Raw genomic sequence first — 72,089 nt, 5'->3', positions numbered from 1 at the left:
GTCAGGAAACACAACTCCTGGCTGCGTGTCAATATCCATGGATTAGGTTTATTTGACAAGTTGTAAGGAACACATTCAATGGACCCTTTGCTAAGCCCCGCCCTCCTTAGTTACTGTTGCTCCGTCTTGCCTTTAATCATTTTATTTCACGTTCAAATATATGCATTATGAACAAAGAACCGTCATTATTTCCAAGCAATGATGTGCTGAGTTAGCTAGCTAGCTAACCTACTCGTCAGATTGTCCTACCTGGGCTTACTGCATATGCATACATCAATATTACATCATTGTTTTCATGATAAATAACACAAAATTACGGTATATGCATTATTGTAAGGGTAGGTTTTGTGTTGGGGTAGGTGTAGATGTTAATAAAGCCATAGACCACGTTAATATCATGCTGGAAGCACAATCTGATGGGTAACGTTAGCATTTTTCAGATTTTGCTAACGTTACCTACTGTTTAAATTGGAGGTAGCAAAATCTGACAGGGTAGCACAAATTGTCATGACACCGGCATTTCTCCCTTTGGGTTTTAGGTTTCGGGAAGGAAAAAAAATTCCACAACCCCGTCCAAACTTTTAGGATACCGGGTATCAGGTTAACACAATCCATAGGCACAACGCTTCGGCATGTTCCCTCACTAGAAAGCTTGACAGACCTCCCGCGCCTAGTAACGGTTGCTAAACCACGATTGGCCTGTGGCGGTTTTCGGGCGTGGCTTAGCGAAGGGTCAATTCCAACCTTTAGTGTAATTCGTTAGTTTTACTCGCGTTTTCGCAGTTTCCCCTGTTTAATCCAGTCACGCAGCAGGTTCTTTTGCCACTCAGTCCAGCTGAGGGAGCGCGCTTTCGGCGGGAAAGTGACGTCGATGCATACCCTCTATAATATAACATATAATAACAACTCATATAATAACACACATCTAATATAACCCTCAGAATGGATCTTTACAAAGTGTTCGTCATGCAGCATATCAGATCATGTAAGTATAGTATTTATTTGGATGTTTATTTAATTTCTGAATGGGTTTGATAGTAGCTAGGCGGGGCTAAAGCTAACATTACACACTGTTGGAGAGATTTATAAAGAATGAAGTTGTGTTTATGAATTATACAGACTGCAAGTGTTTAATAATGAAAATAATGACATGGCTCTGGCTCCGTACAGTAAGAATAATACGGTAAGAAACGATGGTAACTTTAACCACATTTAACAGTACATTAGCAACGTGCTAATGAAACATTTAGAAAGACAATTTACAAATATCACTTGTCATCTTGGATCTTGTCAGTTATTATTGCTCCATCTGCCATTTTTCGCTATTGTTGCTTGCTTACCTGTATAACGTCTGTTGATTCGCAGCTCCAGACGTTAATACTGCCTTGTCTAATACCTTGAACATATGCAAATATTGGGGGCGTACATATTAATGATCCGACTGTTGCGTCACAGTCAGTGTTATGTTGAGATTCGTCTGTTCTTCAGTGGTCTTTTGCAAAAATCAAATTTCCATAAGATTTTTTTTTTTTCTTTGATGCATCTTCAACTATAGAATCAAACACTGAATCTGTGCAGAGCTCAGATTGAATCAGTTATTCCTGATCTGAAAACAAGTATATGAAATAAATGGAGAGAACTGTGAGCTAAACATGATCAGGAATGAAGAGATGAAATATGAATCCTGCTTTTGAGACTCTCAGGTGAAGATATACTGCAGAATCAGACGAGGACGCCTCGCTGTCACGAGTGTTTTGCATGACAGCATGACATCAGAGCAAGATACATCCATAATAATGTCTAAATTTTTTAATTTGACTTAATATTTTACACTATTCTTGTCTAAAGTTCAGGATCAGCTCTTTGCAGCCCTTGTTTGAAAACGACTGAAACTCGCTCTGCCAGTTACTGAATGATTATAAAAAGTAGATGATCTGCTTCCAAAAATTAATAAACACGTCAGGAAGAGTGCAAGCATTAGAAAGGACCAAATATATTATGCAACTATGAAAATAAGCCTATCAGCAAATGTGTTATAATAAACATAGATTATATGAAGACGGCAGTCCTGTTTGGATCTTCACATGTGGTCACTATGAAATGATTTTTAATATTCATAATTTATGTTTATGCATACCAAAAGTGAGTGTGAAAGGTGTGTTTTAAGAGAGTTTATATTTATATAAAAAAATATTTGATGGATAATATTGTGTGTTTGATGAACAGCTTAATGTCTCTTAACAGAAGATTAAACACAGTTACTCATTTACAAACGGCAGTCTACCTCTCATAATTCTGTGGTGAATGTTTTATAATCAATCACATCGATTTGTCCTCAAATAAAAAGGCAAAAAAATAAATAAAAGCTTACATGCACTTTTAATGAAGGATTGAAAAAAACACAAAATAACACACAATAAACACTAAAAAGCTACTTAAATAAGGATACTTTCAAATGTTATTTTTAATATTTTTTTCACTGTGAAAAAAAAGGAAATGGACTTAAATGATTATGACCACAAAGTGCACACAGAATATGGTCTATGATGGATTCATCTGTTGGCCAATAGCGTTACTGTCTGTCTTATGTCGAACTTTCACAACCTATAAAGATGTTTCTGTCAGTCTGAGATTCAGAAATAAAGTGTTGGACACTTTCAGTTCATCAGTGAATCACTGTAGAGCTCGTCTGGAATATGAATGACAAACATGTTTCACATGATCTCGTTTAAAAACATCTTCTTTATAGCATTAGTCTGGATTATTTCTCCCTCTTGTCAAAGTGATCCGCATGAAGGTAAGAACAGAGTTCATTTAGGCTACTAATTCTGATTCGCACTACCAGTTATCGAAACGAAACAGTTTGAGTTTTCTTATTATTTAAAATAGTGTCCATTTATTATCCAATCTTCCTTGTTTCATATAATGAACCGATAATATTTTTACACTTCTCATATAACGTAACAGGTCTGTAACGTTTTGTTTGCGGCATTTCTTTGTCAAAGGAACTGAAATCGAAAGTCGATGCTTTGTGTTTTAATGTGGAGTCAGCTCGCGCTTATAGTTTTTCAAGAGGAAGCCGCACTTTGCTCACGATGATCTGGTGTTTTCCGCGTCTCTGATCACAGTAAATCTCTGCATGTCACGTGAGTTTGTGAATGAACGCAGCACAGTTACACATTTTTACATTATCATAATTTTACGTTTTTGTGGACAGGAGATGACAGCATATCAGTAGATTTGTAATGAGACGCGTTCAAAGCTTTTGCAGCACGCTCGGAGTCGGGAATCATTAACAATCAAGTTTTTTTTATTATTATTTATTATTATTATTATTATGCATCAAACAATAAACAGATACAAAGACAAAAAAGACAGAACCTCCACTGGAATGAAATTGCATCAAAACTTAAGTGCATGCTGGAAACTTAAAAAGTTCCACAAATAAAATAAGTAAATAAAATAAATAAAAATAAGAATAACATAATCACATGCATCAGAGGCATTAGGAAACAAATCATTCGATTTCAGAAATCTGTCAGTTTTCTTGTTTTTAATCACTCTAAGAGATTTGAAAAATGCATCAATTTCAATTAAGAAATGTGAAAAAGTAGGCTGTGAGTTTGTTTTTAAAATCTTGAATCTGCTTGAGTTTATGTGACTGTACAGTGGAGTTATATTAAAAATGATTCATGATTTAATTGAATAAAACTTCCATTCAGAATTTAGAGAGGTTTCTTCTTTGATGCATCTTCGACTATCGAATCAAACACTGAATCTGTTCAGAGCTCAGACTGAATGATTGAGTGTACAAAACATCAAATGCTCAGAAATAGAGTAAAAGATGTATATCGTGACATTAAAAAAATGCACACTGTTGAGTGTCCTGGACTGAATCTGGCTACAGAATCGCGCCCTGAGCCTCCTGCAACATCTCTTTAAATACTCAGACCAAGACAGAAACTTCTTTCAAATGGAAACATGAGTTTGTGAATTTGCATTAATCAGGGTCCCAGACTGAGTAGTTTACATCGTTTTGGGGACAGAAAGTTATTTGCATGAGAAAGTGGATACAGAGAGTGAAATATTTCTAAACTCTTCAAACCTTTATACCTTCTGGTTTACTTTAGTGGGAATGACACATTTGTACTGGTCGCACTGAGACATTTCAAATGATACCAAACAATTATTGTGTGATAATTGTTCATATTAAACCATATAGATTTTGGGTGAATTTCAGGTAAATGTAGAGAGAAGAGATGTTGGAAGAGGGGGTGAAGGAAAGGCAGTGTAGATTAAGGCAAAGCTGAGGTGTGATCGAGTCACGGATGGGGATGCTAATTTTGCAAGAGAGAGTTCAAATGTTAATTTCCTTTGCCCTCTCTTGGTCCAGACAGTCCAGCATCAGTCTTACAGAACAAAACTGGCAGACATGTTTCTTGCTTGTTCAGATGACATTTTCTGGTGAAAATTCTTATTTTGCTGCATAAGTTTAGGACTGCAAATTAAATTATATGTTTAATATATTTCTGTCACCCAACATGACAAGACTTTTTGTCCCAGAAAAAATTGTTTTTATTGTTGTTTGTGTTTTCTGTTCCTCAGAGAAACACAGTGTCTACTACAGGTTTACAGTCCTGACTACAGCAGACCCTTTCCCTCCGTTCAGTGCTGTGGGTGTGTGTGATGACAGAGAGTTTGCTCACTACAGTAATGAAGTTGAAACCTGGCTAAAACCAAATGTGAATAAACATGACGGGATCGAACCTCTTGCAGAACCATATGATCCTAGAGACTGGTACAAAGATCTGCTGAAGACTCTGTCGAACTGCACACACTCACATTGTTCTGGTGAGATTCATGTTTTTTCTTATCAACTCTATATATTTATATACTGTAAGCTTTTCATGAGTGTTGTTCTGTGATTGTAGAGCTTCATGTTCTTCAGAGAATAACTGGCTGCAAACTGGAGAAACTTCCTGATGGAACAGTCAAGAGTCTGACAGCCTATGATGAATATGGATTTGATGGAGAGGATTTTATATCCTTTAATTTTTACACTATGAAGTGGATTGATAAAAGCCCCAAAGCCAAAGAAACCAAAGAGGACTGGGATCATGAAACTGGACGAAACCATTTCCTCAAGAATTACCTCGAGGAATGTGTGCACACGATCTCCACATATAACAACACAAATATGAGTATGTTTTAATCAAATCACTTTAATTAGTTCCTGTCTGTGTGTGTGTTTGTGTTTTTGACAAAATAACTTAATCATTCTGTGACAAATAAATACTAGTGAATTAAAAATGTAAAACTGTTGAGTGGGTTCAGAAATGTTAGTGAAATATTCTCATTTGAGCCTTTCTTTTAATTTTTGGTTTGTATCTAAAAGTGTCTTCACAGCAAAAACACATGTAAATCTGAACTTAGAATAATGTTCATGGTTTTGCTTCATACATGCAGGGGTTTCCTCTACACATCTTAGATGTAAATGTGTGTTTGCATCAGGAAATCTGATGCTTCATGTTTATCAGTGCAGATCCAGTGTGTGTCTGATACTGTAGAGTACAGTTAGTTTTCTAGAAGCAGTAGGTAGATCTGGATTGCAGGAGTTTGACTGTCACATTGAGTGTCAGATTGCATATCAGCTGGCTAAGTTAATAGATATAATTATACAGGCAAAACAAGGAAAACATCTCTTCTTAGAAATGTAACCTTGGTTCCCTGAGAAGGGGAACGAGACACTGTGGGGAACGAGGACACTAACGGGGAATGCCTCAGCGTGACTAATGTCTGCAGCACGTGACCTAGCCAGTGACCTAGTGAATCCACTTTTTCGTGGATTCTTTGTGAAAGAATTTTATCCACTTCATCATATGATGGTATCATGCAGACAGCCCTGAAGCATGGCAATGAGGCACAGTGTCTTTCCCCTTCTCAGGGAACCAAAGTTACATTTGTAACCCGAGACGTTCCCTTTCTAATGAGAACTCGCACTGCGTCTTAGGTCGCTAATAGGGAACAAATGCACACTCCTCCATGCTGAGGGGAATGCATGCCAAATTGGCTGTGACTACGCACAAGAAAAATAACTCAAATGACCAGTTGGAGACTGTCCTCCAAAAAAACAACCCCATAGGTTGTTTTTCAAGCACCTTATTACAACCTATATTTATGTTTTAAAGTCATGCACCCTCTAGCTGGCGTAAGTGACGTGTCACGAAATGACGTCGTTACCAATCAAAATGTGTGTTCATTTAAATGCAATGTGTGGAGTTTTTACACCATTTCTCCTATTTCCATTTAGCAAAACTAATTTTTTTGTGCCGACCACTGATGTGCCAAACAATTCAGAGGGCGAAAGCAGCGCACTGGGAAGAAAGCCCTTTTCTTTCTCCCCTTTGCTGGTCAGGTTCACACACATGGCCACCCTGAAAATGAAGAAGAGGATGACACCTTCTTTAGGCGACCTTTTTATACCTCGCACTAGTAGTTTTAATAAATCTGAAGTAGTGAGTTTAGGTATAACGGTGCAGAGCCAGTGGTTGCTCTGTAGGCAAACATCAGAGCCTTGAATTGGATGCAAGCAGCTGCTGGTAGCCAATGCAGACTGATGAAGAGAGGAGTGACATGCGCTCTCTTTGGTTCGTTAAAGACCAGTCTTGCTGCAGCATTCTGGATCAATTGATGAGGCTTGACAGTGCATGCTGGAAGGCCAGCCAAGAGAGCATTACAATAGTCCAGTCTGGATAGAACAAGAGCTTGGACAATTTGTGTGGAATGCTCCAATAGGAAGGGTCTAATCTTCCTGATGTTGTACAAGGCAATTCTTTTGCTTCAGACATCAGTCATGCTGAGGTGTTCCCTATTAGCATCCCAGAACGCAGTGTGAGTTTCCATTCAAAAGGGAACTAGCTATATGTCTTTGAGCAACTTTCTTCTGTGGGTCACATTCGCAACCCATTTTTCCCAGCACAGAAACTGAGAATATTTTTTTTTTTGTAAATGTTTGTTTCTTAATTGCATTATTATTTTCTGCTCCAGTTCGACCAGACATTTACGTCTTTGCGAGGAAAGTTCCTGATGATGACAGTAATCTGGTTCTGACATGTCTGGCCACTGGTTTCTACCCCAGAGATATTGAGATGTACATTAGATTGGACAGAAACATCCTTGAGGATCAAACATCTTCAGGAATCAGACCAAATGATAATGAAACCTTTCAGATGAGAATCAGTGTGAAGATCGACAGAAATTATAAAGTATCTTATGATTGTCTGGTCATTCACAGCAGTCTGACAGCTTCAATAGAATGGGGTAAATATCATCATGAATTCAGTCACTCACGTATTTGTAACAGGAGAACATGATAATGCTGGAATGGAATAATGTTTCTGGCCACAAACAATTAAAGTGCCTCAATTCAGTTTAATATAAATTTTTTTTTTTTTTTTTATTCAGTAGATGGAAGATGTTTTAACTGTGAACCAGAACCTCAATGGTCTGTTATAGGAGGATCAAGTGCTGTTCTAGTAGTTTTAGTAGTTCTAGTTTTAGCTGCGATTAGTTACTGCTGCTACAATAGGAGAAACTCACATGGTGAGTTATAAATATTCAGCATGATTCTTGTAGCTTTAAATCTGTTGTTTTTATATATCATTGTTTAATGATCTGTTTTATACTGTATCTTATAGGTAGGGTGAGAAATCCTCCCTCTAATGGTGCAGTGATTGATCAGATACAGATGACCAGTGCAGCGTCTGCTGATGTGACTCCATCATGAGCTCAATGCTGATGGATCTACAGACTGGACTGGGACGTGGACAGGTTTAGGCATTACATTAAATGTCTTTCATGTTCTTTTATTCTGAATGCACACTGTTTTCTGTGTTTGTTTTTCCGTCAGCATTTTCTAACGTGAGTCAACTCTTATTTATTAAGAATATTTATGACAGTTCTTGTTCATTGTGTTCTTTATGCTCCATTGAAATATAACTCTGAGGGTCAAGATCACATTATATGTGTTACATAAAATTAATTTCAGTCAAATGGACATTGGTAAATTGTGAAATGGGGTTTTACAGAAGTGAAACTTTTTAGAATTGTTTCCGTTTTCTGTGGTTTGATCAAAAGTGCCACACAAAACATATTTTAAACACTTGTTAGAACACAGAGACATAAACATAAAACTCAAAACTAATAAGAGAATTATAAATTGCAAAGCCAAGTTATTTGTTTATCTCATTATTTGACCTTGTGGTAAATCATAAATGTGGGGAAAAAAACTAACCAAGAATTAGTATTACATCAAATACTTATTGCCGTTTCGATATAATAGTGTGCTAAACTAAAATGGTATTTTTGGCCTTTACATTCAGATGTTACCAGGTAAAATTTTATCAAACATTCTATGAAGAAAACTATTTACATGATCATTTACACTAAGTGAGTTTACTCAATTAAACCATGTCATGGTTGTTTGGGGAGGGGATAGTTGTAAGAGTTTATTTTAAAAAACAACCCCTTATGATGAGTCCAGTTATCAATCACATCCCCTGTTAAGACAAAATCACGTGAGTTTTTTTGTTTCATTGAGGGATAAAAATGTTTCCATCATAGTTCATGCAAATGTCTTTTTATCAGATAAAAACATTATCAGCCTCAATTGAGCGCATGTTTGTGTGTGTGTGCATTTTTAGAATTTATGTGTATTGCATTTGCAGCAATTTTTTATTTTATTTTTGTTTTTATGTGATATCCCAAAATTCACATCGAATGGATTGCAACATCTATTGTCTGAACTGTGACAGGAACAAGCACTGAGTTACTGATGCTCAAACGAAGAGTGTCACTAGCCCTACGTTCCAATGTCCATACTATCCATCCTAAATAGTATGTGAGATTAAAATAAGTATGTCCCAAAGCATAGTATGTTGAAAAGAGTATGCTAAAAGTCCCCGGATGGTCTACTATTTCCGGTAGATTTTCGAAGTGTGGATCCGTGCACACTATAAAGGCTAATATTGCCCACAACCCATTGCGCATTGGACGAGGATTCAGTTCAGAACTACAAACACGAGTAAAAAGTGTTAAAAAAAACTACAAAACATGGCGGATACGCGCGATCGACACTGAGAGGTTTGAGTGACTAATAATCAGTTCAACCCGGGTGTGTCTCATACGTTCTGAAAAGTGAAGCCACGGGCTCTTTGATCGCCCCCTGGAGGCTGGATGCAGTACAGGTCATAAACACCGCCCTCTCAATGCAGTCGAATGAGACTTCAGTGAACACTTAAAAATAAATTCTGCTTCAAATAAAACTTTCTGAAAGATGGTTTTGGTCATTTAAGGTAGTTGTTATCACACTGATATATATTCAATTGTTCGTTTTTTTGATGATTTAGATTTTAGCTAGCAATTTGATGCTATAAAAACGGAGCGTGTCGTCATGATTCGAAGTTGATTGACAGGTTGTCTGAGGACTGTCGGAGCTTCGAGGGGAGATTGAAGATGTATTACCTAACTGTTAATTTTCGATTTCTTTGTCATTAACACCAACAAAATGAGTTGTTCAGCAGTAAACTGTACTAACCGACCTACAGGATCTGACGGATCACTGAACTTTTTTTCTGTAACATCGAATATGGGCGTTATAAGCTAATTAATAAATGTTATTAGTTAAGATAACACACCTAATGTTAACCATGTCGGGAAAAAGCAGGTGATCGTTATCTGGCAGTTACTTATTATTTTTATGGGTATAAAATAATAATTAGCAGGACAAAACTAATGATAGCTTACTCTAATTACAGCAATCGATCTCCTATAACGTTAGTTGAACTTGATTTAAAATGGCAGGACCGTTTCTGACGATTTAGAGTTGATTCTAGTGGCATATTATATTGATTTTATCTACTGAATTTGCTGTTTCAGAAATATTATTGCTCTAGAAACAGAATAGCCTATTATTTTATAAGTAGGCTTTTAAATTGTGTATAATTTTTATAGTCTATTTAAAATACATGAATGATGACGCAGTCGTCTGGGCGGAAGTTTGATATCGCGACTCCGCCTCCGGCTCAACTGACGATTCCTTCTGCGCATGCCCAGGCTCCAAACTTTTTTTTTTTTTTTTTTTTGACGTATTGCGTAACGTGTCAGACTCAGCGCCCATTCATCAGCCCATTTTGGCTTCAGTTCAATACAATGGAAGGATGCGACGTCGCGTCGTCCATCTTTTTTTACAGTCTATGGTTCAACCTGATAGAAAATATATATTTAATGTTACCCGTGTTATTTTTCATCTGCAAATACCAATGTGGACTTTTATAAAGATCCGAATGGCCATTAACTTTTAAATGCATCATTATTAATATGAGGAGAGTTCTCCACATGAAAGACTCGCGACTGCAGATCAACGTGCTGCATTTCTGCATTTCCGATATGGTAGGAAATTAACTAAAGGAAATGTGGAGGATGTAAGATGACTGACAGGCCAGTTTACGGTGACTGGATGCGACAGAGAGCAAAGACGCGATTGTATGACGTGTTAGTATGTCCCAAAGCTTATCTACTCTTTTACTACACTCTCAAAAGTAAGTACTTTTTGTTCACAGACAGAGTACATACTTTTACGGCGTAGTATAAGTAGGCGAATTGGAACGCAGCATAGGTCTCCCTAGTAATAGTTTTGTTAAAAAAAAAATATATATATATATATGAAACAATAAACAAATAAGAATTAGACATAGTTTAATCAATGGATAGTGTTTGTTGCTAAATCGAACAAAATTTAGCCTTTATTGTATTATTATTTTTTATTTCTCATTCCTCACCTCATAAAGCCTCTCTTCTCTTGCAGTACATACTGTAAGTGTTATTATTGTGTTTAAACTTTCAGCAGTCACGGTTAAAGTCTACATGACTGGATTCATGTTATGACCATCTGCTGGAATCAATGTCATTTCTTTCACATGATGTTTTTAAATCCTGTCAGGAGACTCATTTTTTGTCTTTATTTGAGTCTGTGTAAAACATGTTGTCTTTGTGTGTTTTATACTGCTCTTTGTAACGTTCACTTCATTATGCTGCTGAATCGTGATTATATATCAACCTGCGTTCCTTACAGTGTTCCTGTAACATGGATAATCAGGATCATTAGCAAGCACAAGGTCACGGGTTTGATTCAGGGAACATGTAGCTACTGATCAAACTAGTAAGTGTCTGAAATGTGTCTCTTTGGACAACATGTTTTAAATATTAAGAAATAAATGAGTCTTGAGTAAGTGTGAGTTTGTATTTGTTATGGTGAAACCTGATCCTTTAGTTTAAAGATCTTCACTGATATCAGACATTTCTCTCAGCAGAAACACATGTAAGATAGAAAATAACAAGGCAACTCAAGTTTTGACACTATGATGCACAGAAATGCTGTAGGAAATTCAGTAGGTTCACTTCATGCATTCAACTGTCGTAGCTTTAACAGTTTATTCTTTGGTGCATCTTTGACTAGACCTATCTAGAGATGAAACTGTAATCCTGCCATATTTTGACACTGTCATGTGAAGCTGTTAATGTAAAAATACAATAAAAAAAAAATACTGTGCATCAGTTGGGTGTGACTCGTGAAGATTTATGCCAAACACTCTGCGATTTGTGCAATTTTCAGTGAATATTAAATTATTTTTCAACCTGTTCTGCACATGAATTGATCAAATAACTTATGAAGACTTTATAGCACACAAATCAGGAACTACATTTTATGGAGTAGGATTTATTTATTCATTTTCTTATTGATTGATTGTCCTTTTTAGACATTGACAGAATGTTTTGTTGTATATTCACAGTTTATGCTCTCAAAACTGGGTTTTGATAGATTTTTAAACAATAATACTGTTTTAAAAAATATATATATATTTTTTTACGGTTGGAGTTTTCCTCAACATGCTGTATGACCTCAGAAATGAAAACGAAAGTGTGATTTCATAAAGCGGCAAGTGAGGGGCAGTAATGCGCTCAAAATAGCCAGAAAAGACGAGATAGCCTACTTTCACTTTAATGTACCGTTAGGTCTGTTCAGGGCGCTCAGGTGGAAATAATGGACAGAAATGACTGATACGCTATCTTAAAACATGTTCTGTATAGACAAAAGAATATTTTTGCTTATATTTTTATGGGTTCACCCTTTTCTTAGCGAAAGCGATGTGCTGCAAGGTAAGAAGACAGTTTATTACAGGAAACTGAAATCACGACCATCATATTGCAATCACTTACAAACAAACTATAATAAAATGTATAATTTTATAAAAAAATTAATATAGCCTAGCCTAAAATAAAGTACAGTTTTATCGCATATTTTATTTTGTTTTCCGTAGGCTAGTTTAACGTAGTTTTGGCGCCTTTTGTTTTACATGTGGCAGGAAGCGCGCGCTTCTGTTGACACAGTTTATGTTTTATATGTTCTCCAGAGAAGTACTACCTCCATTACATGTTTACAGCCCTGACCAAAGCAGACACATTCCCAGAGTTCAGTGCTGTGGGTGTGTGTGATGACAGACAGATCAAACACTTCAGTGATGAAGAAAGAGTCTGGATTCTGACTGAAGATGACTGGACTGAACCTCCTGAAGATCCACCTGATTCTAGAGACTGGTTCATTCATCAGATCAGGACTCTGACAAACTGCACAAACTCACAGTGTTCTGGTGAGATTCATGATTTACTCTCATTCATTATCAGACATTATATTCACTGTAAGTTTGTCATGAGTGTTGTTCTGTGATTGTAGAGCTTCATGTTCTTCAGAGAATAATTGGCTGTGAACTGGAGAAACTTCCTGATGGAACAGTGAATCTGACTGTCTTTGATGAATATGGATTTGATGGAGAGGATTTTATATCCTTTAATTCTGACACTATGAACTGGATTGATAAAAACCCCAAAGCCAAAGAAACTAAAGAGGAATGGGATCATCACACAGAACAAAACCAGTTCATCAAGTATTTCCTCAAGACCTGCATGAGCTGGATATCAAAGTTTCACAACACAAAAAAGTGTATGTTCTGATCAGATTATTTTAATTACACCTGTCTTTGTATGTGTGTGTGAGTGTGTGTGTGTTAAAACGACCCCACAAAGTATGAAAGATACACTATATTGCCAGAAGTTTTGTATATATACAGTACTGTGCAAAAGTCTTAGGCACGTCAGTATTTTCACCCCCCCAAAAAGGTTTTAAGCTGTAGTGTGTCAATAGGAAATATCCGTTCACATTTCCAAACATTCATTTTGCCATTAATCAAGTGAGATTTTTGAATACACAAGGACTCTGCACACAGTGATCTGATCTCACCATCATCGAATCCATCTGTGATTACATGAAGAAACAGATGAAACTGAGACAAACTAAATCCTGTGGCCGTGTCTCTAAAATGCTTGAAGAAACCTGCCTGCAAAGATACAGTAACTGTGAAGAGTTTTAGGAACTTGTGTAAAAATGCTGTAAAGTGAGGATGTTTTTACTAAATACTGTTAAAAATTTATTTCATTTATCAACTAAATCAAAACAATATTTTGTGTGACCACCCTTTGCATTTAAACCAGCTCTTGTCCAGGTACACTTGGGCATCATTTCAGGTAGCTTTGGAGGCAGATTTCTTAAAATCTCTTGGAGACACGGCCACAGGATTTAGTTTGTCTCAGTTTCATCTGTTTCTTCATGTAATCACAGACGGATTCGATGATGGTGAGATCAGATCACTGTGTGGAGCACCGGCTGTTATCAGTCTTATTGTGTATTCAAAAATCTCACTGGATTATTACAATTGATGGCAAAATGAATGTTTGGAAATGTGAGCGGATATTTCCTATTGACACACTACAGCAAAAGATATAAATAACTGGCTTAAAACCTTTTTTGAGGGATGAAAATACTGACGTGCCTAAGACTTTTGCACAGTACTGTATATTGCCAATATATATATATATATATATATATATATATATATATATATATATATATATATATATTTTTTTTTTTTTTTTTTTTTCTCCCTGGTTTGTTCATGTTTTACTTTTTTTTTTATTATTTATGGTTTCTGTATGGTCCTGTTATTGTCACTGTATGTCTGCCTTGTCACAAGCATTTCAATGCACAGTTTTTCCCTTGTATTAACTATTCAAATGATAAATAAATGCCTCTTGACCTCTTGTATTTTATGCTTATTTCTTCTCCAGGTTCTCCAGATGTTCATGTCTCTGTGAGGAAAGCTCCTGATGATGACAGTAATCTGGTTCTGACGTGTCTGGCCACTGGTTTCTACCCCAGAGATGTTCAGATGAACATTAGATTGAACAGAACTGTTCTTGAGGATCAAACATCTTTTGGAATCAGACCAAATAATGATGAAACCTTTCAGATGAGAATCAGTGTGAAGATCAACAGAAATTATAAAGGATCTTATGACTGTCTGGTCAATCACAACAGTCTGAAACGGCCAGCTTCAGTAAACTTTGGTAAATATGACTATAAATTCTTGAGTGAATACGAGCAGAATGAGCTTCATACACTAATTATACACTAATTGAATACACTAATCTTCATTCTGCAGATGGAAAATGTTTTGACCGTGGAACAGAATCTCTACGGCAGAATCGCTGTTGCAGAATCTGTATACCAGCTGCAGTTCTAGCTGTAGTTATAGTTCTCATTTGTTGGCGAATCTACAAACAGTGAGTTCTTCTAAATATTCAAAATTATCATTATTGTTTTAAATCTCTTATCAAATATCCTTGTTTTAAAGACATTTTTAAAATGGATGAACTAGAACTTGAGAGTTATGACTGTATGAAAGTAGAATTATTTGAGATTTTCATATTGATTATTTTGTGTATTTGAATTGTATTTGTTAAACACAAACTATAAATCAAGATTATCCATAACTAATTTTTATTCCTTCAATTTCTAATCTGTGACACCTCTATTTTAGTAAGAATCACTTTTTATTATGTTACTTTATGATTAGATGAAATATGATACTGCATCAAACATTTTATATTTGACAGTTTCTTTTCAAAAGATCGAGAACACATAATATGTGTTACACATAATTCTCTGTTGTTGTTTCAGACGAGGACATCAGATACAAAACGATGAAACGGACTTAGAGAAGTCAGATGGGAGTTACACTTGTACTGTAAACGGGTCGAAACAATAATTGTATAATAATTTTATTTTTATAAAATGTACTGCACACAATATTTTTTATTATAAATAAATGTGTCTTGTGTGTATTTATTTTTGTGTCAGATATCTTCACTCAAATAAGACATTTCCCTCGGCTCATATGAATACATGTGTTAGTCAAAGAAAAGAAAATATTAACTTTCAAAAAGAATTGCAGAAAAGAATGATTTGAATTGAATGATAAGAATAAATTGTTGAATTAAATAACCACTTAAGAATGATTAAGAATGAATAGCAAAAATATGAATAAGCAAAATCAAAGTATTTGTTCACAGATATCACAAAACAGTAAAGCAACATTTTAATCTCCATTTAACACTGGATTGAGTTTCAGACTGTTAGTTTTTGATCGTTGTCCTTGAGCCCTTTCAGAGAGTTTAAATGAACAAAACATTTCATTCAGAGGCTTGAGTGTTTTTTTTCTTTGATGCATTTAATCAAACTCTGAATCTGTGCAGATCTTAGACTGAATGATCAATGATTCCTGTGAGTCTGTTTCTGATGCTCAGACATTCCCAAAGTGAGACAGGAGAATCCCACTGATTTCACTCTTATATCATATAATCTGATGAATGAAGCTGCTGAACGCTGTCAAAGCTTCTGAGCTCCAGTAAATACTAAAGACTGTTACTGAAATAAAGGAAATTACATGCCTGGACAAGGACGACACATGTAAAGCGTTGTGTCCTTACTACACTATTTACGTTCAACGCTATGTCAGAACACCGGCTCAGTATGCACATACATTGTGCTGCTCACATGACCAGAATCGGCCAATAATGAGCCCCCATTCTGACGTAAACATGGAAGTGCTGAACGTAAATAGAGTAGGAGAATGACGGGGAAGAGACGAGTTTGTAGAATAAAGTCATTTTGTTTTGTTTTTGTGCACAAAAAGTATTCTCGTTGCTTCATGACAATAAGGTTGAATCACTGTAGTCACGCTGACTATTTTATTGATGTTTTTACTACTTTTCTGAACCTTGAATGTCGTAAAAAAAAAAAAACCTCTATCACCAAAAATATCTTAATTTGCATTCTGAAGATGAACAAAGGTCCTATGGGTATGGAATGACATAAGGGTGAGTAATTAATGACAGAAATTTCATTTTTGGGTGAACTAACCCTTTAAACCAGCCTAAGGTTTCTGGTCTGTTAAACAGGATTATGCTGTTTTCAGCAGGACTAGAGGATGAGTACTGACATAGGTCTAAATCTTTGTTTATAAGACATTCACAGAAAGAGCATAAACTGATGATCCATCTTTATTTTCAGCAGTGTGTTGGTCTTGTCAAAATAAAGTGATTCATTCTCATTATTTGGTTCAACAGGGGACTTGAATCGCCTCCATTTATATTAATTACAGCTCTGAGTTTTTATTCCATTTAGCTGACAGGACAAAAAACTGCAGCTTTAACTATAAACTATACATATATACTGGTTTTGTTTAAATGTATGTTGTTTACATACATTTGTTTGTTATAACTGTTGATGGAGGATGAATTTGTCAGTCACGAATGAGTTTGAGTGATTCGGATTGCAGATTTATTTTAAAAATCTGATTCATTTCAGCGAATCGGTTCGTCTTGATGAACCGATCGAAACCTATTCATCGACTCGTTTTTGCACAATTGTGTAGTAGCCTACAGTTTTGTTAAAGTTTAGTAAAATCAGGCTATATCCTATCATAAAAATAGCCTATTTTCATATACAGTCGAGTGTTACCACCATTACAAAAAATCATCATGGTAACTAGTTCTCTCTAAAATAGGCTAGGTTAATACAGTTATTGGTACTACAAAGCTAACGTAAACGTTACAGCATTGCCTTTAAAATTGCCTATGAAACATTGCCTATTAATCCCATATTAATTTACAATTAATGTAATCTCGACGTTATTTTGGAGTAAACGGACTTGGTAGATTTTTGAGGTAAACGCGAGTCGGTTCAACTGAATCACTGCAAAGAACTGTTTCAAATGAACGATTCGTTTCAGAACAAGCTGGACGCGGATCAGAGCTGAACCGCACTGACGGGTGACGATGACGTGAGATCCGCCGGTCGAACCGATTGAATGTGAACATCAGGGAATAAACAGACTTTCATCCTGCCAGAATATGACGGAGCTTCATCGCAGATCGTCAGCCGGTACCGGAGGCTCTCCGCCCGGGATCAGCCGCTCCAGCGCCGCGGGTGGAGGTGGAGGAAAAGGCGGATTATCGCAGCCGGCTGGATGTCAGTCTCTGCTGTCTTTCACCATCCTTCTCCTGGCGTGTGTGTGTGGATTCAGCTCCAGACTCTTCGCCGTGATCCGCTTCGAGAGCCTCATTCATGAGTTTGATCCGTGGTGAGGAACTTTCCGTCCTGTCAGATATTAGCGCTCTTTACTTCAGTCTCACTCTTCAAACTCTTGATAACTGTGAAAGTCTTCCTGTATTTGATCTGTTGTACTTTAACTGTCAGAGCTGCAGTAAAGAGAGTGTTTATTTAGAGAGACTGTCGATATTGAGTCCGTTTCTGAGGAAAACTGTGTCAGTGACCTGACTAGCTGGGCAGCATGTGTGAGCTGACTACCTAGACTGCAACTGTAAGCTGACTACCAAGACAGCATCTGAGCTGACTAACTAGACAGCATGTGTGAGCTGACTAACTAGACAACATCTGTGAGCTGACTACGTAGACAGCATCTTTCAGCTGACTAACTAGACAGCATAGATCTGTGAGCTGACTACCTAGACGGAATCTGTCAGCTGACTAACTAGATGGCATCTGTGAGCTGACTACCTAGACAACGTCTGTGAGATGAATAAATAGACAGCATCTGTGAGCTGACTACATAGACAGCATCTGTCAGCTGACTAACTAGACGGCGGATATGTGAGCTGACTACCTAGATGGCATCTGTGAGCTGAATAAATAGACAGTATCTTTGAGATGACTACCTAGATGGCATCTGTGAGCTGACTTCCTAGACAGCATCTGTGAGCTGAATAAATAGACAGCATCTTTGAGATGACTAACTAGACGGCGGATATGTGAGCTGACTACCTAGATGGCATCTGTGAGCTGAATAAATAGACAGCATCTTTGAGATGACTAACTAGACAGCATCTGTGAGCTTACTAACTAGACGGCATCTGTGAGCTGAATAAATAGACAGCATCTGTGAGCTGACTAACTAGACAGCATGTGTGAGCTGACTAACTAGACAACATCTGTGAGCTGACTACATAGACAGCATCTTTCAGCTGACTAACTAGACAGCATAGATCTGTGAGCTGACTACCTAGACGGCATTTGTCAGCTGACTAACTAGATGGCATCTGTGAGCTGACTACCTAGACGGCATTTGTCAGCTGACTAACTAGATGGCATAGATATGTGAGCTGACTACCTAGATAGCATCTGTGAGCTGACTACCTAGACAGCGTCTGTGAGATGGATGAATAAATAGACAGCATCTTTGAGATGACTAACTAGACAGCATCTGTCAGCTGACTAACTAGATGGCATCTGTGAGCTGACTACCTAGATGGCATCTGTGAGCTGCCTAACTAGATGGCATCTGTGAGCTGACTACCTAGATGGTGTCTGTGAGCTGAATAAATAGACGGCTGCTTTGAGCTGAATAAATAGACAGCATCTGTGAGCTGACTAACTAGACAGCATGTGTGAGCTGACTAACTAGACAACATCTGTGAGCTGACTACATAGACAGCATCTTTCAGCTGACTAACTAGACAACATAGATATGTGAGCTGACTACCTAGACGGCATCTGTCAGCTGACTAACTAGATGGCATAGATATGTGAGCTGACTACCTAGATGGCATCTGTCAGCTGACTAACTAGATGGCATAGATATGTGCGCTGACTACCTAGATAGCATCTGTGAGCTTACTACCTAGACGGCATTTGTGAGCTGAATAAATAGACAGTATCTGTGAGCTTACTAACTAGACAGCATCTGTGAGATGACTACATAGACGGCATGTGAGCTGAAGCTGGAGCTGAAGCGTCTAATGTTCTTGAATGATTGAGAGGGATCTAGATTCTGGTCAGACTCTGTGTTTGTGTTTTTACCATCAGACGAGTGGGACGAGACCTAGAGGAGTCAGATTGAGACGTAGATGGATGGAGAAAGCATGCTCTTTGATCCTCCCGCTGCTTGGCGAGACACAGACGGTTAACCAGTATTGATGAAGTATCTGTAGAAGCACCGCTGTGGTCTGTTCTCCCCGATAACACACACATATGGATTTCCTCCATCGTTTCAGGCTGTAATCCACTGAGTGTCTGGATTCAATCCAAACTGTAGATTAGTAAAGTAAATCAGGTCACAATGTAAAAGACCTACTTGAGAATAAGACACATTTTTGTATATGATTGCTTAAGTATTTATTGCATGTTTCTCTTCAGTAATAGAATAACATTTCACCCATCTCTAGTGAAATTAATAAAAGAGGTTTGATCACAGAGCAAGTGAATTTAACCCATGAACAAGAGGTTAATTACGTCTTCTCACAGTCATTATTGAAACGTCTATGAATCCAGCAGCTTTTATGAGACACTTAATGTGCTGAAACCGGTTTATTGTGTGGTTATAGATTATAGACGGTTAATGGCAGTACATACGGTGCTCGTCGCGGTGTTTTTATATTTCAGTCAGATTGTGTGACGCATGTGACCCCGGTGAGATCTTGAGATGTGCATCATGTGACTTCGGTCGTGATTGACAGCTCAGCTCCGTTTGTTTGTTGTTTTGACTTGAAGTCATTCTCCTTCAGATATGCACACTCTGTCCTTGCATAATCCAATGCATATTATCTGGTGAAATTATAAATATTTATTAGATTATTCCTTTTTTTGCTGAGTGCTTCATGAATTTGTTGTATTATTCAGCAGTTTTTGGGATCTGAAGAGAGCGCACCGCTATAAGTCAACAGTCAAGCTGAGTAAAGTGTTTAACACTCATACTGTTTCAAACGAACATTAGAAGATAAAGATTTATATACTTTTTTCCATTATAGTCTGATTTCACTTTTTAAACTTTAGTTAGTGTGTAAAGTTGCTGTTTGAGCATAAACAATTCAATGCAGTGCAAAGGGAGATAGTTTCTTTTAAAGAATTCTCTGTTTAAGGACTACAACAAATGGCTTTTAGGGACTACAACAAGCTTCTTCCTGGGTTGGTGACATCACAAACCCCAAAATTTACATAAACCCCGCCCCCGAGAACACGCAACAAAGGGGGTGGGGCCATGTTGGGCTGCTTTAGAGAAGAGGAAAAGTTGTTGTAGTAGAGTGTTGTTGACATGCCGTCATTTTACGCCGGACTGCTTCACAAACGAGGATCAATTCAACAAAAAAAGATTAACATGACGACACATGCTAGTGAAATGAGTTGAATCAACTCCACAGCAACTACATAAATTTATCCACTAACCATTCAGAAACGTCCAGTTTCATTCTAAAAGTTGTAACTTCTTTCTGAGTCTCTCCATCAGTGTCGACTCCGGTTTGAACAATGTAAGGCTAACCACCGTTACTGACCATCCTCATTTTGGCTGCGTGAGATTCTCCAGCTTTGTTGTTGTTGAGCTGTTAAAGCTCCGCCCTCTTCTGGAAAGGGGGCCAGGAGCAGCAGCTCATTTGCATTTAAAGGGACACACACACAAACGGCGTGTTTTTGCTCACACCCAAATAGAGGCAAATTTGACAAGCTATAATAAATGATCTGTGGGGGATTTTGAGCTGAAACTTCACAGACACATTCTGGAGACACCAGAGACTTATATTACATCTTGTGAAAGGGGCATTATAGGTCCTTTTAAGGAGCATATGAACTTTATATGTGTTTTATGAGTTCTGTATTTAGTGATTTTGTGTATCATATCATTATAAGGTTTGATTTGTTCGTGAGTTTATTATACAAACACAGATGGCTCAGTTCCCTCCTGAATTAATTATACATGTGCATTTAAAGTTGTGTGGAATTCTGGAATCTGAATTCCAGTTCCAGAATTCCAAAGTTCCATCAGAAATAATCAGCTGTTCTGTAATATTGTAGCTTTCTCTGTGGGTTTGGAGCGTTTAAACTCACGCTGATGATAAAAACCCAGTGTTTGTTGCACTGCGAGCGACTCTGGGTTTGTACGATAAACAGCTTTGTTTGTCTCTTGTAGCAGAAAAAGCCTCCGGTACTTCAGCAATTGCTTCTTTCTGAAGTCTGTCTCCTTCTGAAGGAAAATGAATCACTCTGACTGAAGCTGATTGTGTTTCTCTTTGTTTAAGTCTGAGATGTCACAGTGAAATCTGATGGTGTGACGCTCAAACCTGCTCAGGTGATGCTTCTGAAGTCATCAGGGTCTGTTTATGATCGTCTTTGTCTCACATCATGAGTCAATAGTCATAATACAGTAAGAGTCTAGAGATATGAAATGAATCATCTGATCATCTGATGAGAAATGTTTGAGCTCATATTGAGATCTCTGACGTTTCATTGCTGAGCAGTTTGAGACGTTGCTGAGATTCTAGAGGAGCTTAATATGAGATTAATATGAATAAAACTATAATACCATATAAATAACACTGCTCCGGTCATCTGTGAGTGTTTGTTTGTCTTTGTTGTGGCAGACATTATTGTGAATCTTTGGCATAAACGCTTGTTGATGTCTCTTCTCTAAGCCGGTCGGCTGGCGCTTTTGTGTGTGTGTGAATATAATGACATCATCCTCGTCTCTGGTGGCACAGACTGTGTTCAGTCAGTGCATGTGTTGCTGGCTGGCAGACTGTCAGTCAAACACAGAGACACATGGACCAAATCATCAGACGGAGCCAGATCAGACCCAGAGGATCTCGAAAACTGACAGTGATGGAGAAGTAACAGATTCCTGGAGTAAAGATGGATCAGTGCTGGATGGAGGATTGTTGATGGTTGCTCACAGTCAGTTTTCAGCACAGAGATTGAGAACAGTAGTATAGGGCTCTATAAAATAGATTCCTGCAGTATGGATAAATCAGTGTAAAGTGTTTACTATTGATTCTTCAACCTGTAATGCCCCTTTTACAAGATGTAATATAAGTCTCTGGTGTCTCCAGAATGTGTCTGTGAAGTTTCAGCTCAAAATCCCCCTCAGATCATTTATTATAGCTTGTCAAATTTGCCCCTATTTGGGTGTGAGCAAAAACACGCCATTTTTTGTGTGTCCCTTTAAATGCAAATGAGCTGCTGCTCCCGCCCCCTTTCCAGAAGAGGGCGGAGCTTTAACAGCTCAACAACAACAAAGCTGGAGAATCTCACGCAGCCAAAATGAGGATTGTCAGTAACGGTGTTCAGCCTTACATTGTTCAAACCGGAGTCGACACTGATGGAGAGACTCAGGAAGAAGTTACAACTTTTAGACGTTTCTGAATGGTTAGTGGATAAATTTATGTAGTTGCTGTGGAGTTGATTCAACTCATCCATTAGCATGTGTCGTCATGTTCATCTTTTTTTTGTTAAGTTGACCCTCGTTTGTGAAGCATAAAATGACGGCAACAACACTCTACTACAACAACTCTTCCTCTTCTCTAAAGCAGCCCAACATGACCCCGCCCCCTTTGTTGTGTGTTCTAGGGGGCGGGGTTTATGTACATTTTAGGGTTTGTGATGTCACTAACCCAGGAAGAAGCTTGTTGTAGTCCCTACCAGCCGTTTGTTGTAGTTCTCAAAAAGCGATTTCTGTAAAATAAAATATCTCTCTTTGCATTGAACTTTGAGCGTCGTAACTTTGCAGATGTTGTTTATGCTCAAACAGCAACATTACACACTAACTAAAGTTAAAAAAGTCAAATCACAATCAAAGACCCCTTTAATAGAGTGAAAAGGTAAGAATAATTATGCATAGATGAAGGGCATAAGCATATTAGTTGAAACATCATGGCACTCGCATCACCAAAGTCATTGGTTGTTTAGAGTATTTGTTTTTAAGAAGCACTAAAGGGAATTGCTGGCGGTGTTTTCTTCATGCTATGATAAATGCTTTTGAAAAAGTATTATTTTGAAGCTCAAACACTCATTTGTCATTGATCAGGTTTTCAGATGCACACATTTCAAAGGATCTGTTTTGTCAGTATATTCAGGTGTTTGAAGAGATTTCACTGTAAATCACTAAATGTCACAGAGGCTTTTTGAAGTTTCTTGTCATTCTTTCGACAGACTCGGTGAGAATATACAATGTGCAGTTCATTATTTGCTACAAAATGTGTCTGATATTTGACAAGAGAGGGTCACATCTGTAATGCAGCGGTTCTCGACCCAATTAATCTCATTGAATCGAAACTTAAATAGATTTTTAAAAAAGCATTTAAATGAGCTAAAATAGTTAATCCTATATTAAACTATATAATATTAATATCAAGTTATTTATAATAGTAAAGCTGACATAAAATGTTTATGTTAATTCATTGCCTCAACAACTGCCATTTTTATTCATGAACCAGGATTCTGACTTGAAAAACCTGGATATATGAGGGAATTTTAAAGTTTTTTAAAGATATAAAATAAAAAAATAAATTTTAAATATATATATATATATATATATATATATATATATATATATATATATATATATATATATATAATTTATTTTTTTATTATGTCATGCTGTAAAATATTTTATTGGGTAGAAATTGCTAGTTGTGAGTAAAAAAAAATTAAAAACCCTTTAATCACAAAAATGTAAAAACTAAATTGGTAATAAACTTTCAATTCAATTATTGAAACTTCTGTAATAACGGTATTTAATGATTTTAATAATTAATAATTATTGTATTTACAGGGTTCATACAAGGTGCTTAAAGTGCTTGAAGTACTAGAATTTGACTTTTTGAGATGTGCTTTGAAAAACAATATATATGAAATTAGTGGGTTTTTTTTTTTGTTTTGTGTTCTTTTGCCAAAAAAAACAATCTTTTCATGCAAAATTAATGCTGCAGCCTGTCTGATATAGACATAGAGCCATTTTGCATGGCTATGTGCATGATATGGCTTATATAAATATCCAAGTATACGACAGCTTTTATTCTTCAGGGCAATCCTATATTCATGAAAATAAATCATTTTGAATAAGGAAAGCGATATATTTGTCATAGTATCCTTTCAATGTTAAAGTTACCACAGTCATTGCATGCTTTGCATGTGCTGCACTGAATTTGTTTTTATAGTTTATTTTTATTTATCTATTTACCTTTTTTGAATTTGAAAGATAATAAAGATATTGTTTGATAAGTCAGATCTCTGATTGTAGTCCTTGAAAATCAAAAAGTAGTGCTTGAAAAGTTCTGGAAATTTATTTTACAATATCTGTACGAACCCTGTATTTAATTATTTAAATATATTGGTTGTATGTATGTATCTACATTAGCACTTATTATTTACAATACTATTATATTGCTTAATATTATTTGGCATGTTATAGAATATTTGATTGTGATTGGTCAATAGTGTCTTTCTTTGGTTAAATATCTAAACTGTATGAAATTCATGTCTAGTTTCACTCACTGTCTTTCTGCTCACAGAATAAAATACTTCAGCTATATAGCGGTGATCAGGTGGACGTGATTATTGTGTGTCCAGACGTTTTGTGGATAGTATACACGATGAAGTTGGAAGTAAACGCTCCGCTAGCGGATTCTCTCCACCTGGTTTTGTTTTGCAGGTGTTTCAGTATTTCTCAGTCCCTGAAGATGATCTGAGTCAATGAGGTGAAATTCAGTCTGAGTTTTCAGCCTTTCTTCTTCTCCCGCTGTTGTTTGTTTCTTCATTTGTGTTCGACTCTGGCATTTCCAAGCTGTTTTCCTCTCTCTTTCTGTCTTACAGTGATTTGTTGTATGTGTTTGTCTCAGTGAAGCTCTGTTTCTAAATCTAGTGAGCTGTCTACACGTGCAAATTTCTAAGTCATCTTATAAAGCAGCATACTGCCCAGCTTTTCACATTGGAAGCACGCCTGTGATGCCTTAAAATGCTGTCAAGTTTTGGAAACAAGCGATTATTATTCATTCTGCCACCCTGCACTCATCATCACACATATTGATTTGATTCAACTCACAAGAGTCTTTGTTTCATGATCTGTTTTGAGAATATGAGAGAATATAAAGCATATTTTATCAGAATGTCCTGCTAAATTGTATTAGGTAATGATTTTATTCAGAGATCTCTCTCTCTCTCTCTCTCTTGTTGGTTAATAGCAGAGCTCGTTTATTTTGCAGTCTCAGTTTCTCTTTAGCTTGTCCTTGACTTTCTGGAGGCAATTTTCTCAAAAGACAATCGATATCTTTCAGCGGCCCTGAACTTCCTGTCATCCCTCGCTCCACTTACTTGTGTGCATGTAATTGAGAAAGTCAAGAGGCTTCATTTACATTTCACACTGATTTGCATAATCCTAAAAAACAGGCTTTGTATGCAAAATATAATGAATGTTTTCTGTTGATTTTGTTCAGTCCTTCGTCTCTGCCAGTTTTAAAGTTGAACTCGTGAAGATCAGAGTCTGTGGAGAAACTGAGAGTTTGTACAGACTCTTACTCACAGTAATTCAGTTTGATTTGAAGGGCTGTTTTCCACTGTCTCTGTGTCCTTGTAAACTGAAGCTCTTCTTTACAGTTTTATACGTCTGTCTGTGACCCGTGAAGTTATCAAACACAAGCGTCTCACACCTGCTATGTATAAAGTTTGAGCTAGACCTGGACAGTTTTTATGATCTATAAATGTACGAATGTCAAGATCTTTTATGAATTTATTAGAGTTAGGGTTAGTATTAGTATTAGCAGTGTGGATTGATTGCACAGTAACCGTATAACACTTTATTTATTTAAATCTCAGTTTAATTAATATTTGTGCCCTGAAGTGTGCTGTGATGTTTTAATCTGATTTCTGCTTCATTTGGCAGGTGGGACGCAGCCAGCGCTCGCAGTCATCAACACTGAATACAATTATTGTGCATTTTTATTAATATTTATAATGCACTAAACATCTCTCTTGTCCTTTGTTTTTACTGCATCGCCCAATGAAATGGTTCCTTGCGGCTGAAATCAGTGTTCACACTGAAGAGGGACGTACAGGTCACTGTGTGCCGTTTATAAGTTCATGTGCGAACTCAGTCAGATCACGATTAGGGCCTTTTATGAAAACTTTATTTTTTAAGGAACATCACAAAATTTTTGACATCATGAATTGAATCTTTTTGGAGTCTAATAAGAGCTGAATCGTGTCCCTGTGAGATTTGAATAATTTCTGACTGATCTCAGACCAGCTGTGAATCTCAGATCAGGATGAAACGAGTGCTGGTTTCCTCTGATCATGAAGTGAAGTGAGCCTCGTTCACTCCATCATTAATGAATCACTCCACGTCTAACCAATCAGAGTATTCACTGGTGCTTATCCTTAACTCTATCTATCTATCTATCTATCTATCTATCTATCTATCTATCTATCTATCTATCTATCTATCTATCTATCTATCTATCTATCTATCTATCTATCTATCTATCTATATGTGTGTGTTTGTGTGTGGGCCTCCATCTGTCTTTCTCTCTCTGTCTTGCTCTCATTCTTCTCTTTGTTCATGGTAAATTTGTGCTGTTCTTTCTCTCTAAACTCTCTTCTCATTCAGTTCGGCTCTTGTTTTCTATAATTTGTGAGTTTCTGTTGTTCTTGTGTGAGTCTGAGAGTGAAGTGAGAAGACATGCTGAGCTGAAGCATCTGTCTGAAAACCTTCATCCCTCCTTCATCATCATCATCATCTGAGTGTGTGAGACTATATGACTGAATCTCTTCTGTTCTCCTCCTCCTCTTTAAGTGTCACATGATTCGGAGTCACATTCAGAGCTGGAGCTCCAGTTGATTCTGATTTTTTTTTAATAGTTTATTTCAGGTGATGAAAGTGAATGTGTGGAAGAATGCAGAAACATGAACACTGTTGTGTGATGAATAACAGCATGTGAAATTCACACACTGACACAATCATATCTTATTAATATTTACTCTCACAAAGTTGTTTTTAATTCAAATTAATTTTGTTTTTAGTTTAGAGCAGTTCTGTTTTTAATTCAGATCAGTTGTATTTAATCTCTTTCAGTATGCTTTTTAATTCAGTTCAGTTTTCTTTAATAAATTAGGTTCTGATTTTAATTCAGATCCTTGTGTTTGTAATACATATATCAGTTTGATTTTTAATTCAGATCAACTGTTTTTAATTCAGATCAGTTGTATTTTTTAATAAATTTTGGTTCTGATTTTAATTCAGATCAGTCTGGTTTGTACAAACCCGATTCCAAAAAAGTTGGGACTCTGTACAAATTGTGAATAAAAAAAAGCAATGCAATAATTTACAAATCTCATAAACTTATATTTTATTCACAATAGAATATAGATAACATATCAAATGTTGAAAGTGAGACATTTTGAAATGTCATGCCAAATATTGGCTCATTTTGGATTTCATGAGAGCTACACATTCCAAAAAAGTTGGGACAGGTAGCAATAAGAGGCTGGAAAAGTTAAATGTACATATAAGGAGCAGCTGGAGGACCAATTTGCAACTTATTAGGTCAATTGGCAACATGATTGGGTATAAAAAGAGCCTCTCAGAGTGGCAGTGTCTCTCAGAATTCAAGATGGGCAGAGGATCATGCTGCGGCCAAAAATAGTGGAGCAATATCAAAAAGGACTTTCTCAGAGAAAAATTGCAGAGAGTTTGAAGTTATCATCATCTACAGTGCATAATATCATCCAAAGATTCAGAGAATCTGGAACAATCTCTGTGCGTAAGGGTCAAGGCTGGAAAACCACACTGGATGCCCGTGATCTTCGGGCCCTTAGACGGCACTGCATCACATACAGGAATGCTACTGTAATGGAAATCACAACATGGGCTCAGGAATACTTCCAGAAAACATTGTCGTGAACACAATCCACCGTCCATTCGCTGTTGCCGGCTAAAACTCTATAGGTCAAAAAAGAAGCCGTATCTAAACATGATCCAGAAGCGCAGGCGTTTTCTCGGGGCCAAGGCTCATTTAAAATGGACTTTAGCAAAGTGAAAAACTGTTCTGAGGTCAGACGAATCAAAATTTGAAGTGCTTTTTGGAAAACTGGGACGCCATGTCATCCGGACTAAAGAGGACAAGGACAACCCAAGTTGTTATCAGCGCTCAGTTCAGAAGCTGCATCTCTGATGGTATGGGGTGGCATGGGCAGCTTACACATCTGGAAAGGCACCATCAATGCTGAAAGATATATCCAAGTTCTAGAACAACATATGCTCCCATCCAGACGTCGTCTCTTTCAGGGATGACCTTGCATTTTACAACATGACAATGCCAGACCACATACTGCATCAATTACAACATCATGGCTGTGTAGAAGAAGGATCCGGGTGCTGAAATGGCCAGCCTGCAGTCCAGATCTTTCACCCATAGAAAACATTTGGCGCATCATAAAGAGGAAGATGCGACAAAGAAGATCTAAGACAGTTGAGCAACTAGAAGCCTGAATTAGACAAGAATGGGACAACATTCCTATTCCTAAACTTGAGCAACTTGTCTCCTCAGTCCCCAGACGTTTGCAGACTGTTATAAAAAGAAGAGGGGATGCCACACAGTGGTAAACATGGCCTTGTCCCAACTTTTTCGAGATGTGGTGATGCCGGGAAATTTAAAATCAACTTATCTTTCCCTTAAAATTATACATTTTCTCAGTTTAAACATTTGATGTCATCTATGTTGTATTCTGAATAAAATATTGAAATTTGAAACTTCCACATCATTGCATTCTGTTTTTATTCACAATTTGTACAGTGTCCCAACTTTTTTGGAATTGGGTTTGTAATTTACATCAGTTTGATTTTTAACTCAGATCAATTGTGTTTAATTCAGATCATTTGTATTTTTTAATAAATTTTGGTTCTGATTTTAATTCAGATCAGTTTGGTTTATAATCTGTATCAGTTTGATTTCTAATTCAGTTTAATTGTTTTTAATAAATTTGGTTCTAATTTTAATTTAGATAAGTTGTGCTTGTAATCTATATCAGTTTGATTTTTAATTCAGATTGTGTTCTTATAAAGAGCATCTCATTCTGACATATTTGACTGTACCACAGAATCTGTCATAAACACAGCTGCAAAATTGATTTTTTTATCCTAAAATTGTGTGTGTGTGACATCTGTGATGGATCACTAGCGCTGGTATAACAACCACTAGAGCAGAGAGTTGAGGTTTTTTTTTTGGAGATCAACACACACGCACACACACAGTTGTGTGTGTGTGTGTGTGTGATGGTGCTCAGTGGGAGTTTGTGTGTTTCTCTGCTGGTCTGATCCAGACTGATGCCTGCAGATGATGTTCACGTTCTCTCAGTATGTGAACAGGTGCAGCATCATTGTTTTCAGCTCATGCCTTCAGAAGAAGATTATGAGTCCATCATAATTCATACCATATGTGTGACGATGGACTGATTCCAGATCAGCTGTCAGAAGAGCAGAAGCATCACACCGCACAAATGACATTCTATCTATGTTTGACAACAGCAAAAAACCTTTGTATCTCATTTGCATAAGCAACATTCTGTGAATATTCATGAGTCTTTGTGTGTGTGAACAGGTTTAATTACAGATCGACTCATCATCTGAGCACCAACGGCTTCTACGAGTTCCTGAACTGGTTTGATGAGAGAGCTTGGTATCCTCTGGGACGAATCGTTGGAGGAACGGTGAGTCGCGATTCAGTTCGTTCACGTCTGAACTCTGATTCTCTTCTGTCAGAATCCAGTGTCAAACCAGATTCTGTGTGTTCCTGCAGGTCTATCCTGGTCTGATGGTGACCGCAGGTCTGATTCACTACATTTTGAACCTCGTCCACCTGACCGTCCACATCCGGGACGTCTGCGTGTTCCTGGCGCCCGTCTTCAGCGGTCTGACGGCGATCTCCACCTTCCTGCTGACGTGTGAGCTGTGGAGTCATGCGGCGGGGCTTCTGTCCGCCTGTTTCATGGCCGTAGTGCCCGGGTACATCTCGCGCTCGGTGGCCGGATCCTTCGATAACGAGGCCGTGGCCATATTCGCCCTGCAGTTCACCTACTTCCTGTGGGTAAGAGGAAGTGCTGGAGGAGGTTCGGCGTCACTGTTTGATTTGAAATGGAAGTGAGTTTTCTGTGTTTGTCCAGGTGAAGGCCATCAAAAGTGGATCAGTGTTCTGGACTGTCGGATGTTGCCTCTCGTATTTCTACATGGTGAGTGTTTGAGCGAGAATAATGTACCTGAATTCATGTCTGCTCTTAATTGTATTGAATGTGCACCTTAAATCTTAAAAGTATACTTAAGAAAACTCTTTGCAGATAATAATATCAATTGAAAAACAGTATTAAGAGTACACTTTCAGGACTGTGTTTCGGAACAATTCATTCATGAACCTTGACTCAATCAGTGTTTTTCTTTTGAATCTTCAAAGCTGATTGATTCAGAGTTTCTGAATCATTTTTGACTGAGGGCAATTAATGTTTGTGTTTCAGGTGTCGGCGTGGGGCGGTTACGTCTTCATCATCAATCTGATTCCCCTTCACGTGTTTGTGCTGTTGTTGATGCGCCGCTTCAGTAAGAGAGTTTACATCGGTGAGTCTCAGTCAAGATTCGCAGAAGAATATGAACTTTGATTCATTCCAGCGTTTTACTGACTAGAGGAGACTGTTGATCATGTCGGTCAATGCTTCTGTTGTTGTCTTGATTCTGATTGGTCGGCTCTCTGTCTCTCTCTCTCTCAGCGTACAGCACGTTCTACGTCATTAGTCTGATTCTGTCTATGCAGATTCCTTTTGTTGGGTTTCAGCCAATCAGAACCAGTGAACACATGGCAGCAGCTGGTGAGTCTCTCCTCATTGGCTACAGCGTCACAAATGTTGATTCAGTGTATTTGTGTATCTGTATCTCTCAGTTCCCTATGTGTGTGTGTGTGTGTGCAGGTGTGTTTGTGCTGGTGCAGCTCTACTCTTTCCTGCAGTACCTGCGAGAGCGACTGACGCGTCAGGAGAGACAGACTCTGTTTTCTGTGGCTGTTTGTGCCGCTGCGCTGCTGCTGTTTGTGTGTGTCGTCTACCTCAGCTGCACAGGTCAGTTTACCGCGGTGCACCATCATGTGACATGTCGTTGTTGGGCGGAAACCTTTTATCTTCATATTTTGTCTTCTTTGTAAATCATTACTATTGGTCACACTTTACATCTGTGGGTTTTACAAATATTAAACCAATAAAAAAAGTAATAAAAAGAGGTTGTGACTAAACCTTGTATATCCAATGGATCCTCAAATTATCGGAAAAAGCTCATAACTCCACCTGCCTCAATCGTGAATGAAGTGCTTCACACAGTTTGGAGCGTCTCTGCTTGTTTGCAATGCAATAGTAAATAAAGAATTGGTTCTTTTAATAAAGTACACCAGTGTTATGCAGGATAATGTTTTATGTATTTGAGGAGCAAAGAAGTGTGTCTTAGTCTAGTATTTGCCTTATTTGACTTATACAACAAAATAAAATATGAACAAATGACAAGGAACAGGTTAAATATGATAAATGAAACAATCACTGCTTAATGTTTTTTCTGGTAAGTCTAACAGTATTCAGGTACAGAAACGGAATAATCAAACATAAAATAGCACTGCATAGTCTTTGCCATATTAATTAAATTTAGATTAATCCTTATTATAGTCTTATTAAAGCTATTTAAGTTATTCAGTCAAGATTAGTGAGTGTTTTTGTCTTTGTTATCTGTTGTTTGATTAACATTAATGACAGACGGCAGCAAGTTTATTAGGCTGCTGTCACTTTAAAGGTGCCCGAGAGTCAAAAATTTAATTTACCTCAGCATAGTTAAATAACAAGAGTTCAGTACATGGAAATGACATACAGTGAGTCTCAAACTCCATTGTTTCCTCCTTCTTATGTAAATCTCATTTGTTTAAAAGACCTCCGAAGAACAGGCGAATATCAACATAACACTGACTGTTACATAACAGTCGGGATCATTAATATGTACGCCTCCAATATTTGCATATGCCAGCCCATGTTCAAGGCATTAGACAAGGGCAGCCAGTATTAACGTCTCGATCTGTGCACAGCTGAATCATCAGACTAGGTAAGCAAGCAAGAACAACAGCGAAAAGTGGCAGATGGAGCAATAATAACTGACATGATCCATGATATCATGATATTTTTAGTGATATTTGTAAATTGTCTTTCTAAATGTTTCGTTAGCATGTTGCTAATGTACTATTAAATGTGGTTAAAGTTACCATCGTTTATTACTGTATTCACGGAGACAAGACTGTCATTATTTTAATTTTTTAAACACTTGCAGTCTGTATAATTCATAAACACAACTTCATTCTTTATAAATCTCTCCAACAGTGTAGTGTTAGCTTTAGCCACGGAGCACTATCAAACTCATTCAGAATCAATGTAAACATCCAAATAAATACTATTCTTACGCGATGTGTGAACTGTGTGAACTTTGTTTATAGCTGTTTAAAGCAAGCGCGAGCTCCGTGGGCAGAGAGCACGAGATTTAAAGGGGCCGCACTGCTTAAATCGGCGCATTTTTAATGATGCCCCAAAATTTCTCTTTTGCAATTTTTTTTGCGTTTGAATCTGAATGGTTAAAATCACTTGAATGTTTAAATTGACAAGACTTAAAAATGCGTGCAAATGATAAACTTTCATGACGACACAAGTGTGGCCCAAGCGTCTTTCACACTTGCCCCAGATCATAGGCCAGCACTTGTTGTCAAGCTCTGAAGTTACTGAAGTTATTATAACGCTGGACAAAAACCTCATAACTCCAAAATATGATTTTGGTAAAATGTTAATAATATAATGACACATGCAAGTGTCTGACCATATATAAAGCCACAATATCAACTGTGTTTCTAATCAATGTGTTCAACTAATCAATGCTGTGTTTAATTATTTAAAAAAAAAAGTTTTTTCCACTTCCTGAAAAGTAGCATGTTTGAAGATACAAGGTTTCCGCCCGACAGCGACGATGTATGCTAACATGAGTGTCTGCTGATGATGGTGTGTGTTTGGTGTGTTCAGGTTGGATCGCTCCATGGAGTGGACGCTTTTATTCACTCTGGGACACGGGGTAAAAATTCACAATATTTACAATTAAAAACATCATTCATGAGCTGATTCAGGACAGGCTTGATTAGTTTAAGTCAATCATTACTATTACTAGTGTTAAACTCTACATATTAAACATCAACACGTAGTCTCAGTACCCTAGCAACCACTAACATCACCCTAGCAACTGCATGGCACATACTCAACTCTGAAACGCATGTAAGGTAAGGTCCAGTTTTTTACAGGCACAAAAATCTCATTTGTGCTCAGAGTTTGAGGTCATTTTTTGAGGATGTTTTTTCTGTGTGAAGCTACGCCAAGGTTCATATTCCCATCATCGCGTCGGTATCGGAGCATCAGCCCACCACCTGGGTTTCTTTCTTCTTTGATCTTCACATCCTGGTGTGCACCTTCCCAGCAGGCCTCTGGTTCTGCATCAGAAACATCAATGATGAGCGTGTGTTCGGTACGGCCGTTTTCCTTCAGGTCCAGGGCTGAGTGTCTCTGTGTTTGATGTGAGTCTCTCTGCCGCCCTCCAGTGGTGCTGTACGCCGTCAGCGCGGTGTATTTCGCCGGTGTGATGGTCCGTCTCATGCTGACTCTGACGCCGGTGGTGTGTGTGCTGTCGGCCGTGGCTTTCTCCAGCGTGTTTGAGCGCTATCTGAGCGATGATCCTCCGGCTGAGGACGACAGGAGGAACTCTGGGAGTCTGTATGAGAAGGTTCACACAGCAATAAACCTGCAGGGATCTAGAAACTCAGATGATTCTGAAAACCTTCAGATCAGCAAAACTAATTTCACATGTTTGTAAATGGTTGATTTGATGGAAAACGGGAGTTCTATAAATCTTTTAAAATGAAAGTTTGTAAAGATGGCATTTACTGTTGCTTATAGATGAAATACAGTCACAACTCAAAACTCTTTCAGTCCAGCTGACAATTATTTAAAACTAAACTGCAAAAACAGCTAGTTTATCCTGCAAACATTTACATGTTTCAGAGGTGTAGAATTTTATATAAATATATAAATTATTGATATATAAATTTATTAATAACCAATTAATGAATAAATGTATAATTTTTATTGTATAAATAATTTTTATATTTATAATATATATAAATAAATATTAAATAATTTTATATATTTTTATATTAGATATTTCAGAGGTAGAGAGTTAAATAAATATATAAATTATTATTTTAAGTTAATATAAAGTATAATATAAAGTAAATACTTTATAAATAAATGTATTTTTTATTATATAGAATATTGAAAATAAAATATATACTAAATATTAAATAAATGTTTGTTTATTTTTATATTATATATTTCTGGAATGAGAACATTTAAAAATTTAATACATTTTTATTTAACAGTGTATACATTTATTTATAAATAATTAATATGTTTATTCGTTTTTATATAAAATTATATAAATCAAATATATTACATAATTGTTTATATATTTTTATATTATATATTTCAGAGGTGGAAAAGGTTATATAAATATGTAAATTATTGTTTAAAAATGTATCTTCAAGTGCAATGTATCTAATTTATTCATAAATAATTAATAAATAAATACATGCAATATTTTATATATAAAATTATATACAGATATAATCAAATATAATAAATACATATTTTTGTATATTTTATATGATAGATTAAATAAATATATAAATTATTAATTATGAAAAAATACATAAATGTACATTTATTTATAAATAAATAAAAAGTTAAAGTGATAAAATAAAAAAATATAAGTGTTTATATAAAATAGATACATAAAGATATAAAATATAAACAAATTTTATAAGAAAAATATCAAAATATTTATAAAGATATAAAATAATGTGTGAGAGATTTATAATAATGTCTTCATGAATCGTTAACATGAAGATCAAACATTTATTAAGACAGTAAACTTTTAAGTCATGTTGACAGAGTCAAAGTGATGGTCTGTGTTAAACTGATGTGTGTCGCCCCCTGCTGGTGATCAGACTGTATGTGTGTGTGTGTGTGTGTGTGTTTCAGGCTGGTAAGGTGCGGAAGCAGGTCGTGTGTGAAGAGGGTTTGGGTTCAAACATCAAGAGTCTGGTGAGCGTCCTGCTGCTGCTGCTGCTGCTCATGTTCACGGTTCACTGCACGTGGGTCACCAGTAACGCCTACTCCAGTCCCAGTGTCGTGCTGGCCTCGTACAACCATGACGGGTACCATCACACACACACACACACACTACAACACACACGTACACCTGCTCATCCATCCTCCCTGTGTGTTTCCGTCAGCTCGCGCAACATCCTGGATGACTTCAGAGAGGCGTACTATTGGCTGCGGCTCAACACCGGCCAACACGCGCGCATCATGAGCTGGTGGGATTATGGGTATCAGATCGCAGGCATGGCCAACAGAACCACGCTAGTGGACAACAACACCTGGAACAACAGCCACATCGCCCTGGTGAGACACACGCGCCACAGGAAGAGACGCTGATCCACAGGAAGTCTGATTCCCTCTCTCTGATCGGCTCTTTCAGGTGGGGAAAGCCATGGCGTCCAATGAGAGTGTGGCGTATGACATCATGAGGCTGCTGGACGTGGACTACGTGCTGATCGTCTTCGGAGGGGTGATCGGATACGCCGGCGACGACATCAACAAGTTCCTGTGGATGGTGAGGATCGCCGAGGGAGAACATCCTCGAGACGTGCGGGTGAGACGCGCTTAACCAACAACTAAACTATTACAAATCATGTTCTGATGCGCCGATAGCCTCGTGGGCAGCACCGACATATAGCGCCGTTGCTTCGGGCGACCCGAGTTCAAGTCCCGGCTCATGGTCCTTTCCCGATACCATCCCCCTCTCTCTTTCACACATCACTTCCTGTCCGCTCTGTACTATCCTATCACAATAAAGACAAAAATTAATAAAAAAAAATATTGTTCCTTAATTGAAATAAAACTGAAATAAAATATAAATATTAGATGTAAAAAAAGTATTTTATTTCAGTTAGTTCCCAAGGCAACATTTAATTTTTGTTTAAGTTTTTATACTGTTAGTAATTTTGCTATTGTTTTTTATATGTATATATATAATATATATATATATATTTCTGTTTAGCTTTAATTTATTGTATTTCAGCTTTATTGTATTTTATTAGTTTTTTTTTAATATATATATATATATATATATATATATATATATATATATATAGTTATAGTTATAGTATATATATATAGTTATAGTATATATATATAGTTTTATTTATATTTTATTTCAGCTTTATTGCATTTTATTAGGTTTTTTATATTTCTATTTAGTTTTAATTTATTTTATTTCAATTAGCTGCAGAGGCAACGTTTCTAATTTTAAGTTTAAGTTTTTATCTAATAATTACATCTAATATTTATATATATATATATATATATATATATATATATTTTTACTATTTATTTTAGTTTTTTAATATTTCTGTTTAAAGTTAAGTTTTTTTTCCCAGTTTTTGTATAATTTTATCACTTATCACAAGTTTTTTAAGTTGAAGTTAAAGTACTAAAATGACTAAACATAAATAAAAGGTACAAATATTTACAAAAAACTAACACATGACAAAAACTCTGAAAATTAAAAGTATTAAAAATAGTTATCATTAATTCATTAATGAAATAAATTAAAATATAAATATTAGATAAAATGCTTAAACCAAAATACTTGAAATGAAAATTAGAAACATTGCCTTGGCAAATAACTAAAATAAAAATAAAGCTTAATAAAAATATTTAAAAATAATACAATAAAGATGAAAAAAGCAAATAACAAATTAAAAATTAGAACTGAAAATATTCCGATAAAAGCTCATTCAAAATATTAATAAATATTATAATAGTATATGACGAGGTTAACTAGAGATCAACCAGAGTGCAGCTGGTTAATTTCACATTTACATCTAAAAATCTACTTCCTTTTCCTGTTGTTCAAAGCTCTCGATTAGACATGAGATGTTTAACAGTCTTGAACAGGAAGTGATTTTCCCTCTGAATGAGTGTGTTTGTGTCTGTGGGCAGGAGAGCGATTTCCTCTCGCCGCAGGGAGAGTTCAGGGTGGATAAAGCCGCGTCTCCAGCGCTGCTCGACTGTCTGATGTATAAGATGTCCTACTATCGCTTCGGAGAAATGCAGGTGGATTCTGCTCACGTGATCTGAACCGTGTGACCGTGTTCAATCAGGAGCTCATGTGACGTCTAACATGTTTCTCTCTGTTCAGCTGGACTTCAGAACTCCTCCAGGATTTGACCGAACGCGCAACGCTGAGATCGGAAACAAGGACGTCAGGCTGAAGCACCTGGAGGAAGCGTTCAGCTCCGAGCACTGGCTCGTCAGGATCTATAGAGTCAAAGATCCGGAGAACCGGCCGCGGCTGGAGCACAAACCTCGAGTGACCAGCTCCGCTAACAAACACAAACGGAAGGTACGAGACCCTTCCATCTATAAACTCACACTTGTTTTCATCAGCTGATGTTGTTTCCCAGACAGCAACATAGTGTCGGCCCACATCTGGTACGTGTGGATTCCACGCGGGCCAGATGTGGGCCGGATCTGGGCCGACACTATGCTGTTGTCTGGGTTTAACGCTGTCGATCTGTGCAGGCGACCAGGAGGAGACGTGGATTCATCAAAAACAAGCTTGTTCTGAAGAAAGGCAGAAGATTAAATCGGAAACAGAGGCGAACTGGACTAAACTGAACTAAACCGGATCACTGGTGTCTGGAGCTGCTGCCGTGACTGGTTATTATATTTCATACTTGAATGTGTTTTTGATAATAAGGGAACAGATTGTTTTTATATGACAAAATGGGAATGCGACACTTTTTAGCTTAAGAAGAATTGAAGATGTTGAACCAAAGAGCTCATGTTCTCCTCATATCAGACATTTACACTGACTGTTTCTGAGCGGAAAACTACAATTACACTCAAAAATATAAATTTAGGCCTGAATTTAAGATTTATGTGTTTGAATTGCATATCAAATTTCTGTCTTTTTGGATTTCACAGTTTTAAACTGATCAACTTCATGTGATGCATAATTGTCAGTCATACATTTTTACATATTTTTATATATTGTTTATGACATTTTCAAAAGGCATTTATTCAGATTGCTTAGAATCAGCATAAATCTGTCTTTCATTTATGCATGACAAATATGCATCACATTAAATGTATTAATATTTTGTAAGTGTTTTTATATTTAAATGTTTCTTTCTTAATTTAGTTTGGAGTATGAATCAAAGATACAGTAATGTTCAGGACTTTTGGACTGTTTCTCATGACTTTGAATGGATTTTCTCTGTGATAGATGGACAACATTAAAGTTTTTACATGTAATTCATAACTCAGATTTTATTGTGCAGTTTAATATACAAAAATCAATGCGACTGAACAGTGTCTCTGAATGCTGATATCACATTGTCACTGAGGAGGATCAAACCGCAGACTTCAACTCATGAATTGAATTGAATTGATTCTCCGTATTTTTATATTGTCTCTCTGAACTGCTGAAGATTTATTTCTCAGTAAAAGTTCCTTATTGTTTGTGCTTTTCTTCAGTTGTAGGCTGATTGTGATGGAGGTAAAATACAAATAATAAAAAAATGTTTTTTTGTTCAAAATTGTATTTTGTTTACCAAAACATTCTAGCAAAAAAAAAACTTTTTCCATTAAAAAAAAAAAATTGCTCTGTGCTAATGGTATATTATAGTATGTCATAATCCCTATATTCCCCGTTACAAATAAGAATATTATCATGATAAAAACCCTGATGTTTTTGTGTGTACATACAGTAGCCTATACTTGCACTGTAGTTCAGCCGATCCTCACTAGAGGACGCTATAACCTCAAACCAGCCGAGCAGATCTGGATTAAAGGTAAAAGATGTGGTGAAAGGACATGTATGCTACTATTATTTGGTTACAAATGCTTGATATTTCAATAATTTTGAATGTCAGTGAAAAAAAAATACAACGCTGTGAGTGCTGAGGCAGGTTTATTTCAGACAGAAATTTCCAAAATATCTCTTGTCGGCTCCGTTTTACTCAGTTACACACGATCAACAGCGTTTAGAAAGACTTGCTGTAAATTATTTTACTCTGAGAAAAGCAAGGCATGTTTCATGTTTATTTCAGCACCCATATGAACAGTTTACAGTACTCGTTGCAAAAGGAGCTTAATTTTGCTGTGTGTAAAGGTGCGGCCACATTAGCGATATTTCCGCGAAATTCTTTACAGTAAGTCTCTTGTATAAAGCACAGCTCAAACAGAACACATTTTCAAACCACATAGTTTTCGGTTGGTCAGTATGGTTAATTCAAATCACCAACTTTAAAATGCACAAATTTTACGTGAGCATTTTTTTCCTGAAACGATCCAGCGAGCAACAATAAATGTGACCGCACCTTAAAGGAACAGTTCACCCTATGATCATTCACTCATTAATTACTCACCCTCACGTCCTTCCAATGTACATATTAACCAGACAAATTAAAATATTTTCATGAAAGATTTCTGTCCCTCCATTTAAAGTCTCTTGACACTTCAAAATTTCCTTAAAGGGATAGTTCACCCAAAAATGTTGTCATGATTTACCCTCATGTTGTTCCAAACCTGTATGAATTTCTTTCTTCTGCGGAACACAAACGATGATATTTTATAGAATATGGGCAACCAAACAGTTGATAAATACTATGGAAGTCAAAAACAGGACTCCCTTGCTCCTTCCTCTCCACCAGATTGTTTGTTTTTGATTTTGTTTGTTCTTGCTAATTTGTACATATTGTAAATATTCATTTTTTTTCTTTATTACTTAACTTTATTGCATTTAAAGAAATTAAAAATGTTATTTGTAAAAACGACAAAACTTTTAGTCCATCCCATTTCGCTTGCAATCCCCTCACTGTCGTCACACACACGTGCAAAACATTTGTTATGTCTAATAATTTTCCTAGACAAATAACATCTATATAAATAACGAGGGACAAACAAAACCCGCCCAGTTGCTTCTCAAAACTAGCCCAATTGCATTTCAGGGGTGTCCCACGGTAAAAATCACATTCCAGGAGGTAAAATCCGCTATTTTGGCGGGGTTCCCTGGTAAAATTTGCATCCAAGGGGCTAAATGTCATGTTATTTGAGGTTGCTTCAACCTGTGGATATTAAAAACAACCCGTGGCAACAGCGTAAAAGTAGTCCAATTCCACGGGAAAACCACAGACTTGGCAACACTCCGAGGGATGTAACATATTTGGGGGCTCGTCCGGGATATAAACCCAGGACCTCTCTGTAAACAATATAAAAAATTGAGATCCCTTTCCCAAAAAGGGATAGAGATCCCGGACGAGCCCCCAAATATGTTACGTCCTTTGTTAATTAGGTTATTGACATTCTTTAAAATATATATTTTTTGTGTTTGGCAGAAGAAAGAAATTCATACAGTTTTGGAATAACATGAGAGCGAGTAAATAATGACAGAATTTTCATTTTTGGTTGAACTATCTCTTTAAGATCATTTTGAAGCTTTAGAGTTTTTGGTGAATAGATGGACAGAAATCTCTCATAAAAATATTTTCATTTGTGCTCTGAAGAAGAACAAAAGTGTTATGGGTTTGGAATAACATGAGGTGGTTAATTGATGACACAATGATCATTTTTGGGTGAACTAACCCATAGACTCATCAGAAAACACATGTCCCGGGTAGAGCTTTATAACACTTCTTCTGCTATATCCAGAATATAGTTTAGAATACAGTACTGTCCCTTTAAAGTCTTGCATCATGTATCATACAGCAGTGACTGCTGGGAACCTACAGTTCAAATCAATGTACTTTACATCAGTGAATACTGTTAATATAAAGTCACAGGATTGAGGTGTGCATGTGCAGGTCATATTTCACCCCAAAATACGGTTTCATTTAGTTCTTCTTAACTAAAAATATATGAAACTGAAGCTTATTTTAGGACGTCAAGATTTATTTAAAATAAATATATTTTAAATGGCAAAGTATTTGTACATTGTGATAGTATTTGTTGTTTCACATTTAATTTATGCTGATTTAAATAAAATATTATATTACAATATTTTTTCTGTAATGGAGTAAAAAAATACTATATTGCAGTACTAACAATTGAAGTGGTAAATTCACAATGTAAAAAAATCTTATAAAAGATGTATATATTATTTATGATATAATTACTATATAATTATACTTTATTATTTAATTTAATTTGTAATTAATATTTTTTATCCTGATTTTGGGGTGAAATATGAGCTGGTTGTGTTTTCATGACTGTTTGAAGCTTGAATATAAACATCTCTTCCATGTTGCTTGTAAATTTCTGACTCTGTTAATAAATCATCTAATGGCAGATCACATTAATACTGTGTACATGTGTATATTCACAAAAGTTCGGTTAAATAATCGTGAAAAATAATATAATTTATACAGTGTATAAAAGTCTATTCTATGCATCCATGTTTTCATATTTACACATTGGTTTCTGTACAGTCTATAATGTGATGCATCATAATGCATGATTATCCAGTCTTTTTTTTTTTTTTGCGGTTTGTTGAGTCCCTGTGTTGTTCTGATCAACGGTCATCTCTCTCCTGTGGTTTGTTGTTTATCTCTCTTTTCCATAGTGGGTTTCTGTAGACCCAACCGTCACCCTGCACAGACAAACACAATTAAAAACTCTAGAAAAAGCTGTTTAAAATGATTTCATCTTAGCTGCACAAGAGTGATAAACATCACAATTTTAAACAGTCCATTTTTTAGATAAAGTTTTTTAATATATTTAGTTCATTTTTGCAGTTTGTCACATTTCAAACTATGGAAGTTTTTTCCACCAAGGAATAAAAAGGTATGCAAGTTAATAACTCACAAATATGACTTTATTTCTCGCAATTGCATGTTTAAATCTCGCAAATCTGACATTTTTTTAAAATTACGAAATTAAAAAAGGCAATTGCAACTTTTTATCTAAGGGTACTTTTACACAAGAACAATGTACTAAAAACAGAGAAGATTTTCCTTTGCGTTTTTGAAAAATTTTGTGTACAAACGGCAATGGTGTCAAAACAATTCCGTTCACATGAATAAAATTGCTGTATTCTGCTGCCAGGCCAGTAGATGGCGATGTCACTTTGTAAAGAAATGCATACGACTATAGACTGAACGCACAATACGCAATTGCACGACATCACAGTTTTCACAAATTTGCATTTTTGTAGTTTACACGGAGATGATAACGGTATCGTTTTCAAAAATTGCAATTTGAAAACCGTTTCCAAAACGTTGCATTTTCAGACCCCCAAAACGTTGTTGTCGTGTAAATGAACGACCAAAACAATACTAAGTTTTCATTTATAGTTGAAAACGGTGTAGTGTAAACGCCCACTAACACTTCTGAGGAAGAGTTAAAATTGCTAATTATAAACTTGCAATTGCAAGTTATAAAGTCCGAATTGTGAGATATGAACTCAAACAATGAATTAAACAATTTATTCTGTGGCGGTTTCCATATCAAACCCAGTTCAGTCTGTAACACAAACACATGTTGCTGTAGTTTCTGAGCCGGTCTGGGTCATGAACGCACCTCTTTGTTGAAGTATTTGGGTTTCCAGGGCATGTTGTTGGTGGCTCTCTGTCTCTCGCCGGATCGCTGGTCTTCCTCTAACTGATGCTTGTGTTCAGTCGCCAGATCAACGTTTCCTTCCTTCAGAGCCGCGGTCACATGCTGCCAAAGACGCCTGAGCTCAAACACACACAGACCGGCAGAATATCACAACTGATTTACAGTATTTTAGGAAAACCATATGTTCATAAGAGTCTGCAAGAGTTTTTTAATGTTTTTTGACAGAAGTCTCTTCTGTTCATCAAGGCTGCATTTATTTTAGTAAAAAAACAGTAATAGTGTGAAAAATCACCTGGACTCGCTCCGGCCCTGTTTCTCCACCGGGCGAATCATCTTCTTGATGACGGGCATTTTGTTGGTGTCAATCACCTTGGTCTCTCCGCTGCTGTATGTGAACTCAAGCATCCCGTTCCACTCGCCCTGAGCTTTACAAACCACCGTCCCGCTGGAGTTCTGCTTCACCTCTGCACTTACCCTGAAACACACATCATCATCATCACTCAGAGACTTCTCAATTACGTCTCATTTAACTATCAAAATAATGCATTTACATTTAAAGAATTTTCATGATTGAAATACAGTAATTACTATAGGAATCCATGCAATCAGTGTGAAAGATTAAAGTTGGTCATGGTGGACATTTTTTGCCGTGAAATTTTGCTGACATGACCGCACAAGACCTCCTGGGAAATTCGTATTTACAAGTTGGGAAGTCATAATTAAGATGTCAGGTGCTTTCAAATCACTTCAGTTGGAGCAAGATGGCAATGTACCTTTTCTAAATAAAATTCAACAAGATTTCTGTTGTCGTTGTACAAGCAAGATGTGATAGTTGGTCGGTGTGGTATTTGTCCCGCCCCTCCTCTACTGTGATTGGAAGGCTGGGTAAAATGTGACAGTAATGAGTGCTGTGTTTTACCCATTTTTCAACTCTCGGAAAAGCCAGAAAAAATGGCAAGTGCGCAGTGCTCAGTGTGAAATAAATGCTCAGCCCCTCGTCATACATGGCGCTAAAGACTATAGAATAACATAAGACGCATCACTCGTATTGTTTTGAATGGGAGAAATTGCAACGCACAATATGGCGGAATAAGTCCCGCCTTCTAAATAAGAGCCAATCGCCAATTAGTAAAGTCAACGCATCACTGCAGAAGCCGTTAGAAGCTCAGGTTCCTATAGAAACAGTCAGATGCACGTTTCCCATAGAGACGCGCATATAAGATTGCACATGCGCATTAGCTTGATCCAGCCTGAAAAATACAGTTTTTTCTCATGATTTGAGTGTTTAGAAACAAAATTTATGAGGCAGTTGTTGTCAGATTTCATTGGTGATTTCAAATATGAAATTTAATCGAAAGCTAGGCAAACAGCTTTGGAGAATTTGATGTTTCCCCATTCAAAGATATAGATAGGAGCTGCACTTGGATGCCCGAGAGGTGTTTCAAAGATGGCCACTGAGTGAAATGACTTATCTTAAAAGGGACTTTGGCGGTGCTCCCATTGAAAACAATTGAACAAAATAGTCTGGAATTTAGAAAAAACACTTTAGTGGACACATGACCTTAAAGTTGGCATGAAACAGAAGTTGCGCTAGTCTTTTCTTCCCTATTATGACGTATATCTGTGTGAAACTATTTCTCAAACAAGAACAAATGTAGGGCGGGGCTTGATTTTGTCTGTGGGGAATTGATTGTATGGTTGTGGCTTGCTATTGGTGGATCTCATGTGAGTGACAGGTTGCCCCGCCCTCATCATCATCAGAGAAGAGATGTTGCTGCAAGAGAGAGGGAAAGTTTACTCGTCCAACTCGTAAATCCAATCTTTCCGACACGACGTGAGTGCAGCACCGACCTGTGAACTTTGCCCGCGTAGAAGGGTTTAGTGTGGAATGTGACGCTAGCAGAGTATCCCGTCTGGGCGCAGCTGATGGTGACCTTTCCCCCCAACTCCACCCACGGCACAGTGATGATGGATCGAGCGAACGCACTCGGGAATGTAAACACGTACTCCTCACCGTGATCCCGCAGGTGTAACACACCTGATGGACAAAGGTCAAAACTGCCTAAACAAGACTGAACATATGGAGTTTGGTGTTACGACACTCCCTGTGTTTTTTCCCTGAGCGTCACCCACCTTCTCCCACCATGGATACGCCGACTGACATTCCCATGAACTTGCTCTTGGTCCAGATGTGCGCATTGACGCACATGCCTCTCTCCGCACACTCACAGTAAAACCCAGACACCGGAGGATGATGGGAAACCTGCTCCGCCACAAAACGCACCCTGTAATAGTCTGACTCCGCCCCTGCTGCCACCTGATTGGTCACGTCTCGCTGCTCCACCCTCAGTGGGTGGACACGTTCTCGCGGAACCGCCCACGAGCAGCAGAAGGTCTCGCCCAGCACCGGGTTGTAGGGCTTCTTGGCGACAGCGCCCTTACGTCCTTCATGGAAGGCGGTCATGTAATACTCGACGAAACGCACCATACGCTCCTCCGGCGTGTTTCCGGCGGAGATGGACAGGAACAGGTCTGGGTGCGCCATGAAGTTAGCGTACATCTCCAGTAATGAACGCTTCTCCAGGATGAATGTGGGAAGAACAACCTGCGCAAACCACATATTTTACTGTAATGTAAAGTGAAACTCTAATATTATCAGATGTGTCGTGTAGTTCACTCGCACCCGTGTGAGGTCCATGCCGAGTTTGAGCTGAGACAGCAGATGCAGAATGACGCTCCTCTGGTCCTCCAGCACACCCAGATCTTCTTCAGAGTTATCATCCGAATCCATCACCTCCTCATCAGGAGAAATCACCTCCATCCCGTCCTGCTGCAAACACTTATATCACACACACCGCATGGACGCATTATACATAATGTTATTCCAGTCTCAGACAGGAAGGCTCTGCTTACACCTGGTATTAAGATGCATTTTGGATGACAGGTGTAAAAAGAGACTAAAATGTCCACTTTTGACCACTTCCAGAGATAGTTGAAAATGCATTTGATCGGATTGCTTTCATTGTGGAAACACTCATGTGCTCGAATGTGTTCGAACAGCCACAAAAGACTCTCTGCCTACTGACATAACGCGTAAACATTATGGGAAGCGTGCAAGCCGGACAGGATTTAAACTTTGTCGGCTGAAGACCCAAGTTTGGTTTGAAGACAAATAAATGTACCAAGCACAATGTTCTCCCACAATTCCTGATTTCTAATAACACATTCACCGTGATTTTGTCCATTAGATTGAAAGATCTGAAAAAAAAAAAAACATACATTTACCGGCCCATAGACCCTCCCCTTGAAGAAATCAGGACAGAAGTGGTTGAAAGTGGACAAAAGAGATGGATTTAAACACCAGGTGTAAACGGGAATGTGTCTCTCTCATCTACTTGTGATCCGATCGACCAAAATGCATCTTAATATCAGGTGTAAACAGGGCCTAAATGGTCTTACCTCAGTGTTCTGCAGCAGGTTCTTCTTCCTGATGGAGGGCGAGGGCTCTGTGGAGCTCAGGGTAGAAGCACCGCTGTTCCTCAGACCTTCTTCTGAGGGCGACTTTGGGACGGTCCATACAGGAACATTTTCTGCAGGAATGAAGAGCACATGACCAGCGGTCAGCAGTTACACATCACGCCCAAACTCCAAACCAGATCAATTAGTGACCTTAAGCTGGAGTTCTTCAGTCCATCAGCGCCAATGTTCAGCCCTCTGTTGAAAAGCAGCGTAAACCAAGCTTAAGGTTTACAAATGCATTTAAACTAGAACTTCCTGACCAGCAGAAACCAGATAAAACCAGCTTAAGGGCAGTTTTTTTCAGCAGGGAAGGAATGTAATCACAGCTTTCAATACAAACATGTGCTGCTTTGACCTTCACATGAAAAGCATGGCAGTTGTGTAACCAATACCAATGTATTGTTTGTTTTTATAAATATAACAAGTTAATTTTATATTCTAAACTTCTGAGTGTCTGGCAGCCGTTCAGTGTGTTGTGAAAAGATGTGAAAGGGTCTTGTACTGATGCACAAACATCTCATAAATTGGTTTCATTTCATAAATTCTCATGACGTCATGATCAAAGCATCGTCAGGGCTGGATGAATCTGCTGAATTGGCACCTGCTCTCATAATATTTCTGATCAGCAGATGTCAAGTTTTCCTTACATTCTGACAGATTCAGCCAATTACAGAACTGAGATGAATAAATACGGTTCTTCTCTGTGACTAAGTGCTCATGTAGATTACTGACCTTTAAATAAATCAGTATTACATTTACACATTTTTATCGAAAGCCACTTGCATTGCATTTAAGTTTTAACATAAGCTAATGTCTTTAGTCAAGATGCATCAAAAAGAAAACAAAACATTAGAATCTGAACCTGTTCAGTTCCTTCAAAACAGTCTCCTTCCAGGAAATAAAAATTAAGATATTATTAAAGTTTTAGTTCACCCAAAAAGGGCAATTTTGTCATTAATTACCTTATGTCATTCCAAACCTGTAAGTCTTTCATTAACTTTCGGAACACAAATGAAGATCTTTTTGATGAAATCTGAGAGGTTTCTGTCCCTCCATTGACAGTCTATGAAACTACCCCTTTCAAGCCCCAGAAAGGTAGTAAAGACATCATTAAAGTAATCCATGTGACTCCAGTGGATTCTCCAACGTGCGTTGGAGATTAATATTTTGTAAATAAAGAGGTTAATTCTAATTTTTTGCACAAAGCAATCCACTAGAGTCACATGGATTACTTTATGATGTCTTTACTACCTTTCTGGGGCTTGAAAGTGGTAGTTTCATAGACTGTCAGTGGAGGGACAGAAACCTCTCAGATTTCATAAAAAATATCTTAATTTGTGTTCCGAAGATGAACGAAAGTCTTACGGGTCTGGAACAACATGAGGGTGGGTAATTTTAAAATTTTTATTTTTGGGTGAGCCTTTAACAAGAAAGTAAAAATTAAGATAGTAGCTGTGTTTGATTTGAAGCGGCGCTGCCGAGACCGATCGGGGCTTGCGATGATCTCAAGTCAAAATAAATTTTAAAATATTTAAATAGAAAACATTTATTTATTTTATATTATATATATATATATATATATATATATATATAAAAGCAGGAAATAACTAGATTAACACTACATCTGACAGCATCAAGCATCACTTCAGATTAATTCTTTAATTTCTCAAACAGCTGGAAAAAAATAAATATCACACAGACCATGCAGAGAAACATCCGTGCACAAAAGAGAACGTGTGAATATGTGCGATGTTCTGACTGATTATTGTGATGAAGAACAAACGGATCATGCAAACAAAACACAAAATATGTATTTACCTGATTGGCGTTTCCCTCGTTTGGATCTGCAGGTTCCGCCCCATTCACAGCCCCACCCCTGTCCAAGACTTGCCCACTCTTTGTCATTACCCCTCCCCATTCACAGCCCCGCCCCCTCAATACACACAACTAACCCTTAATAGACCTGTCAGAGATCAAAGGTGTCGTCTAAACTCAGGATTTTAATTAATTTAATTCATTTCTGTAACATCAGAAACATTCTGGGTGATCCGTTTGGGATTCAGTCCATTCAGTATATACCAATAGGGTCTCATTTTCACCTCAATTTGAAGCATTCAGGGCGAGAGAAGAACAAGCACACTCTCAGAGGAACAAAAATATATTTTACAAAAGAAAAACAGCATTAAAAAGCGCTGAAATTAATGTTCTGTCCAAACACAAGAAACAGAACCTGAGATCTGAAGACCAACATTCAGAAACAAACATACAATATTCAGACCAGGAACAGAGTCATTGGGCTCTCAAGTGTTTCTCCTCAAATGTGTCCATTCATATCAAAGAGTTCTCGTTTGGCCGAGTCAATCAACATTAAAAAAAATGATCAAACATAAAACAAAATCAAATATAAAATCATGGCGATTGATCTTGACGCCCAGAGCGAAGCACCTGAGTCCATGTCAGGGTTGATCTGAAAGTTTTACTGGATCCACTGTGTCGGTAGGAGTTTTCAGGCACCTGTGTGTTTCTTTGGCATGTGGTTCATCCAGCATTGAAAAGCAACAGGAATCAGATTCCAAACACTCACACGAATCATGCATCGAGAGACGGTTTCATCCGTGTTACACACTCAAGCACAAATACAAATGATACAATCAGGCACAGAACTGAATGAACAAATGAAGAACCAAAATACAGATGAACTCACACAGACACTGAACATGCAAACAGCCCTTCAACAGCATTTATTGCAAACGTTTAGCTGCATGGGCCCCGTTATATACGGACAGGGGCCGCAGTCGACCTCGCCCTGATCTTTGGCCGACTCAGTCTGTGGGGCGTCCGTGTCGGACTCACCGCGGTTGTGAACCGGCTTAGCGCTGCTGCTGCCGCTGTGTCCGGCGCTGTGCTGTAATATAGTCAGGCATTCTCCCAGGCAGCTCAGCGTGGCGGCAGACGTGGCTTTCAGCAGCAGCAGGTCCTGATCCAGACAGGACAGGGATCCTCTCGCCGGCAGAGACTCGATGGACTGGACCAGACTCTTCTGCTGACCCTCGGCCTGGTTCATAGCCTGAAGAAAAGAGGAAGGTTCTTACTGCAGTTGACCAGCAGGTGGAGCAGTTCAGTTTCACTACTAACTAGAACATAACCCCAGGGGTTACTCTGGTCAAAACATCAGAGCTAACCATCACAAAACTGGAAGCTCGTTTCCGCCACTGAATGAAACAAAAAATAACTTTTTATCTCACAATTGCAAGTTTACATATTGCAATTCTGACTCTTTCTTTCTCTGAATTGTGTGATATAAACTTGCAATTGTGAGAAATGCACGAAAAAAAAAAGTCAAAATTACGCAAAAAATGTCAGAATTGTGAGAAATAGTCAGAATTGTAAAGGAAAAAAGTCAGAATTGCAAGAAAAAGGTCAGAATTGAGAAAAAAAGGTCAGAATTGCGAGAAAAAGGTCAGAATTGCGAGATATAAAGTCAGAATTTTGCAAAAAATGTCAGAATTGTGAGAAAAAGGTCAAAATTGAGAAAAAAATTTCAGAATTGCCAGAAAAAGGTCTGAATTGTGAGAAGAAAGAATTGCGAGAAATAAAGTCAGAATTGTGAGAGAAAAAAGTCAGAATTGCAAGAAAAAGGTCTGAATTGTGAGAAGAAAGAATTGCGAGAAATAAAGTCAGAATTGTGAGAGAAAAAAGTCAGAATTGCAAGAAAAAGGTCTGAATTGTGAGAAGAAAGAATTGCGAGAAATAAAGTCAGAATTGTGAGAGAAAAAAGTCAGAATTGCAAGAAAAAGGTCAGAATTGTGAGAAGAAAGTTAGCATTGTGAGAAAAAAGAATTGCGAGAAATAAAGTCAGAATTGCGCAAAAAATGTCAGAATTGTGAGAGAAAAGAACTGCGAGAAAAGTCAGAATTGTGAGAAAAAGGTCAAAATTAAGAAAAAAAGGTCAGAATTGCACAAAAAATGTCAGAATTGTGAGAAAAAGGTCAAAATTAAGAAAAAAAGGTCAGAATTGCGAGAAAAAAGGCTCAGTTATCTTTTAAATTGTTTTATTCTGTAGAAGAAACAAGCTTCCATAGAAGACTGTCATGTTCAGTTACTACAATAATTTACTAATCATCCAAGATGAATGTTGAATAATGTCACTTGTCTTTCGTCTGTTTTACAACTGAATTGAATTCAAATCATCATATTAGAATGATTTCTGAAGGATCATGTGACACTGAAGACTGGAGTAATGATGCTGAAAATTCAGCTTTGATCACAGGAATAAATTACACTTTACTATATATTCACATAGAAAACACTGTACTGTTTGTACTGTAGCTTTGATCATGTACAGTAGTTAATATGAAATTAAAATTGGTGATTGACTTTCTTACTGTATTCTTGGCACATTATTATAAAGAATAAAAGTGGTAAGTATCTTCATTATCTTCCATTGAACTTCCTCTAACTCTGACTGACTTTCCTTTATTGCTGATGAAATCGAGGGCCTGAAAGTTTGAACTGAAGTCGAGGCGGATGATCACGTGAGATCTGACAGATGAGGTAATAATGTTTCAGCTGACGCAGCACTTTAATTCACTAAATGATGTTCTGGCACAGAAATGAAACCCATAGAATTCAAAACTCACTTTATATGAGGAGAAACATCTCTGTGATACATTTCTGTTTAATGAAGATGATGTTTCAAGAGAAAATCCAGTGAACAGGAGGCGTGTTTTAGTTGCGTTACATATTTACCTTTGTGCATGTGGCAGATGCTTTTATCCAGAGTGATTTACATTAATAAAATCTCTATCATAAATTCAATGTAAGTCACTTCGGATAAAAGCATCTGCCACATGCATAAATGCAGGAAACTGTATAAATGCTTCAAGTGTAGCGTTTAATAATGCATTTAATATTCAGTATGAATTACCGGGTATCTTTGAAACATCAGATGATATTAAAATGCACATACATTTGATTTTATAGATGATGTGAAATTAAACTCTTAAATAAACTCTTCATTTCTTAGAATGCCATTTGATGTCAATATCTATTATAAAGATTTTGAAAACAAAATGGGGTGATTTTGTAGTGCTATATGTAAATAATATTATAAAAACTAGTTAAAATATTTGTGTTTTGGACTAATCAAATTCTTACGCTGCACTGAATTTCTTTGAATGTCAGTGAGTTAGTGTGTGTGTGTGTGTGTGTGTGTGTGTGTGTGTGTGTGTGTGTGTGTGTGTGTGTGTCTGACCTCTTTGACCTCCAGGAGGCGCTGTGGATACTGGTTTTTGGCACGGCGGGCGGCTGCAGGCGACTTGTGGTGCGTGATGGTGACGATGTTGCTCGGAGGCCCGGGGTGAGGAAGGTGCCTCTGAGACGCAGGAGAGGAAGACGGAGGGAGGTGAGGAAGCAGAGAGAAGCTCCGCGTGCGGCCCGATGAACCCTGAGACGGACAGAGAGACACGGTGAAAGATTCACACACACTCACACACACACACACACACACAGCCTTACTTTGCTATCACTGAGATACCGTCATAGCTTTTATTAATAGCTTGAATTAGTTTTTAATTTTAGTATTTTCTGTTTTCACTTTAATTTTAGTTAAAGTTTTAGTAATTTTGTCATTTTTATTAGTTTTTAAGTTTTTATTTTATATATATATATATATATATATATATATATATATATATATATATATATATATATATATATATATATATTACATTTTAATTTTAGTAACTTTGTTGTTTTTGTCTCTTTTTTTACAGTTTCTATTCATTATTATTTCAGTTTTAGTTGATTTTAGTAACTAAATGAAAATGAGAATTTAATAACAATTAAATCAGGGTTATCACTAAAACCATGACAATATTTTTGTTACTATAGTAAAATAAATGTTAACTGATATAAAATAAAATATTAAAACTTTTTTTTTTCATTTTATTCAATGTCAAGGAAACATTTCTTGATTTAGTTTAAGTTGATGTACCAAAATTACCCTAAACTTAAAAAAATGTCTATATAATTTTTTTAATTGATTTTTATTTAAGAAATAAAAATGACAAAAACAAAACAAAAAAAAAATACTAAAATTAAAAACGTAAAATATAATACAAAAACAAATTAATAAAAACTATAATAACATCTCAATGATACTAAAATAACACTGGATGAAATTAATTCATTTTTAATGCATGTACTCAGTAAGACTTTATTACTTTGTTCTCAGCTTTCTAAAGATTGATCTGAACATTTAGAGCGGATTGAATCTCACAGGATTTTATCACACATGCACAAAAATCTCCTGTTAATCAGTAAATGATGGAGGAAAACCTCTTTTTATTGGTAACGTATATATAAAACATAGACATGACGTTAAACAAAAGTCATTCGGCGTGTTTGTGTGCTGAAGATTAATGATCAGTGAAGATCAATGAGTGAAAAACACACAAGTCATTCATAGAGTGTTTCTCTACAGTAAGAATCAATCCATAAAGTGAGGAAAGATGTTTGTACAGTTTAAAAATCTATCTGTGAGTGAGTGTGATTGTGTGCGATGTACCTGTGCATCCAGTGTGTTCTGCGTTTGGTTGACACAAAGATTCTCATCACAGTCTTTCAGTTTCCTCATCTGTGAAGGACAGCAGATCAGATTACAGCATCCACACAAACACACAACGGGCCGAAACTATAACAGGAGTGTCCACAGACCAACATGAGCTCTGGAGTCAGTGAGGTTCAGAGCTATATCAGTGAGTTCATCTCATCAGACTCTCCTAACCTTAAACTCCCTCAGAACCCTGTGTGCATCATTAGATTGACATCATATGGACCACACACACACACACATCAGATGTCCTTGTCATTATATTTCACTATTAGTGATTGCATTACAAATCTTTGCATGCCACACACACAACTCAAACTCTCCCAAAAGCAAAAAAAAACAGGCTGTCCCATAATAACTTATTAACATACTCCAACACACGTGTGTGAGTGTGTATGTGAGTGTGTGAGTGTATGTGAGTGAGTGTGAGTGTTCACACACCTTGGCGCTGCTGTCGGAGTGGCGTCTGGTACCGGCCTGTATCTGCGTCATCCACAGCTGCTGTTCTGTGGCGTCCACCGCTGACACAGTGGAATTATGGGAGGAAACAAGAGAGAGAGAGAGAGAGTAAATATGCAAAATATTAATGCATTATAGATACCATGGCAACAAAACATGCATTGTATTATGTCATGTTAGATTATGACTGAAGTAAAGACACTAGAGTTATTATAGTTAAAGATAAAGTCTGTAAGATTTTGTATACAGGTGGAGAGTTTGGGGCGTGGCTACTGTAGTGGACGGAGAGTTTGGGGTGTGGCTACTGTAGCAGAGGGAGAGTTTGGGGCGTGGCTACTGTAGCAGACGGAAAGTTTGGGGCGTGGCTACTGTAGCAGCGGACAGTTTGGGGCGTGGCTACTGTAGCTGGCGGAGAGTTGAGCGTGGCTACTGTAGTGGGTGGATATTTTGGGGCGTGGCTACTGTAGTGGGTGGAGAGTTTGGGGCGTGGCTACTGTAGACGACGGGGAGTTTGGGTGTGGCTTCTGTAGTGGGTGGAGAGTTTGGGGCGTAGCTATTGTAACTGGCGGATAATTTGGGGCGTGGCTACTGTAGCGGGTGGAGAGTTTGGGGCGTAGCTATTGTAGCTGGCGGATAGTTTGGGCGTGGCTACTGTAGCAGACGGAGAGTTTGGGGCGTGGCTACTGTAGCAGACGGAAAGTTTGGGGCGTGGCTACTGTAGCAGACGGACAGTTTGGGGCGTGGCTACTGTAGCAGACGGAAAGTTTGGGGCGTGGCTACTGTAGCAGAGGGAGAGTTTGGGGCGTGGCTACTGTAGCAGACGGAAAGTTTGGGGCGTGGCTACTGTAGCAGAGGGAGAGTTTGGGGCGTGGCTACTGTAGCAGACGGAAAGTTTGGGGCGTGGCTACTGTAGCAGAGGGAGAGTTTGGGGCGTGGCTACTGTAGCAGACGGAAAGTTTGGGGCGTGGCTACTGTAGCAGACGGAAAGTTTGGGGCGTGGCTACTGTAGCAGAGGGAGAGTTTGCGTGGCTACTGTAGCAGACGGAGAGTTTGGGGCGTGGCTACTGTAGCAGACGGAAAGTTTTGGCTACTGTAGCAGAGGGAGAGTTTGGGCGTGGCTACTGTAGCAGACGGAAAGCGTGGCTACGAGAGGGCGTGGCTACTGTAGCAGAGGGAGAGTTTGGGCGTGGCTACTGTAGCAGACGGAAAGTTTGGGGCGTGGCTACTGTAGCAGAGGGAGAGTTTGGGGCGTGGCTACTGTAGCAGACGGAAAGTTTGGGGCGTGGCTACTGTAGCAGACGGAAAGTTTGGGGCGTGGCTACTGTAGCAGACGGAGAGTTTGGGGCGTGGCTACTGTAGCAGACGGAAAGTTTGGGGCGTGGCTACTGTAGCAGACGGACAGTTTGGGGCGTGGCTACTGTAGCAGACGGAAAGTTTGGGGCGTGGCTACTGTAGCAGACGGAAAGTTTGGGGCGTGGCTACTGTAGCAGACGGACAGTTTGGGGCGTGGCTACTGTAGCAGCGGACAGTTTGGGGCGTGGCTACTGTAGCTGGCGGAGAGTTGAGCGTGGCTACTGTAGTGGGTGGATATTTTGGGGCGTGGCTACTGTAGTGGGTGGAGAGTTTGGGGCGTGGCTACTGTAGACGACGGGGAGTTTGGGTGTGGCTTCTGTAGTGGGTGGAGAGTTTGGGGCGTAGCTATTGTAACTGGCGGATAATTTGGGGCGTGGCTACTGTAGCGGGTGGAGAGTTTGGGGCGTAGCTATTGTAGCTGGCGGATAGTTTGGGCGTGGCTACTGTAGCAGACGGAGAGTTTGGGGCGTGGCTACTGTAGCAGACGGAGAGTTTGGGGCGTGGCTACTGTAGCAGACGGACAGTTTGGGGCGTGGCTACTGTAGCAGACGGAAAGTTTGGGGCGTGGCTACTGTAGCAGACGGACAGTTTGGGGCGTGGCTACTGTAGCAGCGGACAGTTTGGGGCGTGGCTACTGTAGCTGGCGGAGAGTTGAGCGTGGCTACTGTAGTGGGTGGATATTTTGGGGCGTGGCTACTGTAGTGGGTGGAGAGTTTGGGGCGTGGCTACTGTAGACGACGGAAAGTTTGGGGCGTGGCTACTGTAGCAGACGGAAAGTTTGGGGCGTGGCTACTGTAGCAGACGGAAAGTTTGGGGCGTGGCTACTGTAGCAGACGGAAAGTTTGGGGCGTGGCTACTGTAGCAGACGGACAGTTTGGGGCGTGGCTACTGTAGCAGACGGAGAGTTTGGGGCGTGGCTACTGTAGCAGACGGAGAGTTTGGAGCGTGGCTACTGTAGTGGGTGGAGATTTTGGGGCGTGGCTACTGTAGTGGGTGGAGAGTTTGGGGCGTGGCTACTGTAGACGACGGGGAGTTTGGGTGTGGCTTCTGTAACAGACTGAGAGTTTGGGGCATGGCTATTGTAGCTGGCAGATAGTTTGGGCGTGGCTACTGTAGTGGGTGGAGAGTTTGGGGCGTGGCTACTGTAACAGGTGCAGAGTTTGGGGTGTGGCTACTGTAGCAGGTGGAGCAACAAGGTGTTTAGCTGCTGTGGGACCATAAACCAGAACTAATGCGTTATCTGGGAAAAGACATTCAGGAGAATAAGATGAAATTCACTGCATTTAGACTAGATTAAACGGGTCATGAACACATCAAAGCGATGCAGTGCACTACAATAGGAACTTCAGTACCATAAAGCGTAAATAAAGTTTATAATGTTTACTTTCATGTGTCCCGTGGCCTCATGGGATGGTAAAGTGTCCACCGAATGCACACTTCAGAATCTCGCCAGAAGCAGTAGGTCATCCGGGGCCTTTTCACCTACTATTTTTCGATTACTATATAGTAGGGAAGTATTTCATTTTGGACGCAAAACAGAATTCTTTGCATTGAACAGGAAGTCACTCTACCAAAGAGGAAGTAAAGACTATTTCTATTAACAAAACAAGCATCAGTGAAGTATTCGAGCTGTAACTATTGAACTTCACTGAGCTTCAGCACTGAGACTGAATGAACCACAAACAGACCATTAATGAGAAACAGCAGCAGTGAGAGCTGGAATATATCTGGATCACCAGCCGCCCGAATGTAAACACACACACACACACACACACACACACACACACACACACTTTTGTAACATTTTGTAACTGAATCAAAATCAAAACGAATCATCAGATGCCTAAAGTGTAAGCTTACTACACCTTCTGATCTTGCAAGCCTTCTAAATAAATAAAAATAAAATCAATAAATAAAATTTACATTTTTTTATAGTGTAGCTTAGCCAAATCCTTACAAGTGAGAACCACTTTAGACCAGCTAAAAACCAGCTCCCAGAACTTACAGTAATTACCCAAAGCCCCTTGCGATGGCAGTAGTGAGCAGATCTTCTGAAAGTCAATGTGGCAGATGTTTCTTAGTTATTGATGCTCATAGAAATTGATTTTCTCTCTCATGCTGCATCACCTTCATCAGAATCAGATTAATGCTCAATCTTATGAGCTGTGGAGAATGCTTCATCACGAATAACCTTCACTTCGAGCAGCTCGGCATTAGCAATTTAAACAAGCTCTTGATATAATTATGACAGAATGATGCTTCTATAATGAGCAGGAGATGAAATGACTGCAATTAACATGAGGTGAACGAGTCACAGAGTCATTAAGACTCAACACTAGACCTGAAGACACAGACGTGGACTGAACATATACATATATATATATATATATATTTGTCATGTGAATAGACTGGACAGACTGAGAAACCTCCAGTAGTACAGAGAGAGAAACCCCTGAATAAATGCTCTGGACAATGACAGTCACATGATCCTCAGTGATGTCATTGGCACAAACTCCTGCATGGAACATGAATTTCTTAAACTGGTTGCCACAGTAACGGCGAGACAGTAACCTTCAGCCACTGTCACCCAAATACACTGACCTGAGAGTCACATGCACATCTTGAAGCTCAAGAAGCGAGTGTAAAAATACCTCTGAGTTTGTAGAGCTCCCCATTGGCCGAGCTGACGATGAACATGTGAGGCGCCTCGTCGCTCGACGTCACGGACGCACCAATAAGAGGCAGAGAACCACGCGGCTTTTGGCTCCGCCCCTGCTCGTTCACAAAATACTGCAGCTGACCCACATCAGGGTCCAACACGAAATACCTGCAGACACACACGAACACAAAATGAGATGCATCACAATAGAACTGGATCTGGACTTTTCCAAAACATGGAAGTGAATCCAATAGAGCTGGAATTAATAACTATTTTCCACTTATTTTTCTGTTGCACTGGACCATCTGTCTGAAATAATATGACTACTTATCAAAAACATAAAAACATAAGGACTTTGGACATGAAATACAGAACACGGAAAGCTGTTGTGACATGCTGCATTTAATTACTGCATATTATTACAATTAACAGAAGCAACAAAATTATATATATATATATACACACACAGTGGGTACGGAAAGTATTCAGACCCCCTTAAATTTTTCACTCTTTGTTATATTGCAGCCATTTGCTAAAATTATTTAAGTTCATTTTTTTTCCTCAATGTACACACAGCACCCCATATTGACAGAAAAACACAGAATTGTTGACATTTTTTCACATTTATTAAAAAAGAAAAACTGAAATATCACATGGTCCTAAGTATTCAGACCCTTTTCTGTGACACTCATATATTTAACTCAGGTGCTGTCCATTTCTTCTGATCATCATTGAGATGGTTCTACACCTTCATTTGAGTCCAGCTGTGTTTGATTATACTGATTGGACTTGATTAGGAAAGCCACACACCTGTCTATATAAGACCTTACAGCTCACAGTGCATGTCAGAGCAAATGAGAATCATGAGGTCAAAGGAACTGCCTGAAGAGCTCAGAGACAGAATTGTGGCAAGGCACAGATCTGGCCAAGGTTACAAAAAACGTTCTGCTGCACTTAAGGTTCCTAAGAGCACAGTGGCCTCCATTATCCTTAAATGGAAGACGTTTGGGACGACCAGAACCCTTCCTAGAGCTGTCCGTCCGGCCAAACTGAGCTATCGGGGGAGAAGAGCCTTGGTGAGAGAGGTAAAGAAGAACCCAAAGATCACTGTGGCTGAGCTCCAGAGATGCAGTCAGGAGATGGGAGAAAGTTGTAGAAAGTCAACCATCACTGCAGCCCTCCACCAGTCGGGGCTTTATGGCAGAGTGGCCCGACGGAAGCCTCTCCTCAGTGCAAGACACATGAAAGCCCGCATGGAGTTTGCTAAGATGGTGAGAAATAAGATTCTCTGGTCTGATGAGACCAAGATAGAACTTTTTGGCCTTAATTCTAAGCGGTATGTGTGGAGAAAACCAGGCACTGCTCATCACCTGTCCAATACAGTCCCAACAGTGAAGCATGGTGGTGGCAGCATCATGCTGTGGGGGTGTTTTTCAGCTGCAGAGGATCCCCAAATCCAAGTGTGAAAAACTTGTTGCATCTTTCCCAAAAAGACTCATGGCTGTATTAGATCAAAAGGGTGCTTCTACTAAATACTGAGCAAAGGGTCTGAATACTTAGGACCATGTGATATTTCAGTTTTTCTTTTTTAGTAAATTGCAAAAATGTCAACAATTCTGTGTTTTTCTGTCAATATGGGGTGCTGTGTGTACATTAATGAGGAAAAAAATGAACTTAAATGATTTTAGCAAATGGCTGCAATATAATAAAGAGTGAAAAATTTAAGGGGGTCTGAATACTTTCTGTACCCACTGTGTGTATATATATATATATATATATATATATATATATATATATATATATATATATATATATATATATATATATACACACACATTATGTACATTGTACAAATTGACTTGAAGATCTGCATGTGACTGCTGAGCTCAGATGATTGACTCTCTTCAATCCCACAATCCCTCTGGCCAGAGGCCAGCGCACCAATCAGCCGCTCTGACAATTAGAGGGTGTAAATGAGACTGAAAGTCAAGCTCAGCTCTCTGTGTGATTAAACCCTTCAAGAAACTGCACATGAGAGAGAAACACAGAACCGCAGCTGAAGAACTGGTTTACAGAGATGGACACGATCCAAACCTGAGAATACCACTCTCATATTTTTATTTGAATTAGCCATGCTTTCTGGTGATTTATCAAAAGTAAGTGTTTTTCACCAGTTTAACAAAACCATTATAGACACTATTATGAATGTGAACATGGGATATTATATTAAGTTGGATAAACAAATATAAACCATATCAACAATCTGTACTGTAGAAATAATCTATTCCTCAAATGCTGGTAAAATTAAAATCAAAATGCAATACTAGGATACCAAAAAGTGTATATATAAGAATGGGTGCAATTTTGCAATTATTTTTGCAATACAAACGTTTTTTTAGGGAGGAGAGAAAGAGTGTTTTTTTCTTCTAAACCAGATCAATGACTCTGATCACAGAAACAGAAGCACTGACCATGAACAAGATTCACTCACTACACCACAAACACACACACACACACACACACCGAAACACACACAAGCACGCACACAACACACACTCACATGCACACACATTAGGGATGCACAATATATCGGCCACAATAGCGGTATCGGCCTATATATGTTCATTTTTAATGTTATCGTTATCGGCCTGATAAAAGTTTGGCCGATATATTAAAGCCGATAAATAATGGAGGCTCTCAAAAATTATATAAAAATTGGATTTAGATTTAACAGCCAATATATCGGTTATCGGCTTTTGAAGAATTATCGGTTATTGGTATCGGCCAAAATTTTCATATCAGTGCATCCCTAACAAACACACAAAAACATACACGCAAAAGCATGGATCTTTGTTCTACTTGTGACAGGCTAATTTTTCCATAAAGGTCAATCATAAATGTAAATAATGATAAGATCTGCACTGCCATATGCACTATAATCACAGCTCAACAACATGCATGAGTTGTATATCCAGCTCAAAATGCACAGTAATTTTGTTTCAAGATGATTTGTTAGTCTATACTAGTTTAAAATCGAGCCACACTTCTTCTTTTAGCGCACAGAAACAGATCCAGTCTGTGCAGTCCAGTTTCCTCACGCAACAGACGGAAGTAAAAATCCTGTAGATTTCCTTTATAAAGAAAGAACATATAAACCGTTCAGTACAGACCATGAGCTCTGAGATTGTTAAATGAGGAGATTTGCTTCTCAAAAAGCAGCAAATTAAATGTGATTACCACTTAGGTTTTTATGTTATTATTTAATTGCCCAATTAAATCCTTTAAGAACTAAATTACCCATAATGCTGCACTGCAAATGAGGCGATCAAGTCAGTTTCCTTATACTCTGAAACTACTGAATATTTTGCAATCCACGTAAAATGTGATTAAATGATTAAATGTCATTTAAATGTCACGATTAAATGTAAAACACATTTATTATATGTGATAAAAATGAAACCAATTGTTTTATTTTGTACCATTGTTTTTTGAGTTGATTGATGAAAAATTTTACCAATTTTGTAATGTGACTATCAAAGCTGTTTGGTTTGATTCATGCTTAAGCACGTTTTATTGAGAAAAAATTCATAGAAAATACTTCACACGACACCATTTTTATAGTAAGATTTTTAAAATGACCAAAAATAGTCTCATAAAGGCAAAGGACAGAGTTACAGTTGATAATAGACATGATAAAATTAGAGTCCATTCTCTTGGAGGATTCTCTTCATGTCCACAGACTCCAGCCTTCGGCACTAAACACTTTAAATGTGCTCTGACCTCGAATCAGAGCCTTTCAAGAGCATGTAATCATGTTCACAAAGACATAAAACAAACCTGGCTTCCAGAAGCACCTCGTGGATTTACTGAAGCAAACAAACACAGTCAGAACGAGCTTCATTCATCATACGAGCATGTGGTTTATTTTAGTTTATGTGTGTCCTAGATAACAGACACATGTAGTGACTCAGTATTGAAATCATATCTGTGAATAATTCACTTTTATGGCTGAAGGTTTCAAGTCCAGCACAACAACAATAGCAGCACTGACAAGCTTCTGCGTACATCCTTCACGGAATGTTTTATTCTGAACATTTTTTAAATGTTACAACTCGTTTCGGAATGTTCAGAGAACATTCAAAAGTAACATTCAAAATGGAACGTTCCCTTATCGTTTGAAAAACATTTAAAAATCTGGACGTTTACAGAAATAACGTTCCCATAACTTGACGGCAACATTAGACAAATGTTCTCAGCGCATATTTTTGTTATACAGACGCACAACACTCCAGTTATGAGCTTTGATACACCGAGAGTGTTTTCTGAGCTGTGCGGCCTGTCCTGAGTCAGACGGGTTCAAGCGCTCTCGTTTACTGCGCTCTCGCTCTCTGAATCCACCGTCACCCTGGAAACCAGCTGCAGGAGTGCATTAAAAAAACGCTCATGGAAACCGCAGAGATGGTGCAGTGATGCCGTGAGGAGGAGGTCAGAGGTCAGGAAGCCAACTCAACTTCACCATCTGACACACTGTATCACGGCATAACCTTCACTTCCAGGACTGACCGATCTCTCTCATCTAAACATGCAGTGAAGCAGCAGTGTTTCCTGTGCCATGTGTTGGCAGGCGGTTTAACACGCTCAAGATGCTGCTGTGACAATCACATTACACTGACAAACACACAGTATGTGAAACAGAGAGTGAAGAGACACAACAGAATTATTATTAACTATATTTTTGCTAAAAGGTTCAAGAAAAATCTGCTATGCACTAACATTACAAAATTTGGAGTTGGCAGGATGGATGTTTTTTTTTTAAGTCTCTTCTGCTCACCAAAGCTGCATCTATTTGAAAAATTTGTGAAATATTATTCCAATGTAAAACAGCTGTTTTCTATGTGAATATATTGTAAAATGTAATTTATTTCTGTGATCAAAGCTGAATTTCAGCATCATTAATCCAGTCTTCAGTGTCACATGATCCTTCAGAAATCATTCTGATATGATTATTTGCTGCTCAAGAAACATTTATGATTATTATCAATGTTGAAAACAGTTTCATATTTTCTTTTAGGATTCTAAAAAGAACATTATTTATTTTAAATAGATTCTTTTGTAACATTATATATGTCTTTACTGTCACTTTTGATCAATTTAAAGGGATCGTTCACCCAAAAATGAAAATGTGATGTTTATCTGCTTACCCCCAGTGCATCCAAGATGTAGGTGACTTTGTTTCTTCAGTCGATCACAAATGATGATTTTTAACTGCAGCCGCTGCCCTCTGTCATTCAAATAATTGCAGTAGATGGGAACTTCTTCTATAAGAGTGAATAAACCTTGCTTAGACAAATCCAAATGAAACCCTGCGGCTCGTGACGACACAACGTGTCGTGACGACGCTCTGTCAACGGCAGTGATGTCTGACACTCATTGAAGTATATGCGCGAGACATCACTGCCGTTGACAGAGCGCGATCAGACATCACTAACAGGAAGCTGAACGAAGTTGGACATAGTGGTGTATTAGAGGTAAAAAATGATATAAATACTTTTCGGTTTCTCACACAAACCGATCGTTTCGTGTCTTAGGACATTAATGTGTCGTCACGAGCCACAGGGTTTAATTTGGATTTGTCTAAGCAAGGTTTATTCACTCTTATAGATGAAGTTCCCATCTACTGCAATTATTTGACTGACAGACGGCAGCGGTTGCAGTTAAAAATCATCATTTGTGATCGACTGAAGAAACAAAGTCACCTACATCTTGGATGCACTGGGGTAAGCAGATAAACATCAAATTTTCATTTTTGGGTGAACTATCCCTTTAATGCATCCTTGATTAATAAAAGTATTAATTACTTGAAAAAAAAAAAAAGTCTTTGCTCTCAGTGTTTCCTATTCAGTGCTGGTGAAATAATGCATGTGTTACGTTTACACCGGTGGAATCCATCAGAGCTGAAACTGGATTAACATTTCCTGACTCATTTACTGCCTGGACATTTATTAGTTAAACAGACACGTTCACTGAAGAGCTGTTGAGATATACTGCAGTTTAAATGTAAAAATAGAACGTTGAAAAGCGTTCTGTTGTTTAGAACACGGAGCTGATCTTTTGTTGTGACACAAACACATCAGGATCCGTCACCCACAGATACACCTGAGAGTCTCACCGAAAAATAACAAAGAAATAAAACTACAGATGCATTTTTCTCTTCTCTAAAACAAACTCGGCCACCTTTACTTTACATTTACATATTCATAAAAAGCTCTGAGATCTGTGCTGTGAGAAACATGTCGTCTGTAAAGAGGACTTCATTCCGCTCTAGCTCATAATCGCAGAACAGAGTTACATTTCTATTCTTCAGGCTGTCTTTTAGTCTACTAAAAATGAGAAATACACACAATAAAATTACTTAAACTTTAACTAGAATTAAAATGTAAATGAAGAAGAACTCAATGATACTAAAGCAGCTCTGGCAGTAAGAAGTGTTTAAATAAGCTTTAGATGTGAAAACCACAACAGATCAACTGTTCAACAGCCAGAGAGATCAAGGACAAACACACGCCATGAATAACTCATATCAGACATATTCATACTATATTACAGGACAAAATCAGCTTGAACCTGCTGAACACAGAGAAACCAGTGTGTGTGTGTTTGTGTGACTATCCGAAAATGTCAGCCCTATTTTATCATCTCTTCCTACACTATGGTCTGAATAACTGCACATGGGGCAGAATTTTAATATCTAATTATATTTTAATAATTTGAATATCTCAATAAGTTCTCCTAGCAACATTTAGATCAAATGAAGAGCAGATTCAGCATAATGTCACAGAATTTGGCAAATTTTGGAATAATAAATCAAAAATAATGTAGTTAAATTAATCAAATTAAATGGCGCTATGAACTAGCATCTGTAATCATTAACGACTGCTGTTTAAACGTGCAATCTGCTTTTTAGCATGTCTATATAAAGATGAAACCACATAAACTTCATCTTCAGAGCCGCTCTGAAAGCATTTAACAAGCATTTCAACATTTCATTTCTAAAAATTAAAAAAATAAAAACTCTGGCATGTCAAATAATCACAGAAACTTGATTTTTTTATGACAATTCGCCAAAATAAAAGTGTGAGTTCAAGTTAACTTAAAAAATTATGATCAAAATATATCACTAGAATACAGTAAAATGTGCTTTTCAAAGCAATACTACTACTACTAATGATAATAACATTGATTTTAGATTATTATTATTAAGGAATATCATAATCAAGAGACATCCATATTGAAAAAATAAAAATGCAATGTTTTATTTTGAATTAATTCTTTTTTTTTTTATTTGATTTTAAAAGATTGATTAAATTGTTAATGGAATAAATTAAATTCATGAAAGTTAAGAAAATGTAAGTATGTATCATAACAGAACAAACTTCTCTTGAGTCAGCAGTAAATCAGATGTGCAGGTGTGTGTGAATCTGCTCTGAATATCAAAGCTCATCTCTTCACTGACTGCACACACACACACACACACACACACACACACACACACACAGGTCACAACACCCGAAAACTGATGCGTTTACACAACCTCAATCTCCACCATCAGACCATGAGAAGAGCTTGAAATAGCCTGTGTGTGTGAAGAAACTGTTTCCACTTCTGCTGTTTTACAACATACAGACAGACTGTGTTTATAGACCAAAGCTCAGATTCTCATGCAGATAACGTTCATGTGTGTGTGTGTGTGTGTGTGTGTATCCTGACCTCTTGTGCAATTCTTCGTGAATATCAGATCACCTCAGAATCTCCTGTGAAACGAGCAACAAGTCTGACGTTGAGTGTTTGTTCGATGACTAAAATAACAGGATGAATGATGAATTCAGCTTTAACTCAATGAAAAAACACATCAACATCAGGAAGTTTGAACTTTTTGTTCTGATGCAACACTTGAGTAATGATGGACATATGCCAGAATACACCAAAGATGATAACACACCACTAATATGAGAATAATAATCACAGAATATGAGCATATAGGAGTTCAAAAGCCAGTTCAAGAGTGTATATACTCATTTAAAGCTTGTCTTATACTATAATTCTCCTAACATTCTATACATATATAAAATTGCTCTCAAATCTATTCATTGCATCTGACATAAAAGTATGTGTTTGTATAATATATGTTTACTATGCATATTTATAAACCCATATACATACATGTATATCATTGGGAAATATTAACTTATATATATATTTATATATAATTTAAATTATATATATGTGTATATATGTATATAATGTGTGTGTATATACACACACACACATATTATATAAACAAACTTTTATGTTAGATGTGATTAATTGTGATCAATCGATTTGACAGCCCTATGTATGCATGTATATGAGTACAGTAATATTTGTAGTGTATGTAAACATAACTGTATGTTAATGTTTATATGAACTAACACTGCACTAATGAAAGCTGTCAGAACACAACTGACCTTAACTAATAAAAATGTCAGTGCCGCGCATGTGTGCTGATGATCTGAAATGACACAGTGAGGGCACGAGTTGAGCCCAGTCTCTGTAAACTTCATCATGTTCTTGAGTGTGTTCTGGTTCGGTACCTGTTCTGCCAGCCCTGGATGAGGTTAGTGTATTTGCTCAGCACTCCCTCTATCCTGCGCGTGCGTCCGGACTGCAGCGGCGCGATGTTCCCCGGCGGAGACGCGCCGAACCCGAGCGAGGCCGAGCCCGTCCGAGCCGCCAGCCTCCTCTCCACCGGCTGCGACGAGCAGAGCGTCTTTTCCATCGCGATGCGGGAGTGGATCCCGATCTAAATCATGACGGAGGAGTTGGAACCCGTTCCCATCGCGCTGCGCTTCCGCTTCCCTCTTCCCAATGCCATTTTCCCGCGGAGCGCGTCTCTCTCTCTGCTCTATCCAGCGTGTTTCTGTTGGGAATCAGAGACACACCCTCCTTCCAGTCCAACCCGGAAATTACAAACACATTTGAACGCGTATATCTCGGCCGTGACAGCGACGCGTGCGTGACGCGCAGCCAAACGCTGATTCACCGAATCTTGAGTCTCTCTCTCGCTCTCGCGTGGGCACATGCATCATCTGCATTGACTGTAACACTATAGTGAATAGTGTCAGGAGACAGATATTACACCCAAGAAAGATGTTGTGTCTCATACAAAATAAACACAAGGTCCTTACAATCAGATATTATTCAGTATATTCATGATCTGCATAGTAAAATATTTTCTAAATGCATAAACAGAGGTTATTTGACTTCCCAGCTAACAGCGGACGTTCTCAGAACTTTAGCTATAACGTTCTGTCAAGGTTCTCTCAAAGTTATGAACAAATGTTTTTCCAGTAACATTAATAAATGTCTTTAAATGGGACCTATAATGCCCCTTTCACAAGATGTAATATAAGTCTCTGGTGTCTTCAGAATGTGTCTGTGAAGTTTCAGCTCAAAATCCCCCACAGATCATTTATTATAGCTTGTCAAATTTGCCCTTATTTGGGTGTGAGCAAAAACACGCCGTTTTTGTGTGTGTCCCTTTAAATGCAAATGAGCTGCTGCTCCCGCCCCCTTTCCAGAAGAGGGCGGAGCTTTAACAGCTCAACAACAACAAAGCTGGAGAATCTCACGCAGCCAAAATGAGGATTGTCAGTAACGGTGTTCAGCCTTACATTGTTCAAACCGGAGTCGACACTGATGGAGAGACTCAGGAAGAAGTTACAACTTTTAGACGTTTCTGAATGGTTAGTGGATAAATTTATGTAGTTGCTGTGGAGTTGATTCAACTCATCCACTAGCATGTGCCGTCATGTTCATCTTTTGTGTTGAATTGAGCCTCATTTGTGAAGCAGTCCGGCGTAAAATGACGGCATGTCAAAAACACTCTACTACAACAACGCTTCCTCTTCTCTAAAGCAGCCCAACATGGCCCCGCCCCCTTTGTTGTGTGTTCTCGGGGGCGGGGTTTATGTAAATTTTGGGGTTTGTGATGTTATTTCTGTAAAAGAAAATATCTCCCTTTGCATTGAACTTTGAGCGTCGTAACTTTGCAGATGTTGTTTATGATCAAACAGCAACATTACACACTAACTAAAGTTAAAAAAGTGAAATCATAATCAACCACCCCTTTAATATTTTAATTTACCATGTGTATTTTTGGGGTGGGTAAGTTTTTTTCTCTCCCTTCGATTCTAAATGTATTTCCCTCCAAACCATACACGATAATACAGTTTGTTGAATATTATTAGTTGCATTTAGCATTGATTTCTTTGCCACTGCTGTCCACAACCCATCAGAACAATCCATTTTTGGCCACTAAATATGGTTTTGCTGTGGTTGCAGGACAACAAACCCGCTGCTATTTAAAGAACCATTCAGAGCCGTTTGCCTTAGTGCAGAAGATTCATTCAGTCATAAATGGTTCTTTATGTTTCTAAATTGAACTAATAATATCATTATAAAGAAGCTTTAATGAACCTTAATTTAATGAACCTGTTTTTTAGGTAGCCATATTTTCCCAACTTTCTTCTATGTTTGAAATGTCATACTGCATACTGAAGAATAGCATGTGAAACAGTATGCAACAATAAATGTGTCAGATAGTGACTTCAGTAGTGGAATTTACTAATAAATATGGTTATTTTGCATTTTGAATCCAATCTTGTGAAGAAAATAAATGTCTGAGCTTTTGGCAGTATGATTAAATAATAAGTTGGTGTTAATCATTCTTCATTAATGGAAGGTCAAGTCTAGCACATTGCATTGTGGGATATAGTATCTCATGCACATTTTGTGGACTTCACTACTGTAGTCAGAGTAGTGTGCAGTTCTGAACATGGCAACTGCAGCTAACTGAACATAACTAAAGCATAATGGCTTGAAAGCTGTTTGTTTGCTCAAGGCCTGTCCACTTAGTAAGCGCTTTACCTGACAGAGACCTGCAGCAGAGCGAAACAGTTTAAAAGCTGAAATAAGAAGCACTCCTCTCGCTCGCTCTCTCTGTCCATTAGTATGATAAAGAAACTAAGGCATCTCAGAGTCACTAAATCAATCTGAGAGATGGAGCTACAGGAGCGAGCTGATGGATCTGTGCTGCGTATTTACCAAACCTCCCGCTTCAGGTTTCACTACAAGAGGCCAGAGATGGATTTCCTTCTGCCAGCACGACACAGCAAACACACTGCAGATCGATACGAGCAGAAAGAGCGTGTTTGTGGCTGAAGTCAAGCTCAGGTCAGCTGCATTACGGTAAAACATTCCAAACACATGCGATTCATCGAAATTGCAATATGGCTATGTGTTTTTATCGAATATTTTCACACTAAAATTGCTATCAAATCAAAGCCATATGTCTAAACGAGTTGTGTTCCAAATTTGAAGTTGATATCACAAAAATTAAAGTTGTTTAGGTGCTGTACTGAAAATATCCACCAGGTGTCACCCACATCCATTGAAATTTTTTATCCATTGAAATTTCTATCACAAAATAATCACCAAATATGGAACCTTGAGATCCAGACCTTTCCGACGATATGGGTTTTGTCAAGATTAGAAAAAGATTTAAATATAAAGTATAGTTAAAAAATAAAATCTGTAATATGAGATCTGAAACCGCCCACTAGGGGAGGAGCCTGCTAAAGCAATTTACCATTTACATGCAACATCCAATTTCAAAACAGTTTTCACAGGATGAATGCTGAGTTTGTAAGCTTTCGAATGATAACTAATTTATGATAATTTCTAAAAGATGTGATATGAAAAAATGCGCTAAATAAAAAGAGCAAAAAGAGTCAAAGTAACTTTTATATTTTTATTATACAATAATAATAATAATACTATCTATCTATCCTTCTATCTATCTATCATCCTTCTATCTATCTATCTATCTATCTATCTATCTATCTATCTATCTATCTATCTATCTATCTATCTATCTATCTATCTATCTATCTATCTATCTATCTATCTATCTATCTATCTATCATTCTATCTATCATCCTTCTGTCCTTCTATCTATCTATCTATGTAAAAAATGTGTTCATGCTGCCTTAAATTTTAAGTTTAGTCAACTCAAATGAACCAAGTTGTCACTTAGTATAACTTCACATTTCAAGTTGACTAAACTTTAAATTTTATGGCAGCCTGAACAGGTTTTTTAAAATCACGTTTTAAATGGCAAATATTTTGCAAATTGAACGGGACAGCCCTATTCAAAAGAGACCCATTCAATCTCCTGCTGCGTTTCAGCTGATCTGTGCACAAGAGTCTCATCCTGCATCTGTAGAACATGATGAGCCGTGATTTACAGCATCACAGAGCAGCTGCAGACACTATTAATGCATGTGAATGAGAAGCAGCGAGGGATGAATGTTCAGTCTGTGTTGTGTAACTGAGTGTCATTGTTTCTCTATACTGTAGCTGTGTTTTCTGTCTTGTCACCAGCACATTGATATAGAGAACAAAGCGCTCATTCTGATGATGAGCGCAGGAACTGGACATCAGGAAATCTTTCCTTTCTTGCCGTTTTGCTGGTCATCACACCCTAATGTCTGAACACTTCACCACACTAACATCTGCTCACAATCACACATATTTAATTACATATGAAACATAATTAGCGGTGCTTGCTAAAGTCTGAACTTTTACTAGTACTCATAGACTCAAAAATATTAAGGTCTAAATTTAACGGGGTGATTGATTATGTTGCTGTTTGATCATAAACAACATCTGCAAAGTTATGATGCTTAAAGTTCAGTGCAAAGCGAGATATTTTCTTTTACAGAAATCGCTTTTTAAGGACTACAACTAACGGCTGGTAGGGACTACAATGAGCTTCTTCCTGGGTTAGTGACATCACTAACCCTAAAATCTACATAAATCCCGCCCCTGAGAACACACAACAAAGGGGGTGTGGCCATGTTGGGCTGACAATCCTCATTTTGGCTGTGTGAGATTCTCCAGCTTTGTTGTTGTTGAGCTGTTAAAGCTCCGCCCTCTTCTGGAAAGGGGGCAGGAGCAGCGGCTCATTTGCATTTAAAGGGACACACACAAAAACAGCGTGTTTTTGCTCACACCCAAATAGGAGCAAATTTGACAAGCTGAAATAAATGATCTGTGGAGTATTTTGAGCTGAAACTTCACAGACACATTCTGGAGACACCAGAGACTTACATTACATCTTGTGAAAGTGGCATATTTGGTCCCCTGAAGATTTATACGAATTGCATATAAAATTCCCATCTATTATATTATATGGATTAGACTGTATTAATGCATAGTTGTCAGTGATACTAAAACAGGTCAGATTTCTGCACTCAAAAAAATCATGATATATTAAAATAGCTTAGAATCAGTATAAATCTGTTTATTGTGAAAACAATTAAATGTATTATTCATTTAAAAAAGTATGAACATGGTTAAAATATGGCTAGTTAACTTGTGGAACAAGCAATATTCAATAACTTAAAAATGAGATTGAAACAAATTGAATTTATTGATAATAAATATATAAACCTGGTTAAATCTGACCTGTTTCATAGTTTCCAGGGAAACTAAAACTTTCTTCTCCTGCTAGGTACTGAAATAACAGCCAGATTTATGTTTTATCACAAGAGTATAGAATTTTGTATATTTACAGTATGTTTCATTTACGCAAATGCACTCAAGGATTATTAAGGTCTTTAAACTTTAACAGATCTGGTGTGATGCAGCTCTCAGATCTCTTTTTAATGCATCTGATTAATTCATAAGAATGCAAGAAATGCCAGATCAGATTCTGCATTCAGATGATATTCAGAGCGTTTTGAGCGATCAGTCACACAGACACAATGAGCACATTCATGTGACTGTGTGTTGTTGCGAGATGTTGCATTGATGTTTTGGCATGTGTCTGCTGATGCGAGCTGTCGTTCCTCGCTCTGATGTGGAGCTGCTCTGCCGTCTGAAGCAGCACACTCCTGCGATGGTGGCTATATTTGGACTCAACATGCTCACAGTGAAAGTCGTTCCAGCTGAGAAGGTCCTGTCAAATTAGGTCCCCCGTCCAACATCGGATCTCTGAGAGCAGCTGAACAGAGAGACGTCACAGCGGAGCCTCGACTCGCCGACTGAAGCCTGTTACACTCAATAAAACTCCAGCATGCTTCACATGAGGAGACACAGAGATCCATCTATTGGGGTTATGCTGTCTATCTATCTATATCTCTAATTAACTCCTCATGTTCTTCACACTTTCTGGAAGAAAAAACGTTCCACGTTGAGGCCAATTATCCTCGTGGTCCGGCAGAGACAGTGATGACCTTTAATTGCTTCTGTCTGTTGTTCGTGAAGAATCTTTCACAGAAATACTAGTTGGTGAATTTTTCTCCCCCTCA

At 37.9% G+C, this 72,089-nt stretch overlaps 4 protein-coding genes and 1 long non-coding RNA gene across 14 annotated transcripts; 4 read left to right on the top strand and 1 right to left on the bottom strand.

The window, feature by feature from the left end:
- The first annotated feature begins 2,614 nt into the window (after positions 1-2,614).
- Positions 2,615-5,809, top strand: LOC137037146 (major histocompatibility complex class I-related gene protein-like). The gene is made up of 4 exons (XM_067410967.1): positions 2,615-2,797; positions 4,606-4,851; positions 4,932-5,201; positions 5,736-5,809. Exons 1-4 carry the CDS (start codon positions 2,701-2,703, stop codon positions 5,807-5,809), a joined length of 687 nt encoding a protein of 228 aa, XP_067267068.1. The 5' UTR covers positions 2,615-2,700.
- Positions 5,810-7,054: 1,245 nt separating this feature from the next.
- LOC137001997 (uncharacterized) lies at positions 7,055-9,104 on the top strand. Its single transcript, XR_010891759.1, has 3 exons — positions 7,055-7,320; positions 7,465-7,602; positions 7,698-9,104. It is a non-coding gene; the product is annotated as an uncharacterized lncRNA (long non-coding RNA).
- A 2,947-nt stretch (positions 9,105-12,051) lies between these two features.
- Positions 12,052-15,218, top strand: LOC137037145 (zinc-alpha-2-glycoprotein-like). Its single transcript, XM_067410966.1, has 6 exons — positions 12,052-12,216; positions 12,471-12,707; positions 12,791-13,057; positions 14,239-14,517; positions 14,613-14,733; positions 15,131-15,218. Exons 1-6 carry the CDS (start codon positions 12,135-12,137, stop codon positions 15,216-15,218), a joined length of 1,074 nt encoding a protein of 357 aa, XP_067267067.1. The 5' UTR covers positions 12,052-12,134.
- A 14,866-nt stretch (positions 15,219-30,084) lies between these two features.
- On the top strand, positions 30,085-39,011 carry LOC137037622 (dolichyl-diphosphooligosaccharide--protein glycosyltransferase subunit STT3B-like). 3 transcript variants are annotated; one of them, XM_067411755.1, is made up of 14 exons: positions 30,085-30,372; positions 30,449-30,514; positions 30,794-30,893; positions 31,043-31,141; positions 31,241-31,387; positions 33,365-33,413; positions 33,703-33,857; positions 33,931-34,112; positions 35,429-35,604; positions 35,683-35,854; positions 35,931-36,104; positions 37,457-37,570; positions 37,656-37,859; positions 38,039-39,011. In XM_067411755.1, exons 1-14 carry the CDS (start codon positions 30,100-30,102, stop codon positions 38,132-38,134), a joined length of 2,007 nt encoding a protein of 668 aa, XP_067267856.1. In that variant the 5' UTR covers positions 30,085-30,099; the 3' UTR covers positions 38,135-39,011. The 3 variants fall into 3 exon arrangements, with proteins under 3 accessions (XP_067267856.1, XP_067267855.1, XP_067267857.1); XM_067411756.1 differs by having other exon boundaries at positions 30,281-30,368; XM_067411754.1 differs by lacking the exon at positions 37,457-37,570 and having other exon boundaries at positions 30,100-30,372.
- A 1,779-nt stretch (positions 39,012-40,790) lies between these two features.
- Positions 40,791-66,719, bottom strand: LOC137002259 (oxysterol-binding protein-related protein 10). 8 transcript variants are annotated; one of them, XM_067361825.1, is made up of 15 exons: positions 66,309-66,438; positions 65,446-65,489; positions 57,671-57,846; positions 56,404-56,518; positions 53,649-53,728; positions 53,163-53,231; positions 51,849-52,040; positions 49,448-49,661; positions 46,535-46,665; positions 45,759-45,914; positions 45,209-45,680; positions 44,927-45,113; positions 43,368-43,550; positions 43,037-43,190; positions 40,791-42,107 (listed from the first exon to the last, which is right to left on the bottom strand). In XM_067361825.1, exons 5-15 carry the CDS (start codon positions 53,697-53,699, stop codon positions 42,030-42,032), a joined length of 1,887 nt encoding a protein of 628 aa, XP_067217926.1. In that variant the 5' UTR covers positions 53,700-53,728; positions 56,404-56,518; positions 57,671-57,846; positions 65,446-65,489; positions 66,309-66,438; the 3' UTR covers positions 40,791-42,029. The 8 variants fall into 8 exon arrangements, with proteins under 8 accessions (XP_067217926.1, XP_067217924.1, XP_067217919.1 ...); XM_067361823.1 differs by lacking the exon at positions 56,404-56,518; XM_067361818.1 differs by lacking the exons at positions 56,404-56,518; positions 65,446-65,489 and having other exon boundaries at positions 66,309-66,719.
- Between the last annotated feature and the right edge of the window lie 5,370 nt (positions 66,720-72,089).

This window comes from Chanodichthys erythropterus, chromosome 15 (assembly GCF_024489055.1).
Source record: "Chanodichthys erythropterus isolate Z2021 chromosome 15, ASM2448905v1, whole genome shotgun sequence".
NCBI lineage: Eukaryota > Metazoa > Chordata > Actinopteri > Cypriniformes > Xenocyprididae > Chanodichthys > Chanodichthys erythropterus.
This window is presented reverse-complemented; position numbering and strand designations above follow the sequence as displayed.

Bases quoted from the DNA above. Each gene is read 5' to 3' on its own strand.
- LOC137037146 (XM_067410967.1), top strand. From the start codon at position 2,701: ATGACAAACATGTTTCACATGATCTCGTTTAAAAACATCTTCTTTATA. The intron at 4,852-4,931 runs GTGAGATTCATG...CTGTGATTGTAG, and splicing joins CACACACTCACATTGTTCTG to AGCTTCATGTTCTTCAGAGA. The intron at 5,202-5,735 runs GTATGTTTTAAT...TTCCCTGAGAAG, and splicing joins ATATAACAACACAAATATGA to GGGAACGAGACACTGTGGGG.
- LOC137037145 (XM_067410966.1), top strand. From the start codon at position 12,135: ATGTTCTGTATAGACAAAAGAATATTTTTGCTTATATTTTTATGGGTT. The intron at 12,708-12,790 runs GTGAGATTCATG...CTGTGATTGTAG, and splicing joins CACAAACTCACAGTGTTCTG to AGCTTCATGTTCTTCAGAGA. The intron at 13,058-14,238 runs GTATGTTCTGAT...TTTCTTCTCCAG, and splicing joins GTTTCACAACACAAAAAAGT to GTTCTCCAGATGTTCATGTC.
- LOC137037622 (XM_067411755.1), top strand. From the start codon at position 30,100: ATGGTGACCGCAGGTCTGATTCACTACATTTTGAACCTCGTCCACCTG. The intron at 30,373-30,448 runs GTAAGAGGAAGT...GTGTTTGTCCAG, and splicing joins AGTTCACCTACTTCCTGTGG to GTGAAGGCCATCAAAAGTGG. The intron at 36,105-37,456 runs GTGAGACGCGCT...GTCTGTGGGCAG, and splicing joins AACATCCTCGAGACGTGCGG to GAGAGCGATTTCCTCTCGCC.
- LOC137002259 (XM_067361818.1), bottom strand. From the start codon at position 66,493: ATGGAAAAGACGCTCTGCTCGTCGCAGCCGGTGGAGAGGAGGCTGGCG. The intron at 45,915-46,534 runs GTAAGACCATTT...GTGTGATATAAG, and splicing joins ACCTGCTGCAGAACACTGAG to TGTTTGCAGCAGGACGGGAT. The intron at 43,191-43,367 runs GTGATTTTTCAC...GTTTGAGCTCAG, and splicing joins CAGGGCCGGAGCGAGTCCAG to GCGTCTTTGGCAGCATGTGA.